Genomic DNA, 72,089 nt, shown 5'->3' with positions numbered 1-72,089 from the left:
CTGAAGCTCTCTGCTGGACTCCTCTGACCTTCATCATTGATGGCACCAATCAATATGCCAAAATATATTTCCCTCATATGTTGATGAATGTGCCGAACAGACGAGCGGCACGCTCAGGAGACCGTTTGTAGTCCAGTTAAAACACCGAGACTACAAAGAAACAATGTCTGCTGTTCTACATTTAAGATCCATCATGAAGACTCTCAGACACGGAGTGTTCGGTATCAACAACAGTTCAGAACAAATGAAACGAACGAAACACTTTGTGACATTTAAACATTTAAAATGTCATTTAAATCGATTCACAGCAGGTAAAAGTCCGTACTGGGAAAACCAAGTGATTAAAGTGTAACGCCTCTTCATCTTATCATCTCTACAACATATCTCCTGTTTGTTCTCTCTCGAGACAAACACACACACACACTTCCCCTCCTCTAACCCCGTCTCCCCCCCTGCCCCCGTCCCAGTTGGACCATGACAATCCCCTTCACCCCGGCAATATGTCATCCCTGATCCGATTAGTATCAGCAGCACTTGAGAAACCACAAGCTCCTTGTGGTGACGGTCCCGAGAGGGCGGCATCTGTCGGCTGCAACAGGGCAGACCGGGCCAGGCGCGGGGCAGGAGACAAGGGTGAGGCCCCTCGGTCATAATCTAACTTCAATCCACCAGGGGAAGCATGGGGGGGGGGGGGGGGGGCTGCAGACACGTGCCGCAGAGTGGAAACAGCTTGTTTTCTACAGACGGTAAACTACAAGTGGAATCACAGTCATCAACTTGAAAGTGCTTATTTAAAACAGTCATATGATCCATATTTACAGTCGCAGAGAGCATCATATTGTGTGTCTGTGAACATTATGTCCTTGCCGTGAGAAGGGTGCCCCCCCCCCCCCCTCTTAATTCTTTGTTTTATTCCCCTGCCCCTCTGGGCTGAAAGGCTTCTTTCAAGAAAAGCAGGATGGAGGTGTAATCCTTAAAAACCTCGCTGTAATGCTCTCATGCTTCCCAAGATACACTTTTTTTTTTAATCCTCATATACATGTAGAGGCTTCATAAATCCGGCTTCAGCCTGACAAGACAGGGGGGGGGGGGGGGCATGTTGACATGTTTGGATGGAGATGCGATGATTGTGGATCGAGAAGAAACAAACATTTCATGGAATTATAATTCTTGGACAGTTTTTTTTTTAGGTCAGGATAATAAAAAAAAAAAAAAGATTAATATACGAAGGAGACGAATACATATTAATTTAAATAACAGACTTAGCGTGTCCTCAAGATGTAACAACAACGATTATAAATAAATACAATTTAAAAAGGCAAATATTTTGATATTTAAGTAATTTTACAAAATACAAAACATTTGATGGTTCCAGCTTTTTAAAGGAGTGTTTTTATTTCTTTTATTAAAGTAAACAGAATATTTTTGGGTTCATTAATGTTAATAATTAACATATTAACAATAATTAATTATTAATTAATCAGCCAAAAGAATCTGAAGATGCCAAATTGGCATTTTTCCCAATTTTCTGACGTTTTAAAGAAACTATTATTTGATCTAATTGGCAGATTAATCGACAGTGACGATAATAATAATAATTAGCTGCGAGCCCCGCACAGTATCACCCCTAATGTATGTTCATACACTCGCCACTAATTATCACTTTAGTAAAAAATAAAAGAAATGTGTCACCACTGAAGGGAGGACACGCGAGTCACTCTCATCTCGTCACATGACACAAGACGAGAGAACATTTCTTTATCCAACAACATCCGAACTCAGGATGATTCACTGCATCAGGAGAAACTAACGTTTAAATATGAGCGCATCTTTCTACGGGGACTTTAAAGATTTAGACGGGAGGTATCCCGCACGAGGAACATGTTTATCTCATGCAGCAGATGCATCGTCGTGTGAAGAGAGTCGGGCTGTAGTTCATATCAATATATATCACAATATAGCAGGTTGTCTGGCAATTTAATAAATACAAAGTCTATATGAAATAATAATAATATTAAAATGTAATTAATGTTTAGATAGTTTGTGTTTGTTGTTATTAAATTAGATGATGTAATTGTGCATCGATATATGATCTCATTGGCCAATGGCGAACACAGGAAGAGATACCACGAAGGGCAAAGCACTCTGGGTAAACGTTTGTTGATGTGTTTCATCTCTGTTGGATCGCACCGCTCGCTGTAAACGTTTGTTGATGATCTCTGTTGGATCGCACCGCTCGCTGTAAACGTTTGTTGATGATCTCTGTTGGATCGCACCGCTCGCTGTAAACGTTTGTTGATGATCTCTGTTGGATCGCACCGCTCGCTGTAAACGTTTGTTCTGCTGTGAATCTTGTTTGAGAAGTTTCTTTATGTGGTTTTCATCGTTCGTTTGTCTTTCGTTGCCGTAGTTCTTCGTGTGAGACTTTCTCTTCTACATTTCCTGTTTAAAAAGTAAATCACCACAATGTTCTGCCACTTTAAGGATCGTCCACTCTCGTCCCCAAATCTCCTCCAACTGCTTTCACTTGCTCGTCTTACATGAAGTGTTCCCCCCGAGCTGACCGGCGGAAAGGATTCGGCCTCTTTGTAGCGACATCGCTCCGTCAAACCGCAATAAGACCGTCACAAGTCGCAGTCAGATGCAACAATGACGAGCTCCTCCGCCACACAAAGCCCTGCGGAGCGGCTGCTCCATCATGCTGGGGGGGGGACAGGCTCAAGAACACCACTGGGACCGGCTGCTATTGACTAAACAAACTGGAGCTAATGGCCTCGGAGCTCTGCACACACACACACACACACACACACACACACACACACACACACACACACACACACACACACACACACACACACACACCTCCCTAGAGAGTGAGATATAATCAGAGAGATTGGTGGCAGTGAGACAGCCGGCTGTGTAGCCAATAGGGAGAGGGCTAGCAGGTCAGGCCTCATCATCACAACAACATGTTTGCCTGGCGGGCACTTCAGCGAGGTGAAGAGCTTGTGAGCCGCGGGGAGAGATGAAGAAAGCATATATGTAATAAAAGCTGATAAAACAATCAGACTAGACACTATCTTCAAAGAGAGCAGAAAAGGAAAACGGTCGAGCTGCCCGACGATTAGTCGACTAATTGGTCTTCGTTAATTTAAAAAAAAAGCTTTTTTTCATACACACGAGCACATCTCTGGTAATTTATGATTTAAAGTGCTGCTTTTGCACGATTCTTTGTGGAAAAACTCCAAAATCGTATGAGTGTTAGTCGAAAAGGAATTTCTTTACACAAGGACAGACAGACCAGAACACGTAAAAGGAGGATGTGACGGTTGTCGGGTGGTTGTTTGGGTGAACCACAGAGGGCTGGCACGTCCACATGTATTTACAGAAATGCCTGTGTGAAACCAAAAGCAGGGGGGGAGGAGGAGGAGGAGGAGGAGGAGGAGGAGGAGGAGAGGTGGTTGTGTGTGTGTGAAGCCTGCGGGCAGCGACTGGGTGGCAGCCACGCTTCAATCCCCCTGAGAGCAAACATCAAGAGGGTCAACAACACCCAAGAGAGGGATTGTGCTGCTGCTCCACTCAATGGCTTCCACTTCTGCATTCACCACTGTGTACACGTGTGTGTGTGTGTGTGTGTGTGTGTGTGGTGCATTTGACTAAAACAATAAATTAGGTAAATGTGCCAAATAACCAGATGGATTCTAAAGGAAGAACACATGTTATGAAGCGGGAACTTTGAGCTAAATGCTGCAAAACATCAGTTAAAATCTCCAACGTGAAGAGATATTCTGCTGTCTCACTCTCCATCTAGTGGCGACCTGCTGGAACTACACATTTCACATTATACTCGTAGAACGATGCAAATGCTGAATATTGTTGTTTTCTGACAAGGTTAGAAACAAATCCCTTTAAAACAGATTGTCTTTCCCTGATCACCATAGTTTACAGTAAACAATCCTCTGTCCCTTGGTGACAAGGACAGAAAGTGAAGAGTAAATGAATGAGCTGCAGATACTACAGAGAGAACAATGAATGAATCTAATACAGCATGTCTGCACAGCGAGCGTCATCTGTTTAAATCTCATATTTTATCTGGGTTTTTGAGCTAATGATGGAGCCAATGTTGTCATAATAAAATAATGAGCCCTGATCAATGCACATCATTAGGTTTGCACATGTCCTGTGTGTGTGCTCTGTCTGGTACCCGTACCTTCACCAGCACAGAGATGTACTTGTTGAGCGCGGTCAGAGCTTCTCCTCTGATGACGCTGTGAGCAGCCAGCTCCACGCGCAGAGAGTACACCAACGCTGACTCCAGGTCTGCCATGTACACCCTGGACCTGAGCACACCATCGCACACCATCACACACACACACACACACACACACACACACACACACACACACACACACACACACACACACACACACACACACACACACACACACACACACACACACACATAATGAGGATGAGCAGACAGAAGGAGTGTGTGCAGCGTGTATAGTTCTTACCTGTTGAAGGGTCTCCAGGGCTTCTCTGTGCTGTTGGTGCGGACGTCTACGACGACCGGGGGAGGCTTCCCTGAACGCACCACCCCCGGCAGCCTCTTGAGGGCGTAAGAGTAGAAAGTACGAGCCTCAATGTTGCTGAGGGAGCGAAGGACAAGTGAGACGGTCACTCAACATAAACTATACAATAATAACTTTATTAATATCGCACTCAAGATACAAATAGCTTCAGATCTCCGATACAACTAAAGATACAAACATTCCTCAGATGTGATGGAACAGGGAAGAGGAGAGTCAGCGGTGCACGAAGGTTGCATGTTATGTGATTTGTGCAGAAGTACGTGGACCTGTCCTGCTTCGCTGTTTCAACACGACAATACACAAAGAAAGAGCGTTTGTTTCTGTGTTTTTTGACCCCTCAAACACTTGGGGGGGGGGGGGGGAGATGAAAGGGCAGGTCTCAGGTACTACATGAAGATGTTCTGTGCATATTTAGAAATGTTATTAATATGCACAGTTGCTGTCAGATAAAGTAATAAAGTAACAGTATACACGTGTCCCAGTGTGTGCAGCCATGTGTTAAGAGCTCTGACCCTGAAACTAAGTCCCTGTTTTGTTTTTTATTTCACCCTTTTGTTTCAGCGGTCCACTCCCATAAAAACTGTTTTATGACAGTATTTCTTCGTGGCCATATATTTAACGCACTTACGGGAACGCGTTTCAAATACTGAGCAGATGGTGCCAGAGCAGCGTGGAGCTGAGAACATGAGATAACCTGCAACCAGACAGACGGATCGAGAGGAGGGAGAGCGAGGAGAGAGAGAGTAGAGAGCTCGAGAGAGAGAAGAGGAGAGAGCACGCGACGAGCGCTAGCGAGTAGCAGAGAGAAGAGGAAGAGAGAGAGAGCCATAAGCGAGTGAGCAGAGAAGATAGGCGCGCGAGCGAAGAGCAGACGAGAGAGAGAGGAATAGCATCGATGAAGAGCGAGGTAGAAGATAGAGCGAGTAACGTAGATTGGAGCGAGGAGCGATGATATTCGCGAGAGCAGAGAGAGATCGAGAGAAAAACTCATCTCGCTCTCTCTCGGCCACGCGCGTAGCGAGACCCAGGGCGGCCAGGCGAGGGATGAGCTCTCGCGATCGCTCGCGCGCGGCTCTGTAGGCAGGATTGGCAAAACGAAAGGATGGGCTCGATGCTCTAGATCTCGGAGCTCGCCCATAACGCTCGCTTAGCGACCCCACCCTATTCAGCGTTCGCGTCTCTATACTGTCTCCCTCTCTCCATTCCCCCTGTGTACAGTGACAGAGAGAAAAACTGGAACAGGATGGTAATAAGGAGGATGGATACTCTGGGCCCACGCTCACTAACACCAGCCCGGGACTCAATTACACCTGCGTGTCTGGTGGGAGTGTACAGATGTGGATGGAGAGCCATTCATCCAGCAATCCCCAGGGCCGACGAGCAGGAAGGCATCAGGGCGGGCTGGGAGGGAATGCATTCACCTGGGACCAGCACGCATTACATGCATGACGGATGTGAGACGCCCCCCACACACACACACACACACACACACACACACACAACACACACACACACACACACACACACACACACACACACACACACACACACACACACACACACACACACACACACACACACACACACACACACACACACACACACACACACACACACACACACACACACACACACACACACACCTCTCCCAGGATCAATCAGACATTCAGTGATGATGGGAGACCATCTGTCGCCGTGTGCGGCTGGGGCTTGTTTGGCAGGTGAAGCCAGAAAAGCAATGGCATTGTTTTCATGCAAGAAATTAAAAAACCTCCCCTCTGTACAGTGATGGAGATGAGGGGGGTTGGAAGGGGAGAGATGGAGGGTGAATAAATAAATCAGCAATAAATCATTTCCTTTTTGCATTTGTCAACTAAAAAGAGTCCTCTTTGCATGCCAAGTTATTGAAACAGCCAAACAAAGAGGCAGAAACAGCAGATGAATTTGCAGGGTGAGGAATGATCAGCGCCGCTTTATGATGGTGAATAATGGGACCCATTTTGATGCTCTGATCCCATTAAGAGGCCAGATGTTTAAAATATTCTCATGAATAGGGTTCAGATAATGAGCACACGATGAAGGTTTACGGCAGAAAGCAAAGTTGTCGCGTGTGGAACAATAGGATGTTTGTGTATTTCAAATCTTTACAATGTTAGAGATAAATACAAATATATTGCTTTGTACCAGGTTCAGAACACACAAGATATATTCTCCTCACACGTTCACAACTTCAACATCCCTGGTGCATCCTGGCGCTTGCTGTGTTTTAGCCATGGTTACTATTACAGTGTAGCTTTACCACAATCTGGCCTCCTGCATTTGTGTGTTTACATTGTGGGTTTGGCATTTATTCGGGCCGTCCCAAAGCAGATACTGAGGAAACGCAGCGAGTGTGTGTGCAGCAGCAGCAGCGCTCAGTGGAAAACACCGTAGTTCAAGTTCTGTCCTGCTCACTCACACAGGTGTTTTCACTTATTCTGGCTAATTACACGTCTGCTCAGGTGGAAGTTGGAGCTGTGCTGAAATTAAAAGGTCGGCAAATCTCATTAACCAAAGACAATGATAAGGGTGTGACCTCTCCCACCGTTACGGTGCAATCAGACCAAAACCCAGCTGTGGAGTTTAAATGCAAGTGGTTGACTTAATAAAAGAAAAACACAGCATCTGTTTTAAAGGGACAGTTTGGATGTTTTGAAGTTGTATGAGGTACTTCTCCATAATCAGTGATGACGGTCAGCAGTTTGGAGAAGCAGACAGGAGAACCAGCAGGAAGCTCAGACATGATCTGCTGCGGACGGGGTCAGCAAAACATATTTTATCCACTTAAAAAAAATCAATATCAGTGTACGCTATATTTAGAAGATTTTCACTGCTTTACCTTACTGCAGATTCCTCCGTCCAACGGGGAGCTGGAGCTGTTATCTCTGCTCTCAGCAAAGCCACCAGACTCCATTGAAAAAAACAGTAACTGTACCTCGCAGAACACGGTGGTTTCCGGTCTATCGCTGCCTCGATCGTTAGTTAGTTTGTGTTATCGTGTGATTTCGGTTCGTTCGGATTCACCAAAGACACATAACAACACAAACTAACTAACCGATCGAGGGCAGCGGCAGACCGGCAACCACCGTGTTCTGCGAGGTACAGTTACTGTTTTTTTCCAATGGAGTCTGGTGAGAGCAGAGATAACAGCTTCAGCTCCCCGTCAGTAAAGCTGTCTGTCTGTCTGAAACACTTAAACTGATATTGATCTTTTAGCTGGGTTAACTACATTTTGCTGCTGCCCCCGCCCACAGCTGTACATTTAGCTTCTGTGTGGTAACTCTTGTTTCTCCTGGGGCCGTGCAGACGCTGTGTACTGTAGGTGACACACTGACTGTGGAGAAGTACCTCATACAACCCCACTTCAAAACATCCAAACTATTGCTTTAAAGTATGTAATATAGTGCATATTAAAGGATGAACAGGCCTATCCATAGTGATGCACCTGTTTAATATAATGTAGCCTGCCCTCCACACCTGTGTGACTTTACACTGAAAGACTAGTGAGAAACAACCTTAGTGCTGCCAATCCGCTTCTTTTCATTTATCTAACAGCTGTTATTTGCATCAACTGATGCCTGAAATGTAAACACAGCACATCCGTCAGCATGGAGGGACCGACCAGACACTGCATGTTCCTTCATGATCTGCTGCAACTAATCCCCACGTTGTGATATTATCATTACGGAGACACGTACAATGAAAATGTAGAAAATTATAATTATGACTATTTAAGATTGTGCATCTCTGTGCACATATGTTCTTTTATCTGTAAGTAACACTGTAGTTATAAAGTGCACAGCACGGTGTCATGCAGCGGCAGGTGAAGACCGCACACACACACACACACACACACACACACACACACACACTCACACTTTGAGTCTGGTGAAGTTTCCTCCAGGAGAGTAAAGGTAGCAGGAAGGAAACTCAGTGACTCCCAGTTTGTTGAGCAGAGCTGCCTCGCTGCTCAGGACTCTCCGCACTGCGACGTTCTCAAACTGCAACAGGTCCAGTGTGACCTGAACAACGCCGTGCACACAGGTGTTCGACACGTTATATTTCAACATAATAACGAAGCAGATGTCATGTATGTCTGGGATTGAAACTATATTCAGCATTTATTTTGTTTTTGTTTATATATTTCGGTCAAATACACGTGTAAAAAATATCAAATAATCTATAATAAGTCATTACTTATTATAACTGACCAGGTGAAGGCAGCTTTAGCTTATTACTTCTTCCCTTTTTACATTAATTACTTTTGCACAGTTCTCATTAAATGTGTACACTGAAAATGAAGGAACTAAATAAAATATATGTGTATTAACAAACTAAAATTCATAGACACGCTAGTGTTCATACTTTATATTTGGTAATCATATTATTTGTATATATTGTTTTAAATGTATTAAAAGTTTTACACATTTAACTTCACGCAGGAAGAAGCCATTACCTCTCGGCCGATGTAGGATTTTGTGTCCTCGAAGATCAGAGCCAGGTGTTGAACATTGTTGGTGTCAAAGAAGCTGTCGAACTCTGCTTGGCTGAGGAACAGGGGGGGGGGGGGGGTGAGAGCGTTAACCACATAAGACTGAAACCCCAGGTATGAGCTACGCTAAGCTAAATCTTAAAGGGATCAGCTGATGATCCAGCAGAGATCAAATAGGAGAATTAAACGGTGCAGGATTATACGGACATATTTTAACTTAAAAGAATAAAAAGGACATTCTGATATTAAATCGAGAAGACTTTATTTAATTTGGAGAAGGAGAAGGAAGAAGGAGAAGAAGAAGGAGAAGAAGAAGGAAGAAGTAGGAGGAGAAGAAGAAGAAGACAGAGGAGGAAGAAGTAGAAGAAGAAGAAAGAAGGAGACAGAGGAGGAAGAAGAAGAAGGAGGAGAAGAAGGAGGAGAAGAAGAAGAAGAAGAGGAGAAGAAGAGAGAAGAAGAAGAAGCGGACAAGAAGGAGAGAAGAAGAGAGAAGAGGAGAAGAGAGAAGAGAAGAAGAGAGAAGAAGAAGAAGAAGAAGAAGAAGAAGAGAAGAAGACGAAGAAGGAGAAGAAGAGAAGAGAAGAAAGAAGGAAGAGGGGAAGAAGAAGAAGGAGAAGAAGAGAGAGAAGAAGGAGGAGAAGAAGAAGAAGGAGAAGAAGGAAGAAGAGGGGAGAGAAGAGAAGAAGGAGAGAAGAAGGAAGAAGAAGAAGAGAGAAGAAGAAGAGGAAGAAGAAGGAGAAGAAGGAGAAGAGAAGAAGAAAGAAGAAGGAGGAAGAGAAGCAGAAGCAGAGGAAGTTCTGAGAGGAAGCTTGCTACTTCCCTTTAAATCTAAAAGAGAAATACACTTGACTTCCTGCTTCCTTTTCCTGCCAGCCTGCAGGAGAAGAAGGAAGGAGGAGAAGAAGGAGGAGAAGAAGGAGAAGAAGAAGAAGAAGAAGAAGAAGAAGGAGAAGAAGAAGGAAGGAGGAGAAGAAGGAAGAAGAAGAAGAAGGAGAAGAAGGAGGAGAAGAAGGAGAAGAAGAAGAAGTAGGAGAAGAAGCAGAAGAAGAGGAAGTTCTGAGAGGAAGCTTGCTACTTCCCTTTAAATCTAAAAAGAGAAATACACTGACTTCCTGCTTCCTTTTCCTGCAGCCTGCAGAGAGACGAAGGAAGGAGGAGAAGAAGGAGGAGAAGAAGGAGAAGAAGAAGAAGAAGAAGAAGAAGAAGAAGGAGAAGAAGAAGAAGGAGAAGAAGAAGGAAGGAGGAGAAGAAGGAAGAAGAAGAAGAAGGAGAAGAAGGAGGAGAAGAAGGAGAAGAAGAAGAAGGAGGAGAAGGAGAAGAAGGAGAAGAAGAAGGAGGAGAAGAAGGAGAAGAAGAAGAAAAGAAGAAGAAGGAGAAGTAGGAGAAGAAGCAGAAGAAGAGGAAGTTCTGAGACGAAGCTTGCTACTTTCCCTTTAAATCTAAAAAGAGAAATACACTTGACTTCCTGCTTCCTTTTCCTGCAGCCTCATGGTAATAAAGTGTGTGCAGTGTGTGAGTACATGCAGGTCAGCATGTGGGCAGAGCTGGGAGGATGAAGTCTCTTCTTCTTTGTGGAAACATTTCGATGCCTCAACAAATAATTAACAGCCTCTAATGATGAGAGCAGATGAAATGATGCAGCATGATGGGAATGTGTTTCTACAGCAACACGAGCACACAACTATATATAACTATATAATTCACCAAACTGAAGGTTCAGCATGTGTTGTCGTTACAGAGTATGTGACTACAGGTTTAAATATTATTATTATTATTATTATTCACAACCTTCTTCCAGACTAAACATCTGCAAAAACATCACTAACATTTTGTAAAATATAGTTATACATTTTATAACTACGAGTGTGTGTGTGTGTGTGTGTGTGTGTGTGTGTGTGTGTGTGTGTGTGTGTGTGTGTGTGTGTGTGTGTGTGTGTGTGTACCTGGTGGGCTCCAGCGGGGGGCAGGCGGGGGGCCAGGGCTCTGCATGGTTCTCCAGTTTGTTGATGATCCTGTGACGGAGCACCCGGACATCATGAGAGGAAGCTGGAGGTCAGAGAGCATCAAGACAACTTCATACAGTGATGAGCTGACTGTGTGATGACAGGTTGACTGTGAAGAAGACTGTGAAGAAGACTGTGAAGATGTAAGAGCGATGTCCCATCAGTGTTGAAGGTAACTGTCGTCGATTGATGCAATACATTCCTCAGTTTGTGCTCTATTGACAGAGAAAACTGGGCTCTCCTGCCCAAAGGCCTTCCCAGCAGTGCCTACATGTACCAGGATGCATTGCACACGAGCTTCTGACTCCCAGTGTGTCTGCCGGTCGTATGTCCTCGGCCTCTCTCCGCTGCATTTCTTCTGATGTATACTCGAATAAATACGTCCATAAAATCCTCTGCGCTCATATTTTGTGAAGCTTTTTTCACAGTTGGAAGTGAATACAGTTGGTTTGCAATACAAGCGAAGAGAACAAGGAAGTTGTGTTTTTGAGCGGCATCTACACACTGGAGCTGCAACAATTAGGGGATTTTGATAATAGATAATCGTTACATTTACCTTTTTCATGCATAAATGTCTATAAATGCTGTTTTCAGCCTCTCAAATGTGGACACTTCCTGCTTTTCTCTGTTTTAGACCACATTAAAGTATCTTTAGGTTTTTAAAAGGCATTTAAATACCTCATCTTTGACAAAGTGGACATTGTTCACTATTGTTGCAGCTCTGGAGCACACGCTGGCGACCCAGAGGCAGAGACTATAACAGTGTAGTGCTTCCTGGCATCCCACTACGTCACCGTCAGGTCAAACGACGCCGCTGGACGCAGGAAGAACAGGCTTGGCAGCTCTCTGTCAATAGAGCACAGACTGAGGGATTTATTGCATCAGTCGACCACATTTACCATCAACCCTTTACAAAAAGGTGAAGGCTCCTTTATTTGCTCCCGTGTGCAGTCGTACCTTTAAAAGCCTGTCCCAGAGAACCATCCTTGGAATAAGCGTGGAAGAACTGCAACGTGAGAGATGTTTCGGGTTACGTAGGAAGGGGAGAGAAAGAGAAGTGAGATCAGATAGACGGGCCTCACACGGCCGTGAGAGAAGCGTTGTGTAATGTTGCAGTGTGATATATTAATAACCCTTTTAAAATAAGCTGCTCTTACACATTGAACACAACATAACACTGAACACGACTCAGACAGACAGAAGGTCCCTGTTGACTGAACAATAACACACATTTTAAAGTTACTAAATGACAACGCCAACATTTCTTTTACTTTTCTTTTTACAAATGACAAAAGAAATGCAGAAAACTGTTTAACTGCTGAAGAAATGTCCGTGGTTATTTAGAAATTATCACTAGTTAACAACCGAAACGCACTAAGAGTTAGAAGAGTTCACTTCATTACACAACAGACAACGACACACACACACACACAGCGCTGAAACCGGAAGTTAAACTCTTGAATGTACTCTTGTTTATCAAATACCTTCGTAAAGTACCTGCAAATAAGTATTTTGTTTCCACACATGCTTATGCACATTATACACGGCATGCTAATCCAAATCAAACATAACGTATTCGTGCTGAAAGAAGGAGCTCGCTGACATGTTGGAGGACACTGTGAACATTCCTGATTTCATGGTCACGTCAGAAACTATATAGGAGAAGAGTGGGGGGGGCTAGAAACGGCAGATTTCTGAATGTAGTCTGGTGGAAGATACAGACCATAGCAGATTGTTTTATTCAAGTCATGGAGTAAAGGACAAAGAGAGATAGAAGCTGGAAACGCTGAACTTTTGGCATTTTTGCTTAAAATATAATTTCAACAAAAGGTAATTGATTATTTAAATTGTTGCTGATTAATTAATACATTTATTATAGTTTATCATGTTATCCTTTCTACTCAAACACAGTCCAGCCTCCACACAGAACAAACTATTTCTTATTATATATTTGTATTACACTCTTAATACAGCCGTGTCGTTCACAGAGCCAGAGTAAAATCTTTTAGACTATTATTAGATTATTATTTGAAAAATTAACAGCAGAAAATAGACTTCCTTGCTTTTAAAGTACACCGTCTGCGACAGTGGAGCATAAATGTTTATCATCTTCTAATCACATCTGTCCCTGGTCATCTAAATAAGTGAATTCTGCTCCTGCAGCCGTCCCGAGGGGAGAAGCAGCGCGGTCCGTGATCCTGTGTGAACTGTTTACATTCTGCATCGTACCTTTATGGTGGGATACGCTCGGACGCTGTAGTCAGTGCAGACCTTCCTGTTCTCCTCTTCAGCACAGTCGATGGCCGCCAGGTCCACAGCTGGCTTCCACTCTGAAGAACAGACAGAAAATACAGCCAAGGTAAATATTTAGTGTACCGTCTGCTGCCCCCTGCACAGACGACAGTGGACGGGGTCCTGTGCACTTCAGTATATCAATAAACAACAAGTCCTTATTGTCCAGAAGAACTCAATATTATACTACGCAGTTATACGTCACCTTAATAATAAAAGTGTGACATAAAATAGATTGAAATCTGACATGATGGCAGTGATATCATCTGCGTGTAATCCTAATTTATCTTGTATTCACCTCATATATAAACTGGATGACCCTCCGAACTCCAGAGCAAAGCACTTGATAGCATGCCAAGACATCAGTTACCACTGTTGACTCTGCATGTGCGTGTGTGTGTGCATGCGTGTGTGTGTGTGTGTGTGGACTGAAATACCCCATGACTGTGTCAGGCCTCCTGCCATCATCAGGAACTTTGCCCTCAACTATCATCCTAATTATATTCCTCCTCATCGCTCTGTGGTATTTATTTTGGCTCATGAGCTGCAGAGACTAAACTCAGCTGGAGGATGTGATGATGGAGAGCCAGAATAATAAAAAGACATTCATTAGATCACATGCTCTAATTAACAGAAGGAAGCAGCTTGGAGCTCTCACTGTTTGCATGCATATGATAAAAAGGGAGATGTAACCAGGGAACACATTCAGCAATTAACTAACACTAACTAACTAACTAACTACTAACTAACTAAAAGGATAGTGAATTAGTCACTAGCCAAAACAACAACAATGGTAATCAATTGCATAGCTGAAAATAATAACAAAAAGTAATGGATGCAAGACTTTAAAAGCTTATCATCGACTATGTGTGCTGGTTTATCATGTGAATAAAACAAACTCTGAAAAGTATTTACAAACAATGCAGGGAAATAGGATTATGAATGATTATTCTGGATAAGCACTAAGAATTAATCGCCATTGTAAACAGCTGCAGCTACGTGCCTTGCAGCAGGTCCGTACCAACCTTTGATATCCCTCGCCAGACTCTTGTACACCGGGGAGAAGGCGATGCAGTGTCCGCACCACGACGCGTAAAACTCCGCGAGCACAGCCGCGGAGGAGTTGATCAGAACCGAGTCCACATTTTCCGGACTTAACAGGATGACTTGGTCAGAAGCAGTGTACAGTCCAGCCTCCACAGCAGAGGGAAACACGAGATAGAAACATAACCAAACTGCACATGTTGCTATCCTTCCGGGATGTATTTGTATTTCTCCGGTAGCCCGAGACGTGGCACGGCCGCAGCGCCGCGCCATCTTCGCCGTCCGAGCTGCAGCTAACCGTCGGTGTGAAGTTTTCACCTCCGTGTCACAAAACTTGACACAACTTTTTTCTCCCTCTCTTTTCCCGGCCAGCAGGATTTCTCGGGTCCTCCCCCTGAACAGCTCCTAGTCCTTTAAAAACACACCTCCCATCACAAAGTGTGCACAGTTCCTCATCTCTGCAGTTCGGCGAGTTAACGTGACGACAAGTAACGTTCGTCTTTTGCCCCTTCACGGCTTTCATACAGGAAATGACTATTAATATTACTAAATAAATATGTATCATGTTAATGTACATTATGTTAGTTGAGCGTAAACGTACATTCTTGACCTTCATAAAACGTTATATACATTAACAAGCAAATATTAACTTTAAAACATTTTTAACGTTAATTAAAATGTGAATTTACAATTTTCTTCTGGGGTTTCCAAACGCATCACACAGCCGTCATCTCCATGACAACTGATGAGGAAAAGACTTTGAGTCAAGTTATTATTATTATTATTATTATTATTATTATTATTATTATTATTATTATTATTATTATTATAAACAATATTATTTAAAAGGTTAGTATTAATATAATAATTATAAGTATTATTATTATTATTAACAATATTATTTACAAAAGTTATTATTAATATAATTATTATAAGTATTATTTTTATTATTATTAACAATATTATTATTATTATTAATAGTACTACTAATATTATTAATATTACTATTATCAACAATTGTATTAATACTATTATTATTATTATTATTATTATTATTATTATTATTATTATTATTATTATTATCCAAGAACAGGTTTTATGCTCTTAATGTATTTCATTTTGATTATATTTCTTATTTTATTTGATCGTTATTCTTATTTATATACATTTTTAATACATCAAAATGATTTTATCCAAATAAACTGTCTCACGTATTTCATTATATTATATTACAATTCGCTTAATTTATTTTAATGTTTTTCTTTGTTTAAGAGTTTAAGAGTTTAAGTTTAAGAGTTTAAGTTTAAGTCTGGCTTTTACTCAAGGTGCCGTGCCCTTTGTTGCCTTAGTTTTTAAGTCTTAATCACTGGTTTTCATATTATTATTTTTATCCCTTGTGGTTATTTATTCTAGTGACTTTAAATAAACCGGGGTTAACAGTTACCAGCACCAGAAAATGTTAATATCCTTAATCCATGTCTTTGTATGAAAATACCTGTCAATCAGGAAAAAAACCTCATTAATGTTAATCAAATAAAAATAACAAAATTCCATTAATGTGTACCTTTTTAATATGTAAATATTCCTTCTGCACATTATTATTATTTTTTTGTCTAAAAACGGTCACATTTTAAGACTTTTAGACAAATAACTATTAGCTTTAAAAATCCAAACATGTGAAATATGTGTGTAATCATAGGCTGTAAACTCCTGTAAATGTCATGTAACTCCCACATTCCTATAAATGTTAGAGGACATGACGGTGGTGTCTTTAACTGTTGCTGCAGCCCTGAAATCAATCAGAGGCTTCAATTCTCCTGCATTTTAGAAATTGTTATTATTGATTTGCAGTTCTGAGGAAGCAGAAAACCAGACGCCTGCTGTCCGTGCTGCAGCAGCACCGTGGTGACCCGGGTGGAGGAAGGATTCAGATTCTTTACTTAAGTAAAAGTACTAATACCACACTGCAAGTACTCTGATACACGTAAAGTGCTGCATTGAAAATGTTACTCAGTATAATCAGGGAAATGTACTCAAAGTATTAAAAGTCTCGTGTGACTGTTATTCTAACATTATCACTCATGCATTAATATTTAATATATTTATAATTAGCTGGAGCTCATTCTGAACTACAGTATATACGAATGAATATCTTCATTATACATTAATCTTGATTATTCTCTTCATTAATCTATTGACTGTTTGGTTTGTAAAAAGTGTGAAAATCATGAGAAATGTGCCAACAAAATGTTAGTTTAGTCCAAACCTCAACATTATTACTAATACATTAAAGTTATGAACATTATGAATAGGGAAATCAGCAAATCTTCACATTTGTGAAGTGAAAACCTCGAACTGTACTTTACATTTCCATGTTTTGTGTGCACAAATCTAATTAGTAAAGTAACTAATAATAAAGTGCAGTAAAAATACAATATTTAGAGTAGAAGTGGCTTAAGAAAATATAGTGAAGTACAGTACAAGTACCTCATAACTGTACTTAAGTTCAGTACTTGAGTAAATGTACTTAGTTACTGTCCACCACTGGTAATAACTCCTGCAAACTCCACACTACAGCATTCCTTTAGAAACAATGAAAGCTTTATTTACAATTTCAAAGTTCATTTAGTTAACAAATATATATTTTTGCACATATTTGCAAAGTAAACAGTGTTTATCTTACAACAATCGTTCAGGTTACAGTAACAGTGGGTCAGGTAGAATAGACACAATATTTACACCCATAAAAGAATTGTACAAGTCTTCAAGTGCACTTGGCGCACAATCACAACACATTATTATAAATATTCAGAAACATCTCAAAAGATGAAATGGGGGAAATCTAGTCTGACTGGGTTAATTTGATAATCAAATCTTTTGTGGCTACTTGAATTATTCAGATCAAACTCTATTAAAAGGTAAAGTTGCTCAAAGCGTGCACCAAACAGCTTCCTGACGATTTAGTGAATGTACAGCAGAAGTGTAAGCGGTTTGGTCCACACATAGAAAGCGATGCATAAGACCAGGTACTGCATAGTTACACAGGGGAGCTGAACTTCCTCCCACATACAATCAATTCAAGAGGACAATCTGAGAGCGTTTGCAACGAAGCCTGGCAGAAAGTGTTTCTAAAGTACTAATCATGTCACCATTACAGTTACATATGCCTACAGACGAGACATACAGCATGGAGAGTGTCAATGTTTTTGGTCTTTTTCTACATTATATCATTTACAGTTTCAACATAGCAACTCTTAAAACATCGACGGTAGAAAAAAAAAAGACTCAGTTTAAGGTCACTTTAGCTCCAAACAGTCAAAGATTAGGAAGCTCTGTCACACCTGCCACAATAGTTTAATTAAAGCCGCGCTGACAGCGAGGACTGAAGTAGGTCCTTGGATACAGTACTGCGTGCTCAGTCGCCTCAGCTCTAGGACTCCTACTGTGTGTGTGGAGTGTGTGTGTGTGTGTGTGTGTGTGTGTCAACAATCTAGTTCCTGATAGTTAAATCAATAACATGACTCAACCGTGTCTATATGCACAGATGTAGGTGAGACGTAGACAAGAAGCAGGTAACGTTAAGAGTGAGTCAGCGATTCTGTTAGCACAACAAATGTTTCCTCAGGCTGAGGCTTTCGGAAAATTGGGTTTTAAAAAAAAATAACTTCCTCGACGACGCTTTAATACAGAAAGATAAACAAGGCAGAAACTGAAGTATTGGCAAAACCGGTTAGAAGGAAGAGCTTTTAAGGATCATTTACAAAACGGTAGTATCCAGCAGGCGAAAGAGACATTCAAAGAACAATAGGTCCAAAAGGATGTTGAGACATCAACTAAGTTTGTTGTAAATCAATTTAAAGAGGCACTTAAACTGAACGCTGAGAACGTCTGACTACATCGCCGGCTACATTCTGGTTTGCACTTGCTGCTGTAAAGACAAATCTTTCACAGCAGCAAGTGGAGCATGAACCCATGCTGCTACAGGACTCCATGTTTTTTTTGGGCAAATGTTCAGCTGGCAACTGATGAAGAAACAAAGACAAGCACAGCAGTTTCTCTCTGGTCATAGAAAGTAAAACAGGCTGAAGGATAAGTACGGCTCAAATCCAGCATTTCAGTTCTTAAAACATCTCAGACCTCCTGTCAGTCTGTGGTGTCCCACTTGCATACTATACACTCGTCCTGTGGTGTGTATGTGGTGCGTTTACACCAAAACCAATGGGAGCAAAAGAAATTTAAAACATGCCGACAGGGACACTAAAAGGACTTGATGTTTGGACATGTTTGCCCCCCCCCCCCCATGCTTACACAAAAACAATGTTGAATGGGTGCTAAAGCTTCAGTTAGAGCACAGAACAAATGTAAGACACCACATTTTTCAAGAGGTGCGGTGGAGAGCTTTTCAAACGGCTGAAGTACGAAAGTGGGACACTAGAAAGTTACTTTCAGTTAGTCGTTAATACTACAACGTTTAAATATTAAAACATGTTTCTCCCCATGTTCTTTGTTTTCTTTCTGGTTTCAATAGCATTCATTAAACCTTCTACATAATATATTGCCATGTTCACATTCCTGTTTGTGCTTTTTTACAATTTCATTAGATGTTAAAAATCTCTATATTGTTGACAAGATCATTTACAATTCAAAATGTTCCTTACGCCTCGAATCAAAACATTTCCACGCAATAAATAATATAATTATGGAGGCAAAATGTGTCATACAATATGTGATCTCAGTGACGCTCCAACAGCGCAGTCTGACAATATTTGATCAGTGAGAGTTTAAGCGTTTCAGCTCTCCTCCAGCACATTGGATTTAAAATGCAACAATGATTATAAAGTTAAAGTGCTGACTCTCAGCTTTGTTTGTACACTAAGTCGCCCGATTTAAAGCCAATGCAGCAGGACAGTCATGCCAAAGCAAACACAGAGTTTTAGGGCCGCGCTCAGTCCTTTTAAGTATTTCTCGTACTTGCTGAAGACCAGACCTCAACGAGCAACAAGTGAGTCTGTGGGTCAGAGCCCTGTCATCAAAGCTTAAAGTTTAACCTCAGACAGTAGTCATTTCATTTCAATGAACTGGATTACGAAGCCAACACAACAACGTGTCACTGTCAAATCACTTGTGGACTACACTGTATATTCTTTATCTGCTACTCTATTACAATTTGTGACTCCATATATACAGTATATATCTTTTTACTTTAAGATTCAATACAAAATATAACAACCTACTTTTATTCCAGGTGGATTTTATATTACACTCGCCTATGGAACGATCAATTTAGCAGCATTAATGGACTTTATATGCAAACCAATGGCACAGTCCATCCTATCAAAAACATCCACTGGTTCTCCAACTGGCATTTACAAAAGGACCAGTCCAGGAGGGAGAACTGAGAGCAGGTGGAGTCAAGCTTTCAGAAGGCTGGATTGCTCAAGAGGCGTTTTGTGTGTAGAACAAATGATACAACTGCTATAGTTAGCTGAAGCACAGTTCAGCAAACTACTGTCACAGAAAGAAGTGGGAGTTGTTTAGCTGAGAGGTAACGCTGGGATTGAAGGCATCTGAGGGTCGCTGTTGGCACATCAGCTGGTGGAAGACCGAGCGGCGGGAGGTTGGCTGGAGTTCACTGGGGCAGGGAAAGACTGGGGTTGAGCTAGAGGTTGTAGTTTAAATCCAAGCAGGAAAGCTGTCAGGAGAGGGCGTCTTCTCTTTTGGCCCTCTTGTCATAGATTAGAGTCAGCACGTTTGCAGTGTCCTTAAGCAACGCATCAAAGATGCTGTCTGCCAGCTGCATCTTGACAAACAGCTCGTCCTCGTCGTAGTTGACCCACTGGGCTTCCTCCTCGTGGAGTTCCTGAACCTGAAAGACAAACAGGGTCAACTGCTGTATCACAGTGACGAGGAACACATGATGGTGATCTGGAGTGGGCTGCAAATGCTGACTGTACATTAAGTGTTCTGTCATGGTGTCAGGAACATGCAACCCCTCATATGAAACTGCTGCCCTTTAAAATCACATCATTTCCTCGTGAGACCTACCAGGATGTGATCGACTCTGTCTCGCTTCTTTTTGCCAAATTTGAGCATCTTCTGCCAGTCCGTCTTCTGGCTGTGATCTTTTGTCAGTCCGTACATTTTCAGGACTTCTGCAGAGATGAATTCCTGAAGAAGAAAACCCCCCCCACACACACACAATGTCATCAGGTGTATAAAAGACATTACACTGCATTTGTTAAGGACTTCATTACTGCACTCCATAACAGTTTGCAGATGACTGAGGTGAATTAACAAAACCAAACTGTGACGTGTTTCCACTTCCTGTTCCGTTGGAAGATAAGAAACAAACCATAACATAACTATAATCTAACTAATCTAGTTGCGTCATTTTCATTTTAGAAGTTTGTCTGAGTGAGTTACTTTTCAGACACATGTAGCGTCTCTTTCTGTACCTGGATTCTGGAGAGGTCTCCAGGCGTCTTCACTCTGTGGTAGAAGGAGGATTTGGCTCGACGTGATTTGACCCACTGAGGCTGATCGGTGTTTGGATCCTCGGCATAGATCTCCTGAAGCATCTCCCACGTCAGGTCGTACACAGCCTGTGGAGTGACATACAAGTGTTTAAAATATGTAATGTTAAATAAACTGAGCATGAAGCTACGGTAGCTTCTCAGGTCGAGTAATCATGAACGTAAACGCGTGTCAAAATGACAGAATTATTCACTGCTCAACAGCTATAGTATTTACATTCAAAGTTAAGCATCTGAGGCAATATCTGCAGCAAGAGTCTGAAGTGTGTCAGTGGAAGGGGGATATCCTGCAGGCAACTCAAATAGCTGTGGAGTCTTGAAACAAAATCAACACGCTAATCAGAGAGGAATCTGCTGAGTAATGGAAACTCGTCTGCCCTTTAACCTCAGTGAACTCCCTCAGAGGAAGACTACACTCCACTCCATCTTTTTTGGTTTTCCATTAGCAAAGGTTGTGGATAGTAACTGGTACTTTACTTCGTACCACGTCAGCGAGCTGAGCTGATACTAGCAGGTGGAGTTAAAACACTGCAGAGCACTGACTGGTCAGAGAGCATCGTCCCCAGCGACACCCTGCACGAACAAGCAGCCGTCAAACAGCAACTTCTTTTATTCACTTGACGCAGATTTAAAAAAAAGAAATGGCAGCTTGCAAGACTACGGCGTACACTTGACGAAGTGCAGACGTTCCTCTGTTTGGTTGCTGATGAAAGGATCCAGCAGGAGTCCCGTTTAAGATGAGTTCTACACTGTGTTGCTACAGCTGGTATTATACCTGGTGCTAGTGGAGCAGAGCCGTACCATGCAGCGCTACTGAAGCAGGAAGGTTGTGTGCTGATGTCCAGTTTACAGATTGTGGTAGAATACACACATCACATTTCTAAATGGGCTAAAAAGCACGATTGTTTTTGTTATAAATGTTTTGCAAGTTTTCCTTTTCACCTTTCTGTAGCTGCGGATGCAGAGAGCCTCCTGGTCCTGGCTGCTGGCCTCTTTACCCAGATACTCTTGTGAGGGTTCAGGGTTTGGCAGTTGTGCAAGAGTCCGTGCTCCGTCCCTCCCCAGGCCACAGCTCTCCCACAGCTCCTGAGTTGCAGCATGGACCATCTTCTCCACCTCTGTGGCTGAATGGGGCACCACCATGGCAGGCTGCTCCGGGAGTTTTGGGGGCAGGGGGAGAGGCAGCTCGGGTCGAGGTGGAATCCTAACCTGCTGTTCCCCACCTGAGACCAGCCCCCCCAGGGATGCTGCAGCTGATGAGCCGGACCTCCCCAGCCTCTCCTCCTCTTCCTCTCTCTCTCTCTGTTTGAGTCTCTGCTGTTCTCTGCGGAGAGCTGAGGCCAAAGTCCTCATCGAACCAGTCCTGATCGTCACCCAGCTCCTCCAGCAGTTCACGGCTCAGTTCCAGCTCTGCTAGTCGCTTGGCGAGCTCCTCCTGCCCGCTGGCCCCCAGCACTGGACTCTCCTGTTGTCAAAGAAATACAGAAAAAAGGTCAATTTCATGCTCACGTAATAAATATAGATATCTAACTGCACCGTGACAAACCAAGTCCCATTATAAGGTTGTATTTAGTCTTATTCTTTCTTACTGATGTTTCAGACACAAACTGTTCAGCAAAGAGCAAATTCAATAAAGTCCGTCAACAAAGAGTTGGACTTTGGCTGAGCACATACTGAACACAAGGGTTCTGCAGGTCAAAACAACAAGTACAGTTCGTCAGTAACTTCAAAATACATTCAGATAAAACCTTTATCTTAAAATCTTCTGAACATTTGACTAAAGAATCAGAAACGCACTCACCGGTCGGTTGCACAGCTCTGGAGAAGACAGCTCCCGTTTCTCTGGCAGGAAGAAGGGGAGACCGTCTTTTTGCTGCACTGAAGAGAACCATTCTTCTTCTTCTTCTTCTTCAACATCTTCACCAAACAGCTCTCCATTCATCTGGTTGGCAGCGTCGATCTTCTGCTCTTTAGCCTTTTTAATTTCAGAAAACTGCATCAAAGTGTCCTTCATAAAGTTGTTGAGGAGCTTGTCTGCAAATGTGTCCAGCGAGTCTCTGTCCTGCTGTTCCCCGATATCTGCGGAAAGATCTGCAGGAACCAACTGTTGCGAGTCTCCCTCTTCTCTCCTCTGCTTCCCCAGGCCGATGTTGTCCATGTCAGAGATGAGGAGGGTGGTTGGTGCATCTTCAAAATCCAACATTATGTCCCCAGTGTTGCCGTTAGAAATGTGATGTTTGGATTCTTTGTAATTCTGTGAGTTATTGTTGGATCCAGTCTCGTGGACAGACTCGCCCGTTTGCTTCTTGTCTCCAGACTTATAGACCACATTAGATGTTTGTTCATTTCCATTTTCTTCCTTTGGGGATTTGCGCTCTTCTGTTTGACGTTTATCCGACAGGCCGTCGCAGAAGGAGTCCTCGTCCTCCGTGGTGTCTGTGTAGACCTCGAACTTGTCTGGCAGGTGTGAGATCTTGTCTGGAGGAGCAAAGATACCGTGGCTCTCGTCGCATTCAAAGTACACCACCCCGTCGTAAGTGCCGTTGTTGCTCCCCTCGGACTTATCCAACTCCACGCCGGCCCAGAAGCCGTTAGCGAAGCTGGTTGGACCTTTGAATCTCAGAGTGCCGGGCTGAACGCCGCCCACGAGAACCCGATCTCCGATGTTAAAACTGAGCATTTCGTCGATAACAGGAGAGAGAGGGGTCTGCAAAGGAGAGACGGGTGGCGAGTGGCTGGAGTTAACAATATCCTTGTTGTCATGTTTATGGAAATCCAGCATCCTCCCAGATTGGTGGCTAGCTCCACTACTTCCTGACCGGTGACTCAGTTCTTCATCTATTTCCTCCTCCACCTCCTCGTCCTGGCTGTCGTACGGGGCGGCTCTGCTCGGGGAGCCCTTGATCTCGGTGGTGGCAACTGAGATTTGAGAAGCAGGCTTGGAAGCATGACGACCATCCTCGGGTGAAGAATCCACTGAAGACTCAAAGTCATCATGATAACCATCTGCTATGGGAGAACAGGCCTCGGCATCCTTTGGGGGGGCTTCCCTTTTTGAAGAGAAGGCAACCGAGTCAAGAGAGTCGGAGGGGTCACTGGATGCAGATCTACAGCTCGGTGACGTTCTGAGGTCCATGGCAGCTGAATGCGACTCACTAGAGGAGATAATATTAGATTTTGCAGCTTCTTCAGACGTCGTCTTTATTTGTTCATCTTGTGTGACGTTCACAGATGGAGAGTTTCGATGTTCTTCACTCACGGAAGAGGGAACGTGTTTAGATGTAGACAACTTCTCTCTGGAGTCAAGTTTGTCTTCTTGTTCTAGTCCGAGAAGACGTTCAGATTGTTGATCCTCAAGTGTCTCGCTCACTTCCAGCTCACCGCGGATGTGAGATCTTTGATACGACATAATGTAATCGTCCTCAAACAGATGTGCGTCCTTAGAGGAAGCTCTTAAAAGCGTGTGTTCTGAGGGCGGACACTCTGGGCTTCCATGTACCGGGGTTGCAGTGACTGTTGGTGGGTCTTCATCAGACAATTCTTCAGGCACGGAGGTGGATCTACTGAGATCAGGTCGATGAAGGGCATCTGTCATCATAGGAAAGGGTCACATTATTGTTATTATTGGAGCATCTATGTCAAAACACATTAAAACAACGTGCTGTATATATATATATATATCAGTTATGATGAGTATTTTACTCACTGTGATCTAACGACGCATCAACTCTCGTCCTTTCAGAGTCGGAGATGTTGCTGGTGTCAGACCTGAGGAAGAAGGATTTGTTACTCCAGTTACAGGATAACATGTGTTGTCATGTTTACATGTGTTGTGTTTGGTACCTGTGAGTATGTGGTGTAACACTGGACTGCTCTGCGATTGAGGTGGAATCTTTGATCTGGGAATTGGTGTCAGGTGTCGAGTCTGGCTTCTTTTTCAGCTCTGCCTTAGTTTTCTCGATGAAGTTGTTATAGCTCTGAAAGGAAAACGGGAGAATAATAGTTAAGATATGAAGAAATATGCTTTTGCAGGGCATGAATACACACAAAACACACATTAACACAAATATAATCACACACACACCTCCAGCTGCTTCAGTAGGCTGGCCTCCTGGGCCTTCAGGTGCTCCTTGTGTCTCTTCTTCTGCTCCTTCTTCAGCTGGTAGGCCATAAACTTCCGTTTTTGGAGTTCTTCCTTCAGCGCCTTGATTCGGCTCTCTATGTCACTCTGGTCTGAAATGAGTTCTGAATGAACATGTTGATGATAAATCAGTTAGAATGTGAAACCAGTGCCAGATCTCTGATTAGCAAAGAGTAATCCACCTCTGCGCCCACTCGATCTCAAACCCAATTCTTTGGAGATTAGTGTACATTTTCTTTACTTACAATGTGTTGCGTTCATTTCAGTGCATGTTGCTTTGATTTGTACACAATGAACAAAGTATTACAAAGATTAAAGGTTTAAACAATGGCCTGCTACAACACATTCAGCTACAAGACTGGGCCTGCAGAACTTTCACTCTGTGCGTGTGCAGTAACTAAGTCCAAAGCAAAGTGTTCTCTCCTCCCATCACACAGCTAAGCAGGTTAGGCATCAGGGAAGTGCTTGCATAATGTATTCCTGGCAGCATCGCATTAAGCCCGACTACACAGCGCCAGCAGTATAGCTGCATTACGCACACTCTCCCTTCTATGAGAACTACCAGTAACTATAATACACCCCCAAAAATATTGCACATCCAGTGTGTGTGTGTGTTGAGTAACTCACCAGGCTGCTTGGGCACGGAGGTTTCAGTTGGCTGAGTGCGGTCCTGGTTGGTGGTCCGGGAGGAGGCGCGGAGCTGCATCTTGGTTCTGCTGCTGCCATCTGAAGGAGAGGCAGCGGGGCTGTGGCTGCCTTTGAGTGGAGACTAAACAGGAGGAGGAGGAGGAGCGGAAGAGAAAGGAACATTACTTCAGGATATAACAACAGTCAGAGGGACTAACCGAGCCCGTGATTAATATTTTATACGATAAACTAACAAACGTGTCGTCACCCCTCTTGCATGTCCCTCGCACATTAAAAAGCTTTTGGTGTTTTCAAAAGTTCAATGTAAGGATACAAACCCGACAGCATCTAAACAGAATTCTGTGGGATGAGCTTGACGGAGCTTCTCAGACATGGTTTATTGATCCAACTTGCTAGTAACTTGTCAATAATGTAAACTGCTCTCAGTGTCACCGACTCTACATTACAGGTTGTTCTGCACAGTTCTGCCTACTTGTCTGCTCGCTGAAGCTGACGTGAAGTCGTGGGTGTAATTCTCCGGGCTGCTCTGCACGGACGCCAACAAAGGTGTTTCAGGGATCGATGCAGGTAGAACTGAAGATGGGCTTCCTGGCTGCCGGTTCCCCGGTTCCTCTGTGTGTATACTGGACTCGGGTGTCGCTGAGGAACAGTCGCCCTCACTCACATACTCTGAAAACACATGAAACATAAAGTTAGTTTTATTTGTCCCAGATTATCTTTCACCCGAGTTTGATTTTAGAACCATCAAGGATCCTGTTGCTTCACCTTTCTCGCTGTCAGTTCTGGGCTCTGAGCTTTGACGGTGACTGGCGCTCGGGCTGATGTCGGAAATCTCTTTTTCCCGACTCTCTGCGACGCCCCGAGATGTTTGACTGTCCCATACAGCCAGAGCCTCCTTTTCCATCCTGCGGACCTCTGCCTCCTCCCGGTCCAGCCGCTGTTTCCACTGCAGCAGCTCCTCGGCATGATGACGCCTCTGCATCAGCTGCTGCTCCCGCTTCGTCAGGAACCTGGGGAAGGAGATGGTAAGAATGGAAACAGAAAGGGGAGATGAGGAGGGATAAGGTAATGGTGGCAGTGAAGAGAAGAAGGACAAAGACATTTAGCATAAGGAATGTTAAACATGACATCACAGAAGCAAACAGAACCAAATCACCTGCACTTCCATTAATCACAGCAAACGCACCTCACACACACACTCACACACACACACACACACACACCCAATACATGCTTTACTTATTTCCTTCCCTGGAATAATCATACAAATAAAGACGTGTACAAGCACCCATCAAATAAACGAGCATAAAGTGATGACGTGCGTCTCAGGAGAAGACGAGAGCAGGAACAGTGAACATGTCAGATTCATGCATCAGACTGAAACCCAGGGGTCGAACACTGATTGGTTGAAGTCACTCACACATCAAACATAAGCAGAGGCTGTTCCATCTGTATGAATGCGTCTCTTTAGTATCGGGATGCACTGATCCGCTCGGGCCGACACTGACTCAAGGAGCAGGATTGGGTATCTGTGACAATAGGGCCTTTTATATTCTTCTATATGAATCTAATCTATTCAATTTAATTCTGTGTTTACGTCTGAGTCGAGGACCACGTCATGCGTCAGCAGGCCAGTAGACCGCGTAGCTGACGACAAACATGTCAGCTGATTGCAGGAATTTCACGCTCGCTGCGGCAACAGCTTCTACTGCTACTTGGGATTAATTAATTATGATTACATTTTATGCAGTAGTATTGTTTTAAAATGGAATTTTAATTGCTGTTTAAGTTTTGATTTGTTGCATTTTAAAGGCTTACACTTGAATTGCAATTCCTGTTAATTAAAAGAAAATAATAATAATAATTTTACCAAGTTGCAGGTGCACGATAAAACGAATTTAAATAAGAAATTTTAATTCTGCACATTTATATCTATGTATTTATTGGAGGAAGTGAAGCCGGACGTTGCCTCACATGTGACCCCAGTCACAGATTATTATCTAAACACTGGCAGCAGATCGGTTCTCGCTGTCGGGACTGAAACTTTAGTATGACCTCATCCAGTTACTGACGAGGACGAGACTTGAACACAGCGGTTCTTTTGTCTTGCAAAGCAAACAGGATTTGTAACTCTAACATCAAACTAACACTGAGCTTATAAATACATATCTCTGCAGTCAGGTACAGCTGTGTGTAATGTGGTCCCCCACAGCTATGGGTGCCATTACAGTGCAGTATTATTTAGCCGTGATCTAATTTAGAGGCCTTTCTCTTGACCTAATGTATACTGATGACAGGCCAGATACTGAAGAACCAGACTGGGCTTCTTTTAGTGCCTTCCCAAACTCTATTACAGCCAATGGCCATCTGTACTTATTATCCAATTCTACGCAACAGTCAGCTAATAAAGAGGGCTAGTTAAGATTTACTGGGCTCATTAAAGAGATGGACCACTCCATCTCTGGGCTGTACTTTACTTCCATGTCAAAGTGTGGTTTCATCTCAAAACATTTTGCATCAACCAGCCGCCAGAGTATACGGGACGCAGAAGAGCACCGCAACATTCATTCCAAGAGGCGAGAAAGAAAAGAGGGAAGAGTCACAAATTTAACACCATAGAAATCAGTGAAATCTCAGCGTTGAGATTCCCATCCATCAAGGAAGGCTCCTTTTAAAATAAACATAACCTTTAACCTTCACAAAACCTTATTTCCCTCGAGTATTCTCAATGTTACCGCTGGCATAAAATGTATATTTAGTTTAAAGTCTTCGGGGGTAGGACGAGATATTTCTCCTCCTCACACATGAAATGTTCATTTATGTTGCTTATTTAAAGTCTGTCTACATTTTAAAAAGTGAAGTGGTCAAAAGGTTAGCTTATTTCAGCAGGGCAGGCTTCCTTGGGCACTTTTTCAAGCTTTCACTCAAACTCCTCCCCCCCACAAATTCCATCCTGGAAACAAAGCAACACATCCCATCAGTCAACATTCACCGTCCCACCCCTACAAGGTCCCAGTGCCAGTGGATGAACACAAGCATGTTCCATGGGGTGGGGTGGGGCAGGGCTAGTATGTGGAGGTGCTGGGGAAGAGGTAGAGAGCACTGTACAGTACCTGACCAACTGGTTGTAGATAAAGAGCTGGAATTTAGGGTGGAGGTTGGGAAGACAGACACTGAGAGAGGCCCAGTGGTGGGCCGTGAACACAGAGAAGAAGCAGTGGACAGGAGAACAGTGTCTACAACACACAAGCACGCAACAGACAAAAAGAGTCACACAGACATGGGGGTGAGAACAAACAACGCACAATGTAAGAGGAGGGAAAACATTAAAGACACAAGAGGGGACAGACATGTAGAGAGAGGGAGAGAGAAGAGCGATATGAGAAAATGTGGTTTGATTGCACCCAAAGTGTCAGTCTGCCAGGTTTCTGTTAGAACATAGATACTTTTAAATCACTATTGGGGGGGGGGGGTTGTTATCAGTAGATCCTTAAACAATATGCAGTGTGAGGTATTACAGCCTTAGATTAAGTTGGTGTGTTATGTAAAGACGAATATTAGCGTACATTTGCTTTGATCAACAGCAGGTCAGTGAACAGAGAACGAGAGGGAAGGGAAGAAACAAGTGATGCTTTAACAAAATGGCAAGCAAGCCAGTAAATGCATGATCAGACACATATCTAAACACTTATGTTTTTGTTGGATCCTCTTAAATGTGGTGATATTGAACTTCATAATGCATCAAAGTTGTGTTGCGAATTTAAACAAAAGTGCCACCATGTGTGTGCCTGTGTGCGATATCCAAGTCATAAATCCTAAACCCCAGAACAATTAACCGACTTGTTGGAGCTTCCCAGTCATGAGAGGCTCTGCAGTCACCTGACCAAAGCTGCGGGCCAAGTCTAAAACCTTGGAGGACGAACATGAACTCCAAGCACATGTAGGTACTCGTCAACACAAGAGGAAGTCGCTGTAATAAGAGGTTTGGATTCTTGTCTAGTTTAGAGGGAGAACAACATGGAGCATGCTTATCTTCTCATCCACAGCGTTTTAAAAGAAAGAAAGATGGCACGCACGTATTACTTTTCATTAGTTAAAGACGCTGTGTATGGAATTAGAACATTTCTCACCTGTCACAGTAGAATTAATACACAAATCCTACTATTATGTGTTAAAGGTAAATGAAATCAGGGGCCAAACGAACATAAAACAAATGAGCAGAGAGAATTAATACACGATTAAGAAGTCTTTACTTCTCATCCATGTGAGAGCGCATCTTCTTCAGCTTCTGCATGATGCTGCTGGTCTCACTTCCAGAGATGGAGATCGAGGGAGAGGGGCTGCGGACATCTTCAGCATGTCTCATGTTGGGGGAGGCTGCGTCGGACACGGGGGTCTCTGACGCAGGCGTCTCCTGGAGGGGGGGGATGAATGGACATGCAGACAGTTCTACAGTTAGAAAGATGCTTTCTTTCTCTAGTCCATTAAAGAGGAAATTACTTGCTGAAACACTGTTTTTGGCCCTAAATGTCGTCAGAAACATATTTTAGTTTCTTGTTTAGCTGCGTGAGTTTCTCCGACTGTGTGATTAGTGACTGTTGCACTCACAGGTGGCGCTTCACCCCCAGCACACTTGAGACGCTCCTTCAGTCTGAGTGTAGAGTTTCTCATCCGCTCGATCTCCTCCTGCTGCTTCAGCAACAGCTGCCTTTCCTTCCTGGCTGCTTTGTTGGCCTCCTGAAGTCGCTTGATCTCAGCCTGGGAACACGAGTACAGTGGGAGAGAAAGTTGGTGAGTGAAGTAATGGTTAAGATCACAGTACCGTATTTTCCGCACTATAAGGCGCACTTAAAAGCCTTTAATTTTCTCAAAAAGCGACAGTGCGCCTTATAATCCGGAGCGCTTTATATATGGATTAATTCTGGTTGTGTTTACTGATCTCGAAGCGATTTTGTGTGGTACACGGCGCTCTGTCAAAATGTTTTAGTACGACTTTTGTAAACTACAAAGCCGCACTGTGCTGCCTATTTCTATGTTTATAGAGTTGGGACATGTTTTTTGACTCAGAGTGAGCGCTCCTTGGTTTGTTGGTTTGCTGGGGGCGTGTCAGAGTGAGCGCTTCTGCTTTGCGAGGATCTTTGTTTACGGAGCTGCGAGATCAACACGTGGAGCAGAGACGCTAAAAAACTGTGTTTGTGTCTGTGATGCTTGAGCCTTGGAAACTATTTGTCTTTTTACGAAGTAAAATAAGAACAGTAAAGTCAAGAAAGCAAACCTTGCATCTTTATTGGAGGACTTTTGCATGTTAGCTAACTGTCTAGCTACGCATAGGGATACGCGCTGTACTTGCATAACACGCACCGCTTGCAGCATTACGGCTACCGTAGTCAGGAGCGTCGCGGAGTAATACATACTGTGCTTCACCATAATATTACAGTGTGTGTGTATAAGGACCCCAAAATGGCACCTGTCAAGAGACACGCTTACGACGCGGACTTCAAACTCAAGGCTATCAGTCACGCAGTAGAACATGGGAATAGAGAGAATTCAACATTAATGAATCAATGGTACGGAAGTGGAGGAAGCAAGAAGACGACGTTTGATTTGGCGGTATCAGACTGTTTTTTTTACGTGTTACAACTGAACAAGGTTGGGAGTTATTGTGAATACGCTCATTAACGTTTGAACAATGTTGAGTTATTGTTTAATAAAGTTTGACTGACTGACTTATCTGACTGTTTTGTTTCGCTTAATGCGCCTTATAGTCCGGTGCGCTTTATATATGAAAACAGATCGAAAATAGACCATTCATTGACAGTGCGCCTTATAATCCAGTGCGCTCTATAGTGCGGAAAATACGGTAAACCCCAAAGCTCAATTGTGACTTAAGGTCATTACATTTCCTCCCCCATGTACCTGCTCTTGCTGTAGTTTCATCAGAAGGCCCCTCTGCTTCTTCCTGATGGGTGGCATTTTGTCATCCTCTCCCTTGTCCCTCAGCCTCTTTTTCTGGTGCTCTAGCCAGGCCAGCTCAGCTTTAGTCTTCTCTTTCACTGCTTTCTGGCGAAGATGCAGCAGAGAGCTCTGGTGCTGCAGTCTTACCTCCTCGTCCTTCATGTACTGACGCACCATGTCCATAGTGAACTGAGAAAAGCTGTCCTGTCCGCCAGCGAAGGCCATGTTTGCATCATGAGACTGCAGGGGAACAAAGGAGAAAGAGGTTCGATTGCAGTGACAGAGAAGTTAAAAGGAGAAGTAGTTATGTATGAGAGGACAAAAGAGTCCCACTGTCCTGTCACCTTTAAGATACTTTGTGCCCCTGAAACTAATGACATGTTGTGATTGGCTCCATCATCCTCCGATTCCTCATGATGACGAGTCTTCTTCTCCATAGTTCCACGCCGGTGAGCCTCAGACGGCAGCAGAGAGCGGAAAGAGCGCTCCTCTATCTCATCCTCTGTCATGGACTCATCAAACTTCAGAGAGTACTCTGTTGCCACTGATGTACTGTATCCTGAAAAACAAGACACTTCAGTGTGAGAGCACTTTTTAGGCGTCTAATGTACACGGTTCTTGCTTCAGTGCATATTACATGATGGCATCAGTGGTGGTGACGTTAATGGAAAAGCAGCTCTTGACAACACTGGTGTGTGTGCACATGGGAAAAAAGCATGTTCACTTTTAAACTAAGAGCAGTGCTTACCTTTCTCATCCACTACAGAGGGGATGCTGTCACTGCAGAGGGAGTCATTTGCTGCGGTCAGAACTTCCTCCTCTATAGAGCTGCTGTCTGCTTCCCTCCCCGTCCTCTCTTCAGCTCCGCTCTTCCTCCATTTCCCCTCCACTGCTTCTTTTTTCGTCCGTTCTCTGTGCTCTGACGAGGCATGCGACTGGCTGTGGTGGCTGCTCGAGTCTGCTCCACTGAGGAAAGAGGCAAAAAAACAGATTTAGTGTGCATTTAAATTCCTCTTCCCCAAATGTAGTGGTAAACGGAGAAACTAGTGCTACAGGAGAAGCCTGAGGGGTACCTGAGGTGGGGTCTTCTGAAGGACAGAGAATCAGAGTGACTGAGGCTGTTCAGTGAAGATAGTGTTTCCTCTGGCCTCGTCCTTCTGCTCGACACCTCACTGGGGAAGCTGTGAAAGAGTGTGCAGAAGACTTAAACATGTAGAACAGTACGCAGTGTACGGGGCTCCTAGTGATTAATTTAAGACCTTTTAACACCAATGAAGGCCTTATCTTTAGCTTAATGCATTCTGCACGAGCCCCGAGTGTAAATGATCAAAAACATTCACAAAAGGAGTTTTTCGTTTACCTGTCAGAGTCATTTTTGTCCTGTCGCTGCTTTGAATAGGAGCTCTGCTTATCCTCCCGCTCGTCCAACATGGAGGAATCAGAAACATCAGGGGGGACAACCAACGCTCCTGCTATCTGCGACCGCGCCAATTCTGCCATCTGACGGACACGAACACAAATATATATATATATATATATATATATACACACACACACAAGTGTTGGATTTGATGAGTGTTACACTGGATATTACACTTTTCTTCTCTGCATGTATCAGCTTTTGTTACACAATGAAGACTTGGGCTCCAGGCAGAGAGGGATTGCTAACCTCTTTGATGTGTCGGGCAGTGTCGGCCGTGTACCGTGCTGCCTCAGCCTGTTGACTCATCATCTTCGTCGTTGCCTCCTGGAGGCCCTCCAAAGTCTCTTTTTGATTTACCGCCAAGTTTTCCTGCAGTTCTATGTGAGCCTGGACAAAAACGAGCATTGATGTCAGACACACAGAAAAATTAAAGCACACATACCGTAGAAATTAAAATGAGAAGAAGCACACATTTAAGCTATTATCTACAAATGCACTGATATTGTTGATAGAGTAACGATGATGAACTGTGTGTGTGTGTGTGTGTGTGTGTGTTGTTGTACCCTGGCCACTCGCTGCCTGTTTTCCTCCAGCTGTAGCTGTGTCTCCAGGGCTTCCCTTTCCGCCTTGATCTTCAGCTCGTAGAGGTCACGCGCATGGGACTGCTGCCTGGCCTGCAGGGTCAAAGTTCAGAGAGCAGGTCAATACAGTGCATCAATACGGACATTAGGGAGGCAGTAAGTCACTGAAATGTATGGAGGCCAACAAAGCTCCTGAAGTATTCATCATATACAACATTTAATTTAAGTAAATAAAATGCAAATACTCAAATCGTCACAGCGTAAGCCAAAAAGACAATTATGGAAATCCAGCATTATATAACTTATATACGGCGAAATACGCAGCAGAGCTTCTTTCTAGTCCTCATCTACAGTCTTGCTACTCTCAGCACCTAACCCTTCTTCACCTTGAGCATCTGGGCCAATGACACGCTCTCCTGCTGAGCCATGGACACACCCATCACCCTCTCCACGTCGCCAAGCTGTCGGACGGACTCCTCAATGGACTCCAAGTACTGGAGCTCTGCTGCCATACGCTGCTGCATGACAGCAGGGGAGTATTGTAGTTCACCTGGGAGAAAGGAAGGGCGGAAAGAGAGGTTAATAAAAGGGGGTGTTGTTGGTGGAGTGGGGCACATTTGAAACCAAATTTTTTCCCATATCAGTTGTTTATTATATAAATATGAGTTTGATTTACCTGCGGTCTTGGTTTCTGCTCTTCCACTGCGAGCTGAGGTGTTTGGGTTGATTGCCCCCAGAGCGCCACTTCTCACAGGCTCACCCGGAGAGTTCGCTCCGAGAGGAGAACCAGGGTACGGAGATCCAGACGGAGAAGCCTGTCTGGGCCTGGCTGCTGAAGACTTATTACTGTCAAGTCCCAAACTACTAATATAATTAGCAAAAGAAAGAAGAAAAGAAAGCTCAGGTAATGAGTTATGAAATATCAATTATTTCTTTAACATCTCTTATAAAGTGGATACGTTTGTAGCATTCATGTTGATGGCAATCAGACTTACATTCATCTCTTTAAGATGTTTTTAAACCGTATAGCTTTAGTACAACTACAACTCATTGTAAAATAGAGCTGCACAAAATAACTTTTCTTTGTCAAATTGCTTTTTTTAAGTAAGTTGAAGTTGAAGATCAGCAAGAAACTGCCCTTTATCATTATTTCTTTTATTGGTGCCTTATGTGTTTAGTTCAATTTGTCCAATAAAAGAATGTTTTATTCAATGAGCAGTTAGATGTATTTTAGCAGAACACTGAAAGCAGCAGAGTGAATCTGTTTATTTATTGCGATAATCAACGTTATTGCATATTTTTGTCATATCCTGCAGCTCTATTCATAAATCAAACACAGGAAAAGGGGATATTGCAAGCTTTGCAGAGTGGGTTAACCAAATGATGAAGATAAGAGGGGGCCCCTCGTCCTGCAGCCCTGGAACTGACTGAGGCAGCATACCCCCGCTGTGAGGGGCCCACACTATGAATGGATATATTGTGCTGCTCAGAGAGGATCAGAGTCCAAGAGATCACGATGTACTCGACTGCCCCTTTAAGGATAGCAGACCGTGGCACCTTCTTTTTCTCCAAGGATAACAATCCAAACTTAAATCATATATCATAAAACAACAATATTACTATGAGCTCAATACTAAAACAGTTAACTGTCATAACAGAAACATATGAATGCAATCTGCCAAAAGCCCACAGAACACATCGAGACCTACAGCGATACAAGAAACACAAAGTCAGCACTACAGTTCAACAATAACCTGCTTTGTAAACGGTGCTAAGACGGGCACAACTGGCTGAATGGTATGCCTTTATCGTGTAAGAGACACTGGCTCCACAGAGGGGCAGGAATCTGCCACCTGGGCTTTAGAGAAGTATTAGAGGGCTCAAATGTCACTACTGGGCACGGAGATTAAAAGAGAAAATAACTCTCCTTTCCTTTGGCTGCAGGCCCAAGCTGTGGTGAAGCTGGCTGACCCGACCAACCACCCTGCAGGCCCCCCAAAACAAAATAGCCACTGTTTTCTGTCTTGGGTCGAACTGCAGCCTCCTGTTGCTGAGCACTACACGGCTGCTTAAACCCTCAGGCCTTCAACAGAACAGCAAGCCACAAGACTGTTTGGACTGGCAGCCTCAACTCGGGCTCTTTAAGCGTAGTTTAGTTATTAGTCATGCACATATAAATTAATAACCTCTGGGTTTATACCAAGTGGAGGTTTCTGAGTGGTTGGAACAGCAACAAGCGAGTTGACCATACGCTGAAAAGATCCATTCAGCCCCGAGTGCACATAGATTTTAGTTTAGCTTGGAAATATTTAGGGAAGGGAACAGTAAGGCTTCACTGGCTAATGTCAGTATTCATTTGTATCCAGTAAAGTACCAGCAAATAAAGGAATACAATCATGCTGTGACCCTAAAAGAAACATCCATCACCAGAACAGCATAAACATATCCTAATGTAAGCCAACAGCACCGCCACGAAGCAGCGTTGCACTGAAGGCTACAGAAAACCAGGAAGGAAATAGGAGACAACTGGATTCATCATCGTCATTCATCCACCTCTCTGATGCCACTGCACATTCTTTACAATTTGATATCTCAGAGATGCTTTTAGCACAAAAACACTCAGTTTTACAGCACTCGACTAAAGCAAACGTAACAAACCTCCCCTTTAATGTAGTCTGACAAAGATCGTTACCTTTGGTGAGAAAGCCCTGACGTTTCCCCTACAGTGTCATTAGTGAGGACACCTCTGGCCTGGCTGTTGGGAGAGCTTTTGTCCGAGCCCCTCCTCCTGGAGTCAGAGGATAATGCCTCTGAGGGAGGTGAGCAGGAGCTCCTCTGCCCTTCTACCAGAGTGGCATCGCTCTGGTCTGATGCTGTGCCTGCAGAGGAACACAGTAGTTATGATGTGCAGCACAGGGATTCGTTAACCGCACAAACACAGCATTCGACCATATCATTTATTTCCTTTTTAATTAAAAAGAAAAAGAAACATTATGCAAAAGTCTCACCTCTTCTTCTGGCGGAGTGCTTGGAGAAGGGTGAGGAGCCAGAAGTTGAACCAGAGGAAAGATGCGGTGAGTGATTAGATGAGTGAAAGGGTGAAGGGTGGGAATTGATGCCTCCTGTACTTTTGTCATAAGGAGACCTCCTCATCAGCTCCTCAAAATGACTGTTCACGCTGACAGAGGGGAGAAACACGTATGATCAATAACTTTAAATAAAATTCAGGATCTGTGACAGAACACAAAAGAAGTGTCGTGAACATGGGATTATCAGATACTCTGAGAGGCTTTGTAGTCTAAGAACTCAAGAACACAGAGGAGGGATTGTTGTCTGAAAGAGCTGCATGGACTTTCCATTTGTGTGGCATGACTGCCATCCAGTGGCCACTTTACAAACTACACTCCATTCTTACCTGCGGGAATTGGAGCCTCTCTTTAGCTGACCACTGGCTCCGCTGCTGTGTGTGGACACAAAGTCATCTTCATAGACGGCTGCGTCTACGGGGCCGTTTCCAAAGTGCAAAGCATGGGCAGAGGGAGAGTTTCTTTCACTCCCTACAGGGCAAGGTGACGACAGAACAGAGGAGAAATATTTATGATCGTGTCAGTATGGTGTACAACCTGTTAGTATGAACGCTAGTTTGATTTTAATCTGTGTCGCTCTTATGGTTACATATTTATTAGAAGTGTAATCATAGATCAGAGTCCTGCACCGGGTCGAGCTACCCACAAAGAAAAGTAGTGCAAGTATTTCCTTAGTGGAATTGTCCTCGTATGTAAACTAACCTGTAACGTGGCCATGAAGATTCTTTGTGTAAATGTTGATTACGCTTAGAGGGCTTCCTTTGTTCAGCTCCTCCCAGGCTGCTTTGGTGGCGTCTTGCTGGGCAAAGGGTGAGCTGAGGGCCGAGCACCTCGCTGCGTCCCTCTGGAACTCTGACAACCTCTGGTAATCCCTTCTTTGACCCACGCAGTAGTCCACTGCCTCCAGGCGATCTGCCGGTCTAGGTACACGACTGTTGGAGGGGTGAGGAGGGCTTATCTCATCCTCAGAAAAGCTCCCTTCACTCAGAAGAGGACCCTCACTGATGGAACCGGCACTTGAGTCATGGAGATCTGTCTGATTCTTATCCTTGTCCTCTATCAATCCGTATCCTCTCCTTTGTTCCCATTTATCCATTCTCTCTACCTTTTCCAAGCCATTGACGAGCCTCCTCCTCTCATGTGTATAACTGTTGAGGATGGGCCCGGTTACATCTGCAGTTGTTTTTGGGCTCTTCTTTTCTTTCTGAACCCTGAAGGTGTGCAGATTGCCTGCTCCTGGAAGAGATGTGCCATTGTATGAACTATGACCTGTGTTTGTCAAAATCTTCTGGATCCTCAACGCAACATCATCATTTTCTACTGCAGAGGTCTCTGCCCAGCCTCCAGCATCAAGATTACCTTCGGAGGGCCTAATCGTATCCATGTCCATTGAAGTTTCTGCACCATAGTTGATCCCCTCCCCAGCAATCTTCCGTGCCTCGCTCTCTATACGGTTAGAGAGAGATGCAGCTGTGGCCTTGAGGGCCTCAATGCGGGACAACTTGGGCCGCGACCTGTTGGAAGGTGCTGTGGCTGGCCGCTGGGTGTGATTAATGTCACTAGCTGCCACCGCATTCTCCAGCCTGAGAAGCTGAGACAGGAGATGGTCACCAAAAGGTGCCAGCGCACTGCTGCTGGGGCTAGTCTTAGGTCGAACAGCTGGGCTCAGACGGTCAGGCTGAAGCAAAGAAGCAAGTCCAATGTCCAGATCATTCCTGCAACACGGAGAACAACAAAGAATGGAGTTAAAAGGAGAGAAAAGAGATTAAACACATGCGAGTGTATTCATCATGCATGCTACTGAAGAAAGTCAACAAAGTAACTTTCATTGTGAATACCCAGAATGGGGGTCTTCAACGTTTTTCAGGTCAAGGACCCCCAAACTGGTGTAGCGTGGTGCAGGGACCCCCTACTGTATATATTGTATAGAAGAGGGTTGAAGAGGTCCGTGCGCCCTTGGTGAAGTACAGCGGAGGGAATGTGAATGCGTAAAGCACTTTTTATTGCTTTATCTACAAACAATTTTGCAACCCCCCCTGCAGTACCTCGACCCTCCGTTGAAGATGATTTACAGTCATTCTGAGTATTCAGGGTGTCGGCTCTGCTTTGCAGAAACACCTTTATGAATTGCAGCCAAATATTTGTGCAGGTAGTTTTTATGAAGTGAATATATTTATTCAGCAGCCTGATTTGCTACAGAACGTAATGAACACGATAGAAAACACACAGTAACTGTATGGAAAACTATGAATCATAATAACTATTATCACTGACTAAACACAGAGAAAGGAGGTCATGTTTGGTTTGTGTGTCAGCAGGATTACTGAAAAACTTCTGCCCTGATGGTTTTATGAAACTTGGTGGAAGGATGTAGCATGGGCCAAGAAAAACCCATTACATTTTGCAGCAGATCCGAATGACGGGGGGGGGCAGATTATTATATTATATATTATATTATTGTTCAAATTCGTAACATTGCGTTATAGAGCATTTGGCCATGACGAAGGTCTGCGCTCTCCGAGTGCCCTTCTAGTTGTATTAGTGTCACAAGTAATATCATTACCAAGCCTCATCTTTATTTCCAGTCAATTATCTGAGAAGTTCTTTCATGCATCTAAAATAGGAGCAGTGACTGTAAACTCTTGTTTAATCCTGTACTGAAATGCAGAGCAATAAGGCTTCTGGGGCACTAACAAGGGGTGCTTACAAAAGCCAACCATCTGGGAACAAACGGCTTCTCTGTTTGGCACAGTCAGGTGATTCCCATGAATTTATCGCACAAACAGTATTTCCAGCAGATACCAGAATACATGTACTGTGCAGAGAGTTGTTTGTCGTTTATGCATGCGGGCTTGTGTGTGCATGCGTTTACCTGGATAATGGAGGAGGTGGCTGATCATTCAAAGACCTATCACTGCTGGAGGGGCTGTGTGGTGCCTCGAGTCTTTTGTTCTCTTTGTCAGACTCTCCTGAGGGCTGGTACATCGGTCTCTGTGGCAGAACATTCAGAAATTAAGTTGTTTTTATTCTTACACATGTGATCATTCAATTAGTAATCTCACTTAGTTACTCATTCTATCCAATACAGCCTCCACATATACATAAGGTAACTATGTTTCATGAGTATGTATAATACCATTTGACTAGAAGGAGCAGCAGGTTGCGTCTGCGAGGCCTCCTCGTCCAGCTGAGCCTCCTCTAGCAGCAATTTGTCGTAGGTCTCCTGTAGTCGCTTTTGTACAGGGGCCACAGGGGCCTCGCAGGGAAGGGCCGCTGTTTTAGCCGCTTCTCTTTGCTTCCTGTAGAGCTCCTGCAATCTTTGGTTTCTCCTTTCTGCCTCCTCCCTCAGTGCCCTCTTCTCTTCCGCTTGACGCCTCTTTCTCTCCTCTTGTTGTCTGGATATGTACTGCCGAACAGTGTCTGCATCATAGTGTCGCTTTTTGTGCCCCGAGTCAGCAGTCTCTGGCCGGTGTGCGGTGGGGCTGGCGCTGCGGCAGCCTCTTGAGGAGCTACCTGTTGCCCCCGTCGCTCCCCAAACAGAGACCGGAGTCCTTGTTCGTGACCCTGATCCCCCTCTCCCTCTCCGACCACTGCTCCCACCCCGGGACCTTTGCCGGGCCCTCTCCTCGCGCTCAGCTGCTTTGCACTCCAGCTGAAGGTCATCAAGTATCCCCTGGATGTCTGCTGACAAGAGGTCTGGACCAGCACCCGCTGGGGCCTTGCCCCGGTCTGCAGATGAGGGGGTAGATGTGGTTAAGGAGTAGCTTTTGGATTTAAATCCACTACGAGGCCTCTCTGTGCTGTTCGGGCGAGGCCGGGGGTTTGATTCTGAGCGCGGGTCTGAGCTGGAACGGTGACGAGAAGCTGGTGGACATTTAAAGAAAAGGCAAAATGTTAAATTGGTAACTGGTTATCAAATAACTAACATAAGCACACACTTACAAAGTGCACCCTGCTAACACACGGCTCAGCTCTGTACCCGCTGAACATGCTTTATCTTATGGTCCATCAGCAAACACTCGTGATGTGCTGTTATGTGCAGCTTTGTCTTGTTTGTTCTTGTAGAACTTTGCATTATATTTGACCCTGTACTGTTATTTAGTTCTTTGTTTTGACCTGCCACGGGACGACAGATGCAAAGTCTTTTAAAGCTATAATCTGGTACGTTGCATCAAATGGTGACATTTATGTTTTTTCTTTCAAAGGTTTCATTTAAGTATATATGGTCCCTTTTAAATTAAAGAAATAGTTTAAATGCTAAACTAAGACTTCTTGGTAGAAGGTTAATGAAACATTGAACGATTTGCTTTCACTACTCACACTTAAATCAGATGAAAGTGTGCGACCCGTCTTTAATCTCTTATCTTTTAAACTAGTGGTCGCCTATACAATCTTTTTGAACTGTTTATTTAATAAACAGGTCTGTCACAGCTCACAGAACACCAGATGCTCCAACAAGTGACTGCAGCAGATTAAAAAACTCCAAAGCTAAAGCACTAGACCCAGACAGAATACTAAATGATGCTCGGGGGGCAGGCTTGCTATGACACTCTAATCTGGGCCAAATTGAACATTTTCAGTATTTAATCCAGACAGTGTTTCCTTTTTTTTTTTCCAAAACATGGCTGCAGTGAGCCACTCCCTGCCCCACTCATCATTCCCAAGAGTACATGCCGCCTGCACGGGGGGGGGGGGCAACCTCTGGAAATCAGGCCATGTCTAATTGTGTACCCGACCAGAACAGCCAGTCGATCTCTATTCCTTCCGGTCAGTGGTACCAAGTACAGATGCAGAGCGCAGAGAGAGGTGGGTGCAGACAGAGTTTGCGTATGAGAGAGTGTGAGACACTGTATGGCTGCGTGTGTCCAGCAGCAGCCAAAAACTCTTTATTTATTGATAATCTTCGGCAGTCTAACTGTGTGTCCCAGACATGCAATACCTCCATAACAAGCTGGAGATATTTATTGTAGAACATCTTCCAAATACACGATTATACTACAGGTAAAAGCATCTAGTAAAGAAATAAATGTGTCAATTTAGAGGTGAAGTTAGATAGCAAAATATAAAAGTAAAAAGAAGACACGAGAAGTCTGAAAGAAGGGGGAGAGGGAAGAGACTTTGGAGAAGACATTTTTGCCATCAAGCTGACACATTTTGAGCGGCTCTTTAAACCCCGTGTGAAAGCTAATCACCTTTTCTATTTATGTCCCTTGTACTTTCCCTCTACCTTTTGACACGCTGGTAATGATAGTATGCCAAGCTGAGCACGACCCTTGGAGAAAAGGTTCCAGCAGAGATGACTGTGTTAAGAGGAAAGCTAGATTGGCTGTTTGTGTCATGACATGGGCTGACACAGTAATAGTGGCGTGTACAGAAGGGTAAAGGTTTAGAGCTCCGGGTCCCACCTGCTCTGCTCAGTCCGTCAGCTGGCTGGGGCCTGCTCTCCTCCCTGGGCAGCCTGGGAACTGGACCCAGCACCATCTTTACCAGCTTTTGGCCCTCGCGCCATGATGCAGGGCTTATCACTGCTGTGAAATAGAACATGGTCACCTTAGATGCTGCCAGCGAAGAACATTGCAATTCAATAAAGCTCATGGAACATGTGTTGGCACATATATGTAGACGTGACACATTGACAGCAGACTCACTTACACAACACAACACAACAAACATATACACATACATAATATATAATATATATATTAATATAAATGGTTACTTAACCAGAACCTAGTGATGGGACAAACATGGAGGCCCCGAATCTGTTCACTTATTTGAAGTTACTGAAGTTGCTGTGTGGTTATGAAACAAAATAACTTGTTTTTGCGGTTTGCCCAAATCCCCCCCCAGCACATTGTATTCCTCGCCCCTAGCAACGACCTGGCAGATGAATTTGTTTTTATTTCACACAGCTATCCCTGCCAATATCCTCTGCACAGTCTGCCACCAGCCCGGTACAATAAGTGTGCATAGAGTTACATTTGTGCTGCTGCTCAGAGCATTGGGAAATGAAATGTCTTTTCACTATGACTGTATTCTAGCGAAGAGCAGTTCCTGGTATTGAAGCTACACATCCACTAACCAAGCAGCTGTTTGCACTGGGTGGATGAGCGAACTGAACCTGGCCACAGATTTCAGAGGGCTATTTATAGTGCTGTGCCAGCACGAAACAGAGACCAGCCAGACTTTAGAGACACAAACACAAAAGTTGGAAGAAACCCAAGTAGAAACCAGGCACAGAGCGAATGAAAGCTAGAGCACAGGAGAGAGGTGATTTACACACCGCTTTCAGGAAATCCACAATTTATTTTTTGGTACTGTACTGTACGTTTCTGTTTTTGCAATGGGACTGTCTGTGGAAGCATCTTTGTGAATGGGAAGGGGGGAGTTTTCTCAGCTGTCAGAGGTCTGCTGTGTAAAGCTGTGATTCTTCTATGTGGGAGTCAGTATGCTACACAAACTGCATGTCACACATGCTGAACATTTCTTCAGGGATTAGAGTCTTAACACGGCTTTTGAAGCCAACAATGTCTATGGTTCATGTACTGGAACACACACACGCATGCACACGCCTTGTATTGGACAACTGAGTAGATGGAGCTAAAACTCTGAATACTGCACTCTGAACACTGCACGCTGCGCTCTGCACGCTGCGCTCTGAACGCTGCGCTCTGCACTCTGAAACCTGAACACTGCACGCTGCGCTCTGAACGCTGCACTCTGAAACCTGAACGCTGCACTCTGAAACCTGAACGCTGCACTCTGAAACCTGAACGCTGCACTCTGAACGCTGCACTCTGAACGCTGCACTCTGAACGCTGCACTCTGAACGCTGCACTCTGAAACCTGAACGCTGCACTCTGAACGCTGCACTCTGAACGCTCGGTTTCTGCAGTCTGTCCGAGGAGTTTACAACATTATCACATAATTTAGAGTCAACAAACAAAGTAAGCACTTCATCAGACTGTATCAATATTAAAATCCTGACAGATTGTTCCACATGCTTTCCTACTGTTACCAATTAAACATAGATCAGAGGGTGGGTTGCATAAACGAGGATTATTATACCTGGTTTTGCATTTAGTTCAGAGGAAGGGGCAGCTCTGTGGACCTTCCTGACTGGTTTGGGAGGCCTCCTCTCTTTGGACCTGTCGGCTCTCTGTTCCCTCTGCTGCTGATGTCTGGATCTGGTGCTCTCTGTACACACAAGACACAAGACAGGGAATAAACCACACAAACTGGCAAATATGTCTTTATTTAACTAAACTAAGATGCCGATAACATTTAGCTTTCTAGCAAACTCTGGGACTGTCGTGATTACATTGTACCTGTCAAGTAAACAAATAAAACACATTTTTAAAGCCCTGTGCCCACAGGGTTAAAAATCACTCATGTTTTAATCCAAAAGCTCACAATTTGTAACATCTGCCCGTCCAAAGTAAACTGTGTAGGAACCTTAAAAACAAGGTTTTGACAACATGAAGTGTTGAAGTTTTAGAGAAAATGTAAGTTATTTAATAGGCAATACTGTATTATGAAAATACAATTAAACTTCTCCATGAAAGAAAAGTTACACAAATGTTTGTGTATGCTGTTAATGACAGTTCTTCGTCAGAAATCGGAACCAGCTAAAATCGGAATCGGCAGGTGAGAAAATTAAATTACAATCGGTGCATCTCTAGATACCAAACACTTTGATACAGATCATATATCATGTTTGATTGTGCAACACTCCTCTATGGAAAACAGCTGATACAATATTCTTGCTCTTCTGACCTGTCAATACAACTCCATGCCATGCATTCATGTGCGATCATTAGCTTACTAATGCATTTTTTCCAGATAGCGCTCTGTGCTCCGTGCTATAAGGTCTTATAACATGGATCAAAGCCCAGGAACATACAAAGGACCCAAGCATGTCACAGATCACCAATCACTGCCATTTTCCATATAAAGCTCAGTTCAGGGCGGCGCTACAAGCCAAAGTCAAACCATAAATAACTATCAGTGACATCCAGGCCATATCACAAAATGCTACACAGAAGGAATGATAGCAATGAGAATAAAATGTTTGTGTGCTATGCTTACCAGCAAACTGTCGCGACAGGTCTTTGTATATTTCTCTGCTGAGGTTATGAAACTCCTCCTCCTTCCAAACTTTCCCATCGGGAGTCCGGATCTTTGTCTCGGTACTGTTGAAACCTGAGAGTAAAAAGATTGAAGGCGTAAGCTGTATTCCTAAAACATCAAGCCATCACTTACATATCATTATCTCTTTACTCAACAAAGTCAAACAAGTTAAAGTTTAGGATATATCCTACACTGATGGTACCTTTGTATATCGGTGCCGGCGGTGCAGCTGCTACTTTCCGTATTTTGGCTGTGGGCATGTTGAAAGTACCAGCATTGTTACTCCCCACCGCTGCTATAACGGGCTGTTCCAGAGAACCCAGCAGCTTCTCTCTCTCGGCAGCCTCCTCCAGGTGTTGTCTCTGCCTTCGAATACGCTCTTTGAGCTTCTCCAGTTTATCATCAGGCTGATGCCGCCTTAAGTTCTCCAGCCGCTGGGAAGCTGAGCCAGGGCTTGTGGAGGGAGTGCTCTCCCCTCGGCGTACAAAGCCTGGGGCTGAAGCTAGACACGGGCTTGACTCTTGGCCATCCATGCCAAGTTGTGCTTTTGGAGTGCTTTCCTCCTCAGCCCCCTCCCATGCAGGGACTCTGACACCTGTGTGTGACTGGTTTCCAATAGTCCTCAGGGTGGCTAGGGCTGGCTGGTCATTGAGGTAGCGGACCTCTGTGCTCTCCAGAGCCGAGGAGTGTGTGCTGTCCAGGTCCCTGTCCGTCTGTGTGTCCCTGGTGTCTCTCTGGTAGACCAGCTGGCTGAGCAGAGGATTTGAGGGAGGCGGTGTGGATGGGTGCGAAGACCCTGGCACTGACTGCAGGCTGTAGGCCTCCAGCTGAGAGGAGGGATGTGGTGGAGGGGTGAACTCTCTGAAACCAAAGCCAGATTACATAGGATCAGGAAGGGGATGAAGATTTACTCTTAATTTACTAGTCACTAGTCAGTGTAGAGAAGAGCGCATGTATGGGTGGTCACAGGGTATAGAAGGATGGATCGACATATTCACTCAACATGTTACTTTAGTTCAATTATGAAACCTATTTCAAAATGTATTACAAAAACGAGAGACAAAACTAAAGGTTTTGCAGAATCAAAGCAAGACTCTGCTGCAGACAGAGGCTACTGAAGTATCCGTGAGCTATTCAGCTACGAGCTATTAGAGGAGATGTCAAGAACATATGGTCTCTGAATGGACGAGCAAAGAGCTCTCCTGATGTGTCAAGTTAAAACAATGAGCTGACGCAATAATTACAATGAAAATATCTCAGCCAGCTGGGGAATAAACACTCAGACAATCTTATGATGTTGTGACTCTACAGAGCAAACACACTGTGACTAGATTGGTATCATTATAAATAGTAATATTACAATTAGAATCATTGTTTTAGCATTCATAGGCAATAAAGGCTTTATGCTTTTAAATATTGTTTTACTTTTTATTTGTAAAACTACTACCAATGTTATTTGTTCTTTGCTCAAAAACCAAAGTAAATACAGCAATATGCCTGAAGAGAGGTGGCTCAGGATGTTTCATGAATGCATTTAAAAAGCAGTATTTGTACCTGTAGGAGGCCAGCGGCTCCCTGAACTCCACACTGTTGTTCCTGCGGACATTGCTGTCCTGGGTGGCATTTCTCAGGGGGCTGCGTGAGCTGCTCTTGTCTGGACTCTGCTGACTTCGCCCCCTGCGCTTTGAAGACCCTGCATTGTCATCAGCTTGTTGTCCATCTGTGATAGAGACGACAATGTTAAAATAGTTATAATTGAAGTGGAGAATTTTAATCTTCATAAAGACATTTTGAAATAACTCACCCCTGCAGCGGACCGTCCTGGAAGATTTCTTCTTCGGGGAGTCCATGACAGAGTCCAGGAGAACCCCTGTCCCTGGAGCTGCCTCGAGGCGGTTTTCTATATGCCGCAGCTACAGACGGAGAACACGCATGTCAGACTTGCTAAGTTATGTGACGATGAAAGGGAGTCATCTTCATACTCCAGACTGCATTTCATCACTTTTATGAAATGAGACAAACAAATAAACAAAGTCATTCAGCTGAAAACTGTTCCAGGTGTACTTACAGCAGCTTTGGACTGAGACAAACTTTTCCATGCAGTTGTCAGCTCTGATGAAGAGGAAGAGAATTAAAATCCCTTAGAATGATAGGTGATAGAGAAACGCTTGCTATGTAAACAACACTAATAACTGAACTGCATTTATTTTATTATTTTTTACACACCTGTGCCAATATTGTGATCGGTAGGCAGCTGAGCAGAGCTTTTAAGAGACACCTCAGTCCTCTTGCTGCTCCTCATCTCTCATTCACCTGAAGCAAAGAATAAACAACGGCAAATAATAAAAAACAAATACTGAGTGGAGGTAAAAGTGACATAAATTATTAAAAATATATACTCTTGTATTCTTACATGGCCAACCATACACACAGACTGGAGACAAAGACAGTAACATTTCAGCAATCAGGCCGACTGAAACCAAAACAAGGAATAACACACAGAAACAAAACGTCAGGTACTTTCAAACAAGGAAATGACTCTGACAACAACAAGCCTTACAGACAACAGTCTAATTGGCGAGCTGTTATCCACGCACAGCATGTGAACAGAACATTAAATACTGTGTGCATAATCTAAATAGTTCCTCGTATCTTACATATGTACCTTTTATGACAGCTTGTTGACAGAAGATTATTGTTTCACTGCCATTTAAAACCGGTTCTGCAACAGCAAATTCCTCAAAAGATTTCCATGTAGGAAGGTAAGCAGAACTGAAGTTGTCAGATGCCATGTGATGTTTACTTAAAACACCTGGCTGTGTCTGTTGCCGTGGTCCTTCTCGACACCCACATTATTATTTTTGGAGGCACCTAGAAGCTGTTTGACATCCTCCTGGATCCATCTTTTTCATACATGTTCACATTATAATTTTTGTCCTATGGGTTGTATGTTGTAACTTTATTCTGTTTATTTTGTACATGTGACATCTATTGCACACCTGTCCATCCTGGGTGACGGATCCCTGCTCAGTTGCTCTCCCTGAGGGTTCTTCCATTTTTCAATCAAATCACAAATTGGTCATTTGTGATATTGGACTATATAATTAAAATGTGATTGATTGACATGATAATAGTACCGGTGTCTGCCCCTACCTAGGGACTACTCTCATAAAGTGACACAATTATGTTTAACAATTTTGTTCTGATTAAGGAACCCTCTTCATAAGACAACAGCGGGTGAATTTATTGACAACTTTGCCACTTTAAATCAGTTACCTGTAGCATGGATCTATAAGCAAGTCTAGCCTAGTTACTTAGCTCATTATGGGTGTTTTGCATTCATATTTAGCACCCTTTGAGTCATGAGGAGCTCTTAAAGAGTCATGCCTGTACTCATAACAATCACGTGACAACGTCCTGAGGCGATCAGAACAGGCAAGACAGCAAACAGGAAAAAAGCTTAGCTCATCTTTGTTTCTACATTAGTAGAATTTCTTAGTAACACCCCTCCCCATTAACATCTGTAGCCATACACTGATGACCGTGATTATAACTAAACAGTGTGATTGTAATTATCTTACTAAACCAGACAACTGAAAAAGAAGTCTGTATCTTCCCTGTTATCTGAATATAAATGGGAATAAATCCAAGAGAAGCTAAAAAGAAATACCGTTTAACGATATGTAACGTTAGTAAATTCATACACGGAACTAACTTTTCAGGCTGTCCTCTTGACTGTCAAAACAGGCTGACATTAGATACTTTTGGCAAAAGTTATGACTTTAACTTAAAGTGCATTACAAGAAACATATTTTTTTCAAACCTAAGTTAGTAAGTAATTAAAGTTGCTGGGATAAACTTACTTCCGACGTTAGCTTCCGTAACCGGCTCAAACTTAACCAGAAAGTCTACAAACAGCAATCTTGAGCGAGGACTTCATCACTGGTCATGTATCGCTGTCGGAGTGAAACCACCCAATTCAGGGATTTGGAGCTCATAAAGTTCGTTAACGAAACAATTTAGAAATGGCCAACTCGTCAAATAGAAGGGGAACCCATCAGCGACCTATCAGCACAAGAATAAACGATGTCGGGCGATCTTTAATTAACAAAATCGCAATTTCCGAGATGCAGGGTAGGTGATTTCCACTAAAGCATATACAAGCCGTGTAAAAACCAACATGGCGCATTTGTTCTTCTTTGCTTACCGAATGAAGCGTTGTTCCGCAGTATCGACTCGGTGCTGCCACCTATGGGTGGACGCTACACTACAAAACACTCATGCAGGGACATAGACTGTTGCAATACAGCTCCCGACCACTAGTGCCAACATTGTGCTAAAGGCCGCTGAGCAGCACCCACGAAGAAGAAATAACGTGCCATCTTTGACTCTAGGTGGTTTGTATTGACTTGAACTTTATCCACCCTCACTCCATCGCACTAAATCGTGTTTGTATTACTTTACATCCACCTGGCATCGCCTTTTTGTTCGCGGATAGGTCGCTAAGAAGTTTACCTTTAATTCAGCAACTTCATGTTTTCCACATTATTTTGTAAAAGCAACGAGAGCCTGATGTAGCTGGGGTTACGTTGATAGTACAACGGGACCTGTACGAGGGCGAGTCAAACGCTAGCCGTTGGTCTTAACGACAGAGCTGGTACTGTTGAATATAATAAATTATAAAATAAATACTAAATTAAACGGCTAGTAATGGCCATCTAACCTTTGCAGTCACAGTCGAGAAATGACCTGTGTCAAGGCTACGAATAAAACACCCTGTCCGGGAATTACTCGCCCGTACACTCGGACAACACAAACCATGATTAATCTACTTTCGGGTGTTAAACAGCCCAGATATTACTGTTTTCTAAAAAAAATAATTATTCATAAAACATCCCGAACTTTTCAACAATTTATTTTAGTTTAAGTACAATCGTTGTACGTCCAAACAAATGGTCTACTACTCATAACATCTGACTTCAAGATGACTTATTTCGAAATGTCTTCGGTCCGGGCAATAGTCGGAGCCGCTAACTCGAGAGAGTTGACGTTAACGTTAGCTGACAGGAAAGTCATGAATTAACTTGGCTGAACACCACTTTAGAGAGGCATAACAAATACCTTTAGGGAAACGATCCGACGTGTCTAGATGTCCACATTCATGCTGACGTCCTCATGATAAGAAAATGCTAACTTCTCCGGACTTCTTCTTCAGTTTCGTTCAGCTGTCTGTTTGCTAACGTTAGCGTTAGCCAGCTAACGTTAGCAAACCAATGTTAGCTAGCAGTTGTGCCAACTAAGCTAGCAACTTTTTCTAGTGACATGCACCCATTGTTGTTGTCTCAGTGTTTTACCGTGCAACAAAATATCCAGATCAGCTGTGAGATTCCTAGAAAGAAATGTCGCTACCCGCCTCTGCGGTTGTCTTTCCCGGGTTACTATGTTGATGTTTCTCAACAGTGAAACTGGGGTATCCAAGACGGGTAGGTAACCGAGACCGAAATATCGCGAGAGTTGGACCACGTCAAATGCCCGGAAAGCCCCACCCCGCACACACACTTAACACACACTAAACACATTCTAAAATCACCATACTGTAAATAAATACACTATAATAATACTAAAAATAATTTATCCCAATAAAAACGTGTTTGTTTGTAGCTGCATATATACAATATTATACAATATATCATTAAAAAAACCGTAGAAAAAGTATTCAGATCTTTTACAGTAAGTAAAAGTAGCACTACCACAGTAAAAGCCCTGCATTCAAATTCTTACTTTAAGTAAAACTACACAAGTATTAGCATTGAAATATACTTATACTATAACAAATTAAAGTATTGTTTATGCCATCTCCGAATAATATATATAAAATACTAATAACTGGATTATAATTAGTGATGCATTAATGTGTACATAATTTAAATGTTGCAGCTGGTAAAGGTGGAACAAATCTTTATGTTCTTTATATATTCTATACGGCAGTCTAATCCATAACAATACTTCATAATTTATTAGTTGATTTATTTTTTGCTGAATCTGCAAAGTAACTAGTTATCACAAGTTGTCAAATAAACCTAGTGGAGTCAAAGCATAATACTGGCTTTCCACAAGGTAGAAGAAGTATAAAGTAGTATAAAGACTAGTGTCCCACTTTCACTGAACCCACCCATCACTTATTGGTATATTTGCCTTTAAGTATACACTATTTATCCATAAGGTGGTTTAGATTTAGATCCCATTTACTTTATTTATTTAACAAATTCACACATTCAGGAGTGAAATAGAGAAGCCAAATATTTTAAAAATAAAAGCTATAATATATAACGATTATAAATATCATTATTATGAATAATAATAGAATAAAAGCTAATTAATTATATCAAATCCATTTTGAATTTAGCACATACATTTGCAAGTATAACTGACCTTGTATTGTCTATAGTAAGACTCTTTTGTATATATTATTGAGTTTCTTTCTTCTTTTTTGAATGTTAAATTGAAAAATCATTAATTAGTCAGAGCCATATATACATACAGTCAGCAGGTTACTTCTTCTATCAACACAATTTATAAGAGTTTACTGCCACCCAGCGGCCTCAGTGTGTATCACACTCATGAACACATGCAGCCACACTGCATCTCATCGCCTTGAACGCGGCACTCATTAATTAAATAAATTACCATAGCCCACTGACCCCGAGTCCGGTGCATTTGAGTCATTTTTTATCACAAGATTATTGCTTCAATTTTTTCATCTGACTGATTTTTATTAGGGTTTTACTGGTCCCTATGGCAACAAATGGAGTGCAGATTGTAAAAAATGGGCGAAATAGTTTGGTGATAGGATGCGTGCTCACTGTTTAACAGGTGAGTCATAAATGTATAAACTGCAGTGCAGCCTGTCATAACCGTGAAGCCATAACATTCAGGTTTCCAGGTTATCGCTGCTGTGTTTGACTGAAGGCAACAAGTAGGTTACCTGTAGCCTCCTGCTGAACACACTAAACACGTGATTACAGGACGTTTCATTCATATTTACAATATGGCATTAAAAGAGGATTTCATTGTGTGTTTGGTTCTTTTCAATAAAAGCTAGTTTACTGCTCCAAATCCCCTCGGATAATAATGTGGCACCTCTCTCTCTCTCTCCTCTCTCTGTCTCTCTCTCCATATGCTCTGTCTGTATCTAAAAGGAGGGGGGGGAGAAAGATTAGGGGAGAGAGAGAGAGACTCGAGAGAGCGAGAGAAAGAGAGCAAAGAGGAGAGAGAGAGAGAGGTGAGAGGAGGGGGGGTGGAGAAAGAACAAAATCAAAAAGAGAAAGGGGAAGAGAGAGAGAAGAGGAAGAGAGAGGAGAGAGAGAGAGAGAGAGAGAGGAGAGAGAGAGAGAGAGAGAGAGAAAAGGAGAAAGAGAGAGAGAGAGAGAAAGAGAGCGAGAAAAGAGACCGAGAGAGAACAGGAAGGAGAGAGAGGAGTAGAGCAAAGAGAGAGATAGAGAAGATGATAGGAAAGAGAGAGAGAGAGAGAAGAGAGGAGAGACGAGAGAGAGGAGAGAGAGAGACTCAGAGAGATAGAGACCTCTCTCCCTCGTCTACTACTTTCCTCTCCCTTTCTCTCTCTCTTCTCTCTCTCTCTCCTCTCATCTCTCTCTCTCTCTCTCCTCTCTCCTCCTCTCTCTCCCTGTCTCTTCTTTCTCTCCCTTGTCTCTCCTCTCTCTCCCTCTCTCTCTTTCCCTCTCCCTGTCTCTCCATCCCTCTCTCTCTCTCCCTCTCCCTCTCCCTGTCTCCCTCCTCTCTCTACCTCTCTCTTCCTCTCTCTCTCTCATCTCTCTCTCTCTCTTTGCCCTCTCCCTGTCTCTCCCTCCCTCTCTCTCTCTCCCTCTCCCTCTCCCTGTCTCTCTCTCGCTCTCTCTCTCTCTCTCTCAGTACTGGCAGGGGGATAGTACAGCGGAGACGTGGTCGTATCTGCTGCCACATTTTATTTTTCTGTGGAAAGGTGAACGACATGGAAAGGAGTTATTTCTTTTTAGGTAAGAAATCCTTCACTGTGTTGAGCTCGTATAGCTCTGACAACTGTAGCTTTGAGGTTATGTGTTGATGATGCTGATCAATGATGAAGTAGACATCTGGGTGATTGTGAAGCTTTTACGTGACTTGAAACAGTCTGCTGTAAGAGTCTTTGTGTGTTACTTGTTGCCCTGAAGACTCCTCTGTGTCTAAGAGACTGTGGATTTCTCAATGTTTAGTCCTGACAGGAGTTTTTTAACTCCTCACCTTGGCTTGTTGTAAACCTAATTAGCTTAAATCATAAACTAAAACAGCAATGTGCAAAGACAGTGACAGAGCACTAATGTCTCTTCTCTCGTACCAGTGCAACAGAGTAAGACATCATACTCATACTAATACGAGACGATTCACATCTTGATATGTGTTTTGCTCACAGCAGGTTGTCAGTATACGGGGGCCACATGGAGGCACACGTGAATTAGGTTCTGCTAATTACTTAACGAGGCGAGACCAGATAATGGGACGATTTTAAGTGCAGGAGAAGAAAATCTCTCCCTTGTTCAAACTCAGATGTTGGGGAAGGCAGCGATCATTACCTTAAGGAGGGAGGGATTAATTAAAGATGAAGAAGTGTTGTTGATGAGGGTTTACTGAAATGCAAATCACTTTATCAAATGTAATTTATTATTTCATTATCTTCATGAGAAAGATCTGTACTGATGTGTTTTAGATAAGCTAACCCATCAGCAGTAGAATAACAGCCTTTGTTTTTGTCAAGTCATGGCAGTTTGAACCAGTGTTTGTGTTTCAGATGACAGGCTTCACATCTCAAGCTTTAAAACTGCCTTTATGCAACACACAGTCACCGCCCAGCAGCTCCATCGGCAGGTGATCAGTTCAGTGCGAGAATTGATCAAATGATCTCCTCTTGAAAGAGGGCAAATGGATTATTGCTTTTATTCCCTGGAGTGTCTTGTTAATTATTTCATCACATTAGCATTTGTCAGTTAACACCCCCAATCTAGTTTGGCTGTATTTTCCTTTTATTGTCTTTTTGTTAATCTTTCCTTGTCAAGTGCTCTGATTGTCCTGGTTGAATAACATCACTCTCCTTGAGAGGGGTGCAAATTGGTTTTCATGGTGTATAAATTAGTGGCTCTAACCTGACTGTACCTCTTGAACTCACACAAGCTGTATGTGTTCTGTGCCACCTACAATGCATATTCACAATACTGAATAATTGTGATTCATCATTCACAAAGATGATTAATCGTATCGCTTGCAGCCTCAAGATGCAAACGATATTCCTGTTTAGTTGCTGCATGCTGTCAGTCTTTAAAAGAAATATGCAATTAAAGAATATCCACAATGTAATGCTGTGAAGCAGAGGAAGTGCCTCGTGTGTAATTATTGGTCGAAGTGGAACCCGTGGCGTTAAAGGTCCAGTGTGAATGATTTAGTGGCGTCTGGAGGTGAACCCTCCCCGTCCTGCACAGACGGTGGCCTTCAGGTAATTCAAGCCCTCTCTGGAGACAGTGTTTGGTTTGTCTGTTCTGGGCCACCGTAGAAACATGGCGGTGCAACATGGCGGACTCAGTGGCTGCAGCGTCATCTCATTCCTACTCGTCATACTTTGCTGCATGGGCAGAAGCCCCCGGTGTCATTACAGTGAAACCTTTTTACATTACAGTGGACTGCCTACAGGGACAGTCCCCCTGGAGCAACTCGGGTTAAGTGCCTTGCTCAGGGGCACAAAGGTGGCAGCCCTGGTGTTGTGTTTGGAAGTCTCATGCTAAGCTAACGAAAACACAAGGATTCTTAGTTTCAGGTGATTATACACTGATGATATATGAATACATGGCTGTCGCTGGGATCAAACCTTCGCTTTGCTGTATTCTTGACATAGTTTGAGTAGAGCAGGTGAACATCAGTTATCTTTCATAAATATGTTTTGTGTAGAACGTGTCCATGTTTCAAATGCAACGTCCCCTCAGCCTTGTGGATGGAGTCGAGTGTTGAACGTCCTGATCGCTCTGTGCTCCCTCTGGAGAACCATATTGCACAACATGTAATGTCATTTTGTCCTAAAAGCCTTTTGTTTTTAGGATTCTATACTTTAATAATTCCTCTCCACAGAATTCAATTACTTCTGTAGTAGAATGCTATTAGATTGAAGTTATTAATACCAATATGTTATTCTATTCTCCCTGCACAGCAGTGAGACTGTCTGTTGACCTGATGAAGAAATGCATCATATTCCTCACTCTGTGTTTTATACGCCAGCTCTTCTGCACGAGGCTCCTTTACCTTCCGTTGATTGGACCACAGCAGTGTTTGTCGCATTAGTAGTGTTGCTCATTACTGATGTGACGTGTGAGTTTATGTTGTGTAATGGTCTTTCTCTGAAGGTCATCACAGCAGTAGGACTCCTTTGATAAGCGTCTGTCATGTGTAGCTGGCTGCAGTTAAAAACGCCTCATTAAAGGAAATAAGCGGAAACATTAAGTCGCTGTTACAAACTTAAACTCATATTGATACGATGTGTTTGATGATGTTCCTTATTAGGTCTGAGTTAGCACTCTGCACTATATACTTAAGTATAACTTTGAGGTACTTGTACTTTACTTGAGTATTTTAATTTCTTGCTACATTTATTTTACAACTTTAGTTACTTTGAAGATTCAGATTAATAATACAAAATATAATAAACAAATAATTTATCATGTATATACAATAAAACTTTATTGATCCCTTGGTGATTCACATGCTACCTGGCAACAAAGATAAGCTCCTCCTTTATCAGCTAATGTCAATAATGTGCTTAAAAATCTATATTATTCTGAATTACTTTTGCTTTTTGTATTTCGATTGCTCACACGCAGGACTTCTACTTGTACCAGAGTATTTCTACACTGTTGTATTACTACTTCTACTGTAGTAAAAGATATGAGTACTTCGTCCACCTCTGAGTTTACACGTCCACTACGAAGCAAAATGTAAAAGATAACCACCGGTTGAGTTTCCCTGTGTGTTCACTGTCACTGTTCAAACTGAAGTCCTTTAGTGTTCGTGACTCAACACTTACATAATGATAATATGAAACTTTAAGAAGAAGTGCAGAGCTTATTGTTGTGGAAGGATACGGCATCATGTACTAAAATACATTTAAAGTAAATGGATGCATGACATGAATGACAAGTACAGCTCTGCAATGGGAGTATTAAATATAGATATATGAATGAAGGATATGTACCACATATGCAAACAGACATGACGCATGACCAAAAAATGAACATAAAGAATGTGAAATATGAAAAAGTGTGTATTACATAAATACATAACAAACATTTGCATGTTACAGATTTAAATAAATGATGACGAGAAAGGACTGAAAGGGAGCAGCGCACACACAGGATGAGTAAAACGTAGCGTTCGCATGAACACGTCTGCAGAAGGTGCTGCATCTCAATAGGAAACGTGTTAACAAAGATGTCATTAAATACATTAGTAGATAATGTGATGATACAGAGACTGCTGGCAAGTGGAGATAATATCCTTCATTATTATCTCGGTGGGGGAGGCCATCTTTGTTTTTTATGATGTTCTGGATGAGACGTAAAGTAGGTAAATGAGATTGTGTTTGATAGTCAGAGGGTGTCATTAAAATAAGTAGAGTGCAGTTAACATTATGCTGTTTCCGTGTTACCTTGATGTTTTTAGAGATAAAATAAAATCCAGTAATTGTTTATTCTTGACGACTAATGGATGGATTAACATAACATTTGGTAGAGACATTAATATTCATCTCAGAATGAACTGTATTAACTTTGGTGATCCCTTCTACGAGTCCTCCACTGATTTTGTACCCAAGACATCTTGTTGGTATTTCTTTGAGGTTTTTTAGGACTTGTCTTAAAGGGACAGTGTGTATTTAGGGGGATATATTAGCAGAGATGGAATATAATATTCATAACTATGTTTTCATCAGTGTATAATAATCTTTACCTTAGAATGAGTCCTTCATGTCTACATAGGGAGCAGGTCCTCTTCTACAGGAGCCCAGAATGGACAAACTCTGGCTCTAGATAGGGCGTTTTGCTTTCCTACGTTACTTGAAGGCCTCGGTAGTTCTTCAGCACGCTTGTAAAACATGAAAACATGAATTTTGTTGCTTCTAAAGAAGTGTTATGGTTAGGATCGTAATGAACGTCATCGCCGCGGTTTTGCACTTGGCGGCTCGTTACCGCAGTCTTGTAAAGGGAGGGGTGAGCGGAGAGGCATTCAGTTGGTTGCCATCTCAACTGCAACACTAGATGGCGCCATATTGTCGTCTTTTTTCACACGTTTTTCTTCTTTTCCAAATCTTTAATTGTCTAATACTTTGATTTATGACTAAATATATGCACGATGAGTGACGGTGCTAACCTTGTCGATGAACGTGGTAAACATTGTAGCATTGTCACTGTTAGCATGTTAGCATGTTAGCATGCAGACGCTGTGTGCTCTCTCACTCCAGAGATCTTCTAGACCTTTTAGTCTGTAGAAATGTCCTCCATGTTTTCTGTCTCTTTCCTGCACACAGAACAGTTTAACATACATTTTGCCGATAACAGTCTAAACATTCGCATTTCTGCTGCTTCCGTTTGCTCATTGAAATGCACTACAGTGTACATGCATACTGCATAGTCCTGCAATTCACATTAGTTCTCGCAGCTAGGTGTAATATGTAGATGTTGGCACTGCCTAATGCACTCTGTATAATTCAGAACAGTGATGTACAGGACTGTATTATGAGAGAGTCACGGCTCTAATTTAGAGGCTGGTTTAGCAAGAGAGTATTAGACTTCTCATTCAGACGATACTACAGTATTTATGTTGTGTCAGTGTTCCTTACTCAGTTCATTTGGTCTTTGTTCTTCTGTTTTATCACCGCTGTAACGACCCACAGCACACAGTCTTCTGTTCTCACTGCATCGTGTTGGAAAACTCCTGCAGGTCTTACGGTGCGTTCAAATACAAACTCTGAATGCATCGCAGCGTGCAGAAATATTCTCATGCAGTTTATGAAAATCACCGTTGAAGGTAGAGGTGGACAGTAACTAAGTACATTTACTCAAGTGTTGTATTTAAGTTCAATTTTGAGGTACTTTACTTGAGTATTTCTATTTTCTGCTACTACTATATTATACTTCTACTCCACGACATCTCAGAGATGTTACATTTTACTCCACTACATTTATCTAATAACTTTAGTTACTTTGAAGATTCAGATTAATAATACAAAATATAACCAACACATCATTTATCACATGTTGTTTTAGGTTAGGGTCAACTTTATTGATCCCTTTACTACTCGGCAGTATATATAGTAAAACAATCATTTTAATCCAATAATATATATATTATTATTCTGCATAATTAGTAGACCATCCATCCATCCATCCATCCATCCATCCATCCATCCATCCATCCATCGTCTCCCGCTTATCCGGGGTCGGGTCGCGGGGGCAGCAGCTCCAGTAAGGAACCCCAAACTTCCCTTCTCCGGGCCACATCCTCCAGCTCCGACTGGGGGATCCTGAGGCGTTCCCAGTGAGGAGATATAATCTCTCCACCGAGTCCTGGGTCTTCCCCGGGGTCTCCTCCCAGCTGGACGTGCCTGGAACACCTCCCTAGGGAGGCGCCCAGGTTGCTCCTTACTAGATGAACCACCTCAACTGGCTCCTTTCAACGTAAAGGAGCAGCGGCTCTACTCCGAGTCTCTCCTGATGGCTGAGCTTCTCACCCGATCTCTGAGGGAGACGCCACCCGTCTGAGAAAACACATTTCGGCCGCTTGTACCCGTGACTACTTTTACTTTTGGTACTTTAAGTATATTTTGATGCTAATACCTTTATACTTAAACTTAAGTATTATTTCTTCAGTGTATTGCTGCTTTTATTTAGGTAAAACATCCGAGTACTTCGTCCACCTCGGCCTAACTGGATATGCTATGGACACATTCCTTCAATTCTTCCTGTATGATGAAGAAGCACATTAAGAAAAACTTCATATTATTGGTAACAAGAAAGAAATTACAGCAACTCGACCCTTTGAGACGTCATCAGGCCACTTTCTTTCCGCTTGAATATGACTGAAATGAACAGATTCGTAGCAGGAAATGTATTTCACTGATTCCCCTTTTGGACCCTTCAAGCGACACATTGTGCGTTAGTCTCCTGCGTCTCCTCCTCCTCCTCCTCGCTGCAACACGATGGTTCTTTTCAGATAGGTTTCATAATTGAAACGCATCGAGGAGTTTCAGGTGACTGAACACTTCCTGACACATGTTTGGCCACTCACCAGGCTGACATCCAGGTTGAGCGGTGAAATGGCGGATGGGTGAAATATGATGTGTAATCAGGCCGTTGAGCGGCTGCAGGTGTGAGAAGCCTTCCTGCGTGATCCTTCACTCCTCATTAGTGACCTTGCAGACACCTGGCTGTCCGACAAAGAGCGTATAAAAACAATTTAGCACCTGGAATATTGTGGCTCAGATTTCAACTTATTATCTTTCTGTGTGGAAAGTCGCCGCTCGACTCTGAATAACAGATTAGATCGTTTGTGAAGAATGTCAGTCTGAAAGCTCTGTGACTAATCAACAACCGACGTCTCTGAAAGCTAATTAGGAGATTTTATATCCAACCACAGTTAACCTTTTTGACAGTATGGTTTTGATAATTGTGTGGAGCAACCACAGCGGAGTGCAGAGGACGCAGCTGAGCGCTGGTGTTTGACTCACTGCATTGCACTGTGGGGGTTTTTTGAGGTCTGTTTTTGGACTGGTGGCATCAGTCCGACTGTACTAATGGTTCTGATAATGGGGGTGGAATAAAACTTTAAGAAAACATTTAAGCTTTTATCTTCATGTTTTGGAAAATAGGCTTATTTGCTTTCTTGCGGAGAGTTAGATGAGAAGATGTGGTGTTCATACACATATGGTTTAGTAAAGTATTAGTACACATCTTTTCTGTTAGCGATCTCACCAGCAGATGGTAGAGGATCATAAACATGTCACTTAAGTGCGTGTGTGTTGAATACACTGCAGGTTACATTATGTATACATACCGTCTAAGTGACCTTTATGTAAACGCACCAGAGATGATCTGTTTGCTGATCTGGAGCGATTTAAAGAGCAGCGATTTACAATGAATGTTTATTGTCGTATATACTTTCTTGTCTGTGTGCATTTCAGTATCTTCTAGAGGAGGCCTATTTGTTATTCAACCCTTTACCAACCATATTTGTATTTTAAAAAAGGGTTTGATGTTTGTACGAGCCTGTTTTATTACTATTGATCCTGAAAATGCACCTTTCTGAGTTAATATATTTAGTTTTTCTTGTATTTTCCTGTTTGTGTGACTGGTGCTTTTCTTGTAATATAATACCCAGATCCAACTGTTTGTACTCAAACACCCTTATATCGGCGAAATTGTGTTCAGCCAGTTTGATAACATAATTTGCAAAATGGATTCAGTAAGCACCGGATCAATGAAAAGCTCCCTTGCCATTTCTCAAACAGAGCTCCCGCTGCCAGGAACCACACGATGGACAAACACATATATATTCATCATATTTCACCAACTATTGTTCATGATAATGCTGATATTTTCATCAAAGGTGAAGGCTTGACATAGTCACTGATTTTAAATATCTTTGCATGCGACTGGAACCAAATTTGAACTTTCAGAAACGTGTAACAGAGCCAAGATATTTATGCATGCCATGATCCTGTCGCATATGTGTTATTGCATGTTGGTGGCACGCTGGGGAAACAGCCTCTCCTGTCCTAATACAAATAAAACTCGGAGCATTTTCACATTTTTATCACTATATGGTACTGAGCTCATGATCATTTTCAAACATGAGCCTGGTTTAAATGGTTTGGCCTTTCCTCCACTACGAGACTTTGTGTATACTCGCTCAGTAATTTCTGTCAAGAATATCCTTTATGCGATTTTGCACCATACCATTTCGCCGCACTGCATTTGGGAAAATGTTTCTGTTAAAGCCACAAATCAGAGGAACGCCGTGCCCGACGCTGTGAGGAGCTGCAGCTCTATCAGCACTTTCAAAACCAATTCAAAAAGTCTGTTAAAAGCTGCTCAGCTCTGCACTCACCATGAAGTCTTATCGTCTTCCTGACTTGACTTTTATCTGACAAGCATACATTTGTGATGCACTATTGTGTGTCTTGTGTGTTGTTTTACTCTGTACTGTTGGTTATTGAGCTTTACTTTGCTTTGACCTGCCAAGGCAAGATGCAAATTAGCTTAAAGCTTCAATGGTACGGTACATCAACTGACTGTAAACTGTACATGATCCCTTTTAGATAAAATAAATAAAACTCGATGGACGTCATTTTGCAGCACTCAGTAAAACGGGCAGGAGAAGAAAGAGGGCAGGACTTTGCAGCAGCAGGTGTTTTCTGTCAGCTACAGTTGAAGCCACTTAACCTCTGGTCCCAATGCTCTCTGGTCTCCAGAGCAGCAGCGTTGTCATTGTAAACCATTAACCCAGAGAGATGGAAAGTCAGGGTGTCAGAGGTAATGGTCAATCAGAAACTGTAGAAACATCAGAATGTTTTCCTTAAAATAATATATAAAGAAAACATGTAAAATAAATTATTTATAATGAATTGATTTCTGGCAGGGTAGTGCAGTAATTTGATTTTAGTCCTTTTTATTTAATTGCACTATTCCAATTTACCCGTTACTCAGTGTAAAATAATGTATTTTAATAGTTTTCACAAATGCAGATGCCTTCTGCAGCACTGTGGTTTAAAAAACAACTCTTATTCATAGGTATTGGAAGTGATGCTGACAATGTTATTGTTGCTCTCTAATTATTATATATATTATAAATGAAACAAGCTCAGAAAATAGTTAGAAAAATAGTTTCACTGGAGATGTTTGTGGCTTTTTGAAACTTTTTTTATATTAATTATAATGTACAATAATTAGACAATAATACATTTGCAAATTAAACCAAAAGCATTTTATTTTGTGGCTGAAAGTGAGTGAAATTAGTTTGAAGATTGCTGTTACACTTGCATTAATTCATTATTATTTTTTTGGACAACATCTACATTTCATCGTCTTGTGCTAGCTAACAGTAGCTTTTTTACACGTAGCAACATTAGCATTCATATGAGTTGTGTTTGTGGTTACCTAACACATGTAGGTTGAATATTAGCTCAGTTTCTTTTATCTCCACTGACTTCTGAGGGAAACATCTGACTCTTTAGCTGCTAAATGCTCCACTATGTCCACCAGATAACCGCTAACTGTGTGTGTTAGCTGTTTGGTGCTGCGCTGCTAACGTTAGCTTACAGTGGGTTCATCTATGATGAGAAAGAGTGGTGAAAAACTGTAAAGTTGTGGGCCGTAAAACCAAAACAATGAGTTAAAAGATGCTAAAAGAGAGACTATAATGTTAACGTGGGACTTGGTGAATCAGAGTTCAGCTGAACAACAGTTGGCACATTTCCGTTCGCTCCAATGAGCCGAGCCAGTTTCTGTTGCCACGGGAAAAGATCATCATGTAGATAGTTTGCAGAATTTCTTGCCACATTTACTTTACTTACAATTTATGCTTCATGCATGTAATACATCAAATTACTGCTGGTTTATTTGTGTCCATATCAACCTCTGTTCTGCTGCTTCTCACCCTTAAGCTTCCAGATATTCCTGGGGCTTTGTCCTCCTGATGTGTGGAGGTGTTAGTGGAGACCTCCTGAAATCAAGGAGCTGCAGCTTTCTTGTACAAATGATACAATCATCAACTCAAGAGGGCTCCTGATAATTAGTGCCTCGTTACTGCCGTGTGTCTTTATTGACAGCAGTTTAATGGCTCTCAGGGTGCTTAAGCAGTCGGATAGATTTTTAACAGACGCTCAAGACAGCCGAATAGCTTCCATCCTTTTTATCTTATCTGCTCGGTACAACTACACAACATCCTCTCTCTTTTTTTACAGCTCAATATCCTCAACCCCCCAAGTTATTTAGTAGCATTTCCCTCCGAGGGGCTGTTAAACCAGAAATCTTTCATTCAGCCAACTAAAATGGCGAGGGCTCCATAAAACTAGAGCAAGGGCAGCAGCAAAACTGAGGCTTTAACAGCATGTCAGGCAATAAGATGTATCGTATGCATGTCTTCCATGTGCTCGGCACGTACCGAAAACCAGACGAGTCGTCAATGTTCCTTCCAGATGAAGGAGAATATTGGTTGATAAAATTACTTTCCCTCGCTTTGCTCCCGGCAGTATTATGCGATTATTGGTTTTGAGGGTTGCGTTGCAGCTTTTCTAATTTGGCCCTGATGCTCAGAAGACGGATAATATTTTAAACTGACTGAAGACAGTGAAGTGAGAGCTATTGGGCCATTGGCAAATTCCCGTGGAGGCTTAGCGGAACCGATTCTTATTTGCACCGAGGCAAAGTCTGGCTGAATGTCTGCACATATAAGTGGGAGTGATGTTGCTACACCATGTCTGTAAAAGGGTGTAATGCAAAGCTATTATCTGTATCTGTTTGATTTCACAAAGGTATCTGTATGCTGATTGACAGCAGGTGTGCAGGGTTTGTACCAGAAGTTGTTAGAAATCACCTACTTGTGATACTTTAATTTCTATTTGAACTGCATCTTCAAAACATGTGAAAAGTCAAACTAAAACGGTGCAATTGTTTATGTTTCGGATGGGAATAGTGAGGGAATGCAAGCCATTTTGCATGATTGTATGAGGTTCTGCATATATTGGGAGGAGAATGTGAAGCTGGTCTAAAGTGTCCATGATGAAAAGAGAGAATGCTGTTAACTGACTTCAGCTTGTCAGTTTCCCGATCTGCTGTCTCCTGTCTGAAAGTATCCAGACAAACTGTTTTTGTGAATCTTTGATGTCATTTAAAGTGTGTGCATTAATATGCGTCTCACTTTTTCTTTCCCTGTATTTCTTCTACTCCTCGTTCCTTCCTGCAGCACTATGCTGAGATCCCGGGCAGCCTTCCCACCATGCTGGAACTGGGCTCCTGTTCGGTCAGCTCTCAGTCTCTGACAGGGGACCACAATGCTTTGCGGCGACCGAGAGCCCCATCAGGGCCGGAGTGTCCGGTCGGTGGTCTGGGCGTGGGGGCGGTGTGTGGTAGCAGCTCCCCGAGGCACCGCATCGTTCACCCGTCCCCAACGGACTGTGACAACTGGCAGAAGCATCGTACAGGACTGTCCGGAGAGCCGAGCCTGTTCTCCGAGTCCCACTCCCTCCTGGAGCCCCAAAGTCTCTCAACCAGCTATGACACCCTCTACCTCCCACACATGTCTGGCCACGATCCCCCTCTACAGCCGAACCGTCTCGGCCTCTCTCTTGACGTGGCCTCCACTTTTGAAGTTGGAGGGGGGATGCTGGGGGTGGATGGAGATTTGGCGGTCAGTCCCAATGTGATGAAGAGACGGCGGGGCGGCCTGATCGAGCAGAGGGACATCGTCAAAGCCCACCAGGCTCATAAGATTCACAGCACACCGCAGGCACGACGCAAGGAGTGGGAGTGAGTATGACGCTGATATATACGTACACACAGAACCCCCCCCTGGCTCTCTCGCTCCCAGCCTGGGATCAGGTATGGCTTTTCTCAACAAACAAATGAGAATATAGAAAAAGTCTCAGTGGAATTTGTTATCTGTTTCCCTGCTTGCAGTATTTTTGCTAAGATAAACTTACTGGCTGTAGCTTCATATTTGATATTTCCCAAAATGTCAATACTCTTCATCTAAACGTGACCCAAACCTTTGCTGTCGGTGTGCATCCTGCTGGGGAGAGAAGAAAATAGCATCTCGATCTGAATTATTAGTATAACCTTCTCATTATAGGCATACTGTTTCTTTGTGTGTGTGTGTGTGTGTGTGTGTGTGTGTGTGTTTACTGTATGCTCATTCATATGCTCTTGGCACATGCATGTGTGTGTCTGTGTGTGTGCATGTGTGTGTTTACTTGTTTCCTGCCCTGCAGCGCTGTGGAATTTCTAGCTGATTATAGCGGTGACACCCCCCTCTGTTCCCCTGCTGAAGCTGGGGCTTCACCTCTAGTGGTGTTGGCCCCCTCTGTGCCCCCCCTCCCTCCTGCCTCACCACAGGCACAGGATGCCACATCCCATACTGAGATATGTCTATAGCTAAAGAGACAGAAGCTTGAGGAGCAAGGCGGCAGAGACAAAGTGGGAGGATAGATGGGAGGGGGAGAGGAAAGGGGGAGAGACTAAATGTTACATTTGAAATAAGTGGAGTAACTGAATGAAGACCCCTCCTGCTTTAATTTGCACGTGCGCCCATGTGACCGTGGTATTGACGTGTTTGATTACTGGGCCTGTAGAGATGCTCCGTCATGCACCAGATAAGTCTTCTCTCCCCCTGCCTGATATAATTATAACAATACTACATGACAGATAAACACTTCATGTGCTGCGAGGACGATGACCAGAGTGAGTCAGGATCATTACAAGCCATGACCATCCACCTCTCAGGGCCACTTAGCCACAAACCCACAGCCACCTGACAGGAGGACGGAAATGAGATGTTGCACCTGCTTCTGTTTTTTTTAAAGGAAATTAATCTGAATTCCAACCAAGTGAGAGCAACAAGTTATGGAAGAGGAAGCGTATGTGAGTTTTCCCAGCTATCAGCAGAGCATGGTGACATTATTCAGTCCATCACTCAGTGTGTCCCTCGCTCCATGTTAGACTGTAGCAGGATGCTGTATGTGCACTTGCTGCTTACAGCGACCCACCTGTCATACAACGCCATATTAGCTCGATCTATACTTTTATTCACCTTAAGGTCTCTTGGAAAACGAATGACCACATTGCCACGATTTGTCTTTCTATAGTGACATCATCAAACAAGAGCGTTCACACTCTCAATTAGACATTTTTACAATATGATAATCAGACAATATCACAGTATTACAGCTTTTATGATTTTTATTTTTATGAACTCTAATAATAAACTTGATTTAATCTGTAACTGAAGCATGTTAGTTTACTTGTTAGCAGCTCTATAGCATGTTAAATGAACTACTAAATGAATAACAACAGCTGTGAGCTGTGTACTGTAGGTGCTGCTGTCTGACCTCTAACACACACACACACACTCATGTCATTTTGTTTAATATCGTAGATAAGCAAATGCACACGTATGATAATCATCAGCTTTCATATCGCGTATCACGTATCGTATAGCCTGATATTTGTATACCGTTATAACTCCCAAGAGGATCTCTGTCCAGTTCACACCACGTGCCCACATTGAACACACTTGACTTCACATTCTCCAAATCTCATTTCTTTACTTTAGGGACTTCTGTGATCGTTGCTCTCGCACCTCTCGCACCTCTCGCACCTCTCGCACCTCTCGCACTTTTAACAGTTCTACTTTCACACTGCATGCATGAATATTTACTTCTTAATAAAAACCTCTGAATGTATTCACGCTCCGCTCTCCACGCCACTCTGCCCGGCTGCACAGTTTTAGCTCTTTGTATTGTGGATGTTAGTGAGAAACACTGACTTTGACAGTAGTTTTGATTTGTTTATGTGCTTCCAATGAGGATCCTCTGACAGATTGTTATGTCCCATACGGAGCTCCACTTGAAAGACATGTTGAAATAGCAAACACTGCTTCGTAAATGAAGCAATTAAGCCTCCATCTCTGGTATCTAGTTCTGCTTTGGGTTGAAAGTGTTGTGTTTGTTTGTGTCTGTATTTGAAGATGTGTGTGTGAGTGTGTGTGTGTGTGTGTGTACATTTTGAAGCCTTTGACACGCAGCGGTCTGGATAAAAACATGTTTTCGGAAGTGCTCGATGAAATAACAGTACTTAGAGTTGCTGTTAAAAGTGGCCCTAATGACAGTAATTGAGCTGAATCAATCTGGCATTTCATGGCCATCAGGCGACCACGCTGGTTACAAATAGAGGAGAGCACTAACAATGTTTTGGTCCCTATTTGACCTTTTTGTGCTGTGTGTGTGTGTGTGTGAGGGAAAAGGTTATAGAATATGTTCATTGCATATTTAATACTTGCCTGGTATCAGCACTACATTTAAAATAACATTCTGCAGATTTGATTATTAAAAAGAGTTTTGTGTACAAAAATGGTTCAGACCCTGGATCTCAGCAGGGTCTCCGGTACTGTGGCCGGTATTGCAGGACAAAAGCCCAATTTCCAGAATCGTCTCATTGTAGGAAATGGAGAAGCTGTAAAAGGAGAGCTGCTGGCTGTGTGGGAGTAGTGGTTCATTTAAATGAGATTCAAGGCAGTAAGAGTTGTTAAACTAATGACACTGGCAGCATATGCTAAATCCATGACTCATTAAGCTGAACTTGTGAATTGAGCCAGAGAAGAAGAGCGGTTAGGCTATCTAGCATGAGCACAAGGCCAAGTGACAGCGCTGTGAATGAGAATGTATTCCTGGATGGTTTTACATGTATTCTGGGAACAAATAGGTGTGTGTGTGTGTGTGTGTGTGTGTGTGTGTGTGTGTGTGTGTGTGTGTGTGTGTGTGTGTGTGTGTGTGTACGGGGGTAGTAGACCTAATGTGGAGTCTTGAATTAGTTTCTTGATTTGCTTTGCTTTCCATGTCTCATAACCAGCAGGGGGCGACTTCTTTCTTAACCAGACCCTAACCCTAGCCATTAGCCGGAAATATTTTCAAACCAAAAATGACAGACATACTTCATTGGACTCCAAATCGCGCTCCTAACCACCTCCCCAAGTAACCCTTGGGGCGACTCCGGTTGCAAAAAGAAGTCAGATTGTATAGAAGTCTATGAGAAAATGTTCCGACTTCCCACTTGATTTATTACCTCAGTAAACATTTTTTCTGATGAGTTAATGATCTCAATCTCTAGTTCCAAGTCTTCTTCAATACAGCATGAAGTTCATTTAGTAAAGTATGTCCTATTTAGAGTAAAATAGACGATAAAGCAGAGTATGCTTTAGGGCGGGGCTACCTTGTGATTGACAGGTCATTTTCATCTTACAACTTGAACTCTTTCTCAGTGTGTTTTCAGTTCAGTTCGGTTGTACTTCGCTCTTTCTCCACCCTCTCTTGTCACTTCTGGTTGCCAAAAACCAAGATGGCGACGACCAAATTGCCAAAATCAAGGCTTCAAAACCGTAGTCCACAACCGTCACGGTGACGTCACGGTGACTACGTCCACTTCTTATACACAGTGCAATGTCAAACCTGCATGTGTGTGTTTGTCATCTCCTGCATTGAATAGCTCTTCTGTCTGAGGGCTCTCACACACTCCTCACCACCGCCGGCTCGCAGTGAGCCGATGCAGGATGAATACGACTGAAGTGACTGAGTGCAGTGATGGGACAATAGCGGCTCTCCACAATCTCTGGATGATTCAATTGGACAGTAATTACTAAAGCATCATCATGGCGTTATTAAAAGATATTTTTAAAAAGAGTAAAAGGCACTTTCTTTTTCTCCTCTTCACAAACACAAAGGTAAACATGGAGAGTGTGTCTGTAATCATGTGTTTTATTAAAAGCATTGGCTTGGGTGAGTAAACTCCAATGTACTTGGACCTTTTCTAAAGAAATTATTGATCAATCCATTTAAAGTCACACATTTGGGATATCTGACTATATAAATAAAATGGACTTGACTCGCGGGATTAAAACCAACTGATTCCTACTCGTTAAACCCAAACTACTACAAACCTTATATCCGATTTGCAAATTAGAGCTGCATTTTTTTCTTAGAGAGAAAATGTGACGCCACTTTTTTCAGTTGAATCATTTACACGTTCACATCCATCACAGACTGTCCGTGTGTTGTTGTAGTTCCTCGGCTGCCATGCTGACCGGCAACACACACATGCACGTATATAAAAATCTGCACATGGCGGACATATTGAGGGATGTCAAATCCACAATTCATGTTATACTTCTCAGGTGATGTTTTCTGCAAATGCTGCAGACCTCAGTGGTTACAGACGTGCTGTGTGTGTGTTTGTGTGTGTGCATTGTGTTATCAGTGGTTATCTGTGCAGGGCTGTCCGTGCTGGCTCTATTCTCGGCAGGGTTGTTTACTGACTTGGACACAGTGTGTGTGATCCTCATTTCTTCTGATCACAAGCTGATTGGAGCGCGATGGCGATGCTGCTGGCCGTCCATAAAGCGTCCACCAGACTGCTCTCAGCTGCAGTTGGGAAATTGCCTGTTTACAGCAGTGTCAGTGTTTTTCATTCTTTACACACCAAACACAAGCCTCGTTATTTTTCCACCTGTACAAAGAACACGCTCCAGGGTTCTTGGTTTAGTTGGAGTCTGTGTGAAGCAGCAAGGCGATAACCAAATGACTTTTTTCTAGCGGCGTGGCTCTAGAAATAACAATGTCGGTGGACCGCTGAGGTCCAGAGTGAAATATCTCAACAACTATTAGATTTATTGACATGAAATGTTATTAAGGCATTCGTGTTCCTCAAAGGATGAAGCCGAGTGACTTTGTGGAGCCCGGACTTTATCTCTAGCGCCATCATGAGGTTTACATTTGTAGTTTTGAGTGAAATGTGTTGGTCCTCCTGAGGATGAACTTGAATCACTTTGGTTATCCCTTCAGTTTTGTCCAGCCATCATCGGGTATTTAAATGTTCGTACACTTTGGTTTATGACCAAATCCTTACAGAACTAGAACGGCCCTCTGAGAACAGATAACCCTAACCCTAACCCTGGTAACAGACTTGCTGGTGCTCAGCTCGGCTAACGTGCAGAATATGCATTAATGTTAAGTGTTTCCAACAAGTTTGTAAATGATCTAAAGTGTTTTCAGACCCACAGATTACAGCACTTCTCTGTATTTGCTTTAGCATTTGAAGATTTATTTTTAGCCAAAACAGACTCAGCTTTGTGTCCTCGCCCTCTGTCAGAGATGAAACAATGTCTGCACAATTTGATACGTGCAATTTATTGTTTTCATATCGGTCTATTGTTGCTCAAACGTAATGCATTGTGAAGCCACTGTGCAGAGTGGAGAAGCAATAACGTGTGACACCACCTCTGGTTTCAATCTGTCTGCTTCTCTCAGTGTTCTTCACGAGCTCTGAGAGCGCCCGCACCCTGCTGCCCTCGGGCCTCACACGTTGCTTTATTATCCACCCGTAGAGCTGCCAGTCACACGGATATTCAAGTTGGAAGACTCAAGAAATTTACGAAGTCCGTTATTTAGTCTGCCGGCAACATCGGCTCGTTCACACGCTGTTGTGGCGGAAAGCTGAGGGAGTGTGTGACGGATGTTTCAGACGAGGCATGTGAATCTAAATGTCATGAAAACCTGCTAATCATCTCACACACTTTGCTAAAACTCTTCGCTAACTCTTACGTTAGAGCTACTTTTACTCACTTAGGAAGGTTGAAGTTAGAGGACGATTTCTAAAAAGGTCATCGCTTCTTCCATCAATGTTTGACTACTGAAGGTTTGACACTTTATCAGGCCTGACCCTTTCTAATTCCATCAGCACACAACTGAGTGAGAATCTGTCTCTCCTTATATCTGTCTCCTGCCCCTTTATTATTGTCTCGCTGTCAGAGTCAGACAGACACCCAGCGCAGTGGAAATGTCAGAGCTGTTTGTCATAAGTAAATTATTAATGATGACACGCTGAAAAACCATTTTCTGTGCCACAAAACCGTGTGCCTGTCAAACTAATGCAGAATAGAGAAGGTGGTGTTACTGAGAGTGTGTGTGTGTCGGGGGGGAAGTGCGTAAATGTTTGTTCTCTCACACTCTCTATAATAACCTTTTCATTTAATTCAAGCTGGCGTATTTGTTTTATGACAATGATGTATCTGTTTGTGCTGCGTTTAGGGCGGAGAGCTTCTCATTAAGTGATGAAATGATATCGTTAGAGACCGTTTTGTTCTGTGTATGCAGACAAAATAAGATTGCCACCTAGTGGGGGCCTTTGTAGTCAACAGAAATGATAGGACTATAATTCCCACAGTGCTCTAGCTAATTAATAGAGACACATGTGGACAATCTGAGGTTGAAGACGCTGACGAGACAGTTTGTCTAACCTGAGCACAATTTGAGTTTGTTTCTCAGTTCACGCTTGTAAAGGCCTTTTCTGCATTGAATGTGTGTGTTACATCCCAACTGTGAGTAAATGAAGACGAATAACGCGTTGGATGTTTATATAAAGCAAGAGGAGGAAGCTGTGACGGACACACGGCTGCGTTCTGTCTCACCCTCCCTTGTTTCTCTTCTTTGCTCTCGCTCCGTCTGTCTTCTTCTCGTCTGTGTTTTGATGGCAACACTGCAAACGGACACTGATGTCCATCACAGAGATGGAGAGAGAGATCACGAGTTACCAAGATGTTGTGATCTGTCAGGAGATGATGGGATCAGAGTTCGACTCACTGTTGCTCTCGGGTGCAAAGTGAAGGCAGTGAGGCGACGGGAAAGAGTTGAGGTGTGCAGCAACGACAGAATGTTTTGTAACCGTCTTCATTAAAGCCCCTGTGCAATAACATTTACATTTATTGCTCTCTTTGGTTTTGATGATTAAAGCTTCTGCAAACATTGATGAATGAGCATATATTTATCATATTACATTATAAAAATGTCCCAGATTTGATTCTGGCTGACGGCCTTTGCTGCACGTCCTCCCTCCTTCTCTGTTCGTCTCTGTTATCAGTCTCTATTATCACTGTCAATAAAATGAGCTGAATACTAGCGTCAGCATGCCAACATGCAGGTTTACTGTTTACTGTGATCACCATCTTGGTCACGTCTGGAGTGCAGGCAGCAGGAGTGAGACTCAAAGGAACAAGTCAATGATTTATATGAAAGCGCTTACAGGCATGGAGTCCAGAACGCAGGCAGGGAAACAGAAGTAAGCCAACAAAGACAAAGTATAGACCGGTATGAGTAGGGACTAATGGGGACCAGGTGTGAGCCGAGGTCTGAGTGTCATCGTGCTGCTACAGTCAGGGTGTCACCAAAGTTATTCAAATTCTACATCTGACTTTCTTCTGAATATTCGTGCCAAATATTTCAGTCTGGACCAAAACAAAGCTCACA

General features: G+C 43.0%; 3 protein-coding genes across 6 annotated transcripts in view; 1 reads left to right on the top strand and 2 right to left on the bottom strand.

Moving 5' to 3' along the window:
• qsox1 (quiescin Q6 sulfhydryl oxidase 1) overlaps positions 1-14,935 on the bottom strand; it is a 32,104-nt gene extending 17,169 nt beyond the window's left edge. Inside the window, exons 1-8 of the mRNA XM_029430167.1 lie at positions 14,444-14,935; positions 13,356-13,456; positions 12,084-12,132; positions 11,067-11,169; positions 9,088-9,178; positions 8,508-8,653; positions 4,515-4,649; positions 4,211-4,340 (exon numbers count right to left, since the gene is read on the bottom strand). Coding sequence (XP_029286027.1) covers positions 4,211-4,340; positions 4,515-4,649; positions 8,508-8,653; positions 9,088-9,178; positions 11,067-11,169; positions 12,084-12,132; positions 13,356-13,456; positions 14,444-14,735 — 1,047 coding nt within the window. The 5' untranslated portion in view covers positions 14,736-14,935. The remainder of the gene's footprint in view (positions 1-4,210; positions 4,341-4,514; positions 4,650-8,507; positions 8,654-9,087; positions 9,179-11,066; positions 11,170-12,083; positions 12,133-13,355; positions 13,457-14,443) is intronic.
• A 2,106-nt stretch (positions 14,936-17,041) lies between these two features.
• Positions 17,042-50,406, bottom strand: cep350 (centrosomal protein 350). Its single transcript, XM_029429361.1, is given in 39 exon segments — positions 17,042-20,328; positions 20,508-20,630; positions 20,918-21,064; positions 21,938-22,324; positions 22,326-22,460; positions 22,797-24,583; positions 24,702-24,763; positions 24,839-24,972; positions 25,080-25,240; positions 25,764-25,905; positions 26,257-26,453; positions 26,550-26,794; positions 28,898-29,020; positions 30,038-30,198; positions 30,393-30,542; positions 31,701-31,979; positions 32,084-32,298; positions 32,488-32,705; positions 32,813-32,920; positions 33,100-33,239; positions 33,409-33,549; positions 33,726-33,836; positions 34,130-34,293; positions 34,420-34,604; positions 36,436-36,622; positions 36,752-36,921; positions 37,159-37,300; positions 37,532-38,544; positions 39,702-39,820; positions 39,966-40,693; positions 42,235-42,357; positions 43,898-44,026; positions 44,918-45,031; positions 45,162-45,820; positions 46,514-46,679; positions 46,764-46,872; positions 47,028-47,071; positions 47,186-47,272; positions 50,081-50,406. Coding segments are annotated over 38 exon segments (9,465 nt in total). The 5' UTR covers positions 47,262-47,272; positions 50,081-50,406; the 3' UTR covers positions 17,042-20,157.
• A 13,612-nt stretch (positions 50,407-64,018) lies between these two features.
• Positions 64,019-72,089, top strand: part of cacna1ea (calcium channel, voltage-dependent, R type, alpha 1E subunit a) — a 78,364-nt gene continuing 70,293 nt past the window's right edge. For 3 of the 4 annotated variants that reach the window (XM_029429364.1, XM_029429365.1, XM_029429363.1), the window contains exon 1: positions 64,424-64,548. In XM_029429364.1, the coding sequence (XP_029285224.1) occupies positions 64,445-64,548 (104 nt within the window). In that variant the 5' untranslated portion in view covers positions 64,424-64,444. Of the gene's footprint in view, positions 64,549-72,089 lie in introns of all 4 variants that reach the window. The other variant, XM_029429362.1, reaches the window with a different exon arrangement.

The sequence above is a fragment of the Cottoperca gobio genome, chromosome 4 (assembly GCF_900634415.1).
Source record: "Cottoperca gobio chromosome 4, fCotGob3.1, whole genome shotgun sequence".
Taxonomy (NCBI): Eukaryota; Metazoa; Chordata; class Actinopteri; order Perciformes; family Bovichtidae; genus Cottoperca; species Cottoperca gobio.
This window is presented reverse-complemented; position numbering and strand designations above follow the sequence as displayed.